At 37.4% G+C, this 72,089-nt stretch overlaps 2 protein-coding genes across 10 annotated transcripts; both read left to right on the forward strand.

The window, feature by feature from the left end:
• The first annotated feature begins 26,404 nt into the window (after positions 1-26,404).
• On the forward strand, positions 26,405-46,641 carry LOC107783682 (uncharacterized). Of its 9 annotated transcripts, none has more exons than XR_012693491.1 (8): positions 26,405-26,575; positions 27,071-27,287; positions 34,830-35,853; positions 35,955-36,659; positions 44,417-44,482; positions 45,274-45,406; positions 45,876-45,980; positions 46,088-46,123. XR_012693491.1 is itself a non-coding variant. In XM_075217524.1 (6 exons), the coding sequence occupies exons 3-5, from the start codon at positions 35,325-35,327 to the stop codon at positions 45,959-45,961; spliced, it is 1,320 nt and encodes a 439-aa protein (XP_075073625.1). In that variant the 5' UTR covers positions 26,405-26,575; positions 27,071-27,287; positions 34,830-35,324; the 3' UTR covers positions 45,962-45,980; positions 46,088-46,641. The 9 variants fall into 9 exon arrangements, 2 of the variants coding, with proteins under 2 accessions (XP_075073625.1, XP_075073626.1); XR_012693494.1 differs by having other exon boundaries at positions 45,274-45,362; positions 46,088-46,122; XR_012693492.1 differs by having other exon boundaries at positions 45,274-45,403; positions 46,088-46,121.
• Positions 46,642-61,501: 14,860 nt separating this feature from the next.
• Positions 61,502-67,370, forward strand: LOC107783681 (uncharacterized). The gene is made up of 6 exons (XM_075218572.1): positions 61,502-61,651; positions 61,756-62,025; positions 66,607-66,795; positions 66,881-67,038; positions 67,129-67,243; positions 67,308-67,370. The coding sequence occupies exons 1-6, from the start codon at positions 61,502-61,504 to the stop codon at positions 67,368-67,370; spliced, it is 945 nt and encodes a 314-aa protein (XP_075074673.1).
• Positions 67,371-72,089: the final 4,719 nt, after the last annotated feature.

The raw sequence follows: 72,089 nt of genomic DNA on the forward strand, positions 1-72,089 counted from the left end.
TAGTTGCGTCCGTTGGGATTATGGAAAACCCGATGGACTTTTGGACGAGGCTTGTCTTAAAGGGTTATTATGCGGACAATACATTAACCCGGCTAGGTTTGACCATGATGCATGCACAATTAATCAGAGTAAGGTTGTTATAGAGGTCTAGACTGGGACCCTCAAGCGGACAACTTGAGAGGGAAAGGCATGGAACCATCGAACACACCACTGATCGACTAGTTTTATCGCAAACACGCCTTTCCGAATTTAAAGGGTGATATATAGGAAGAGCGCAAACACTCATCAACCATTGCTATAGGATTGATTACGCACGAGTGGAATATGATATTGAGCATGATTTATGCAACAATAAATAGCACGTTGTCAAGTATTTGCACGTTAAAAAAATGATAAATACAGTATTTAAATAATTGAAAGACAGTTACGGAAAAAGAAAACAAAGAGACAAGTCAGTTTCAGGAAATAAAGAAAATCATAAATAAGCAATTAAATCCAAATAAGGGGAAAGGGGAAAGGTTGTATTAACAAAATAAGCATGCTTAAGACTAATTCACAAAAAGCAAGTTCGCTATGATAAGAGCCTAAAAATATCCCCAGTAGAGTTGCCATGCTGTCGCGCACGTCTTTCCTCCGTGGAGTCCGGGTTTCGACATTCATTGGGAACAACTCATTTTCTTTTGGGAATTGGGTATTTGAAGAGTCGCTACCTAACGGATTAAGGTGCGTTAGGGCACCTAGAGCAATTAACTCATGTAACCAGTTTGTATTACCAGAGATTAGGGTAAGGGCTCGAAATAACCTTGAGGGGAAGGTGTTAGGCACCCCTTGCGGTCCACAACGGTGGGTCCCGACCGAACTTAGTTATGTGAATTAGTCATTTAACAAGTCAGCGGTTTTAGCACATATTTTCAAATAAAGGTAGTTTACACAGTCTAAACACATACAAAATCAAGAAAGTTTAAATGGTCTAAGCATATGTAAATTAAGGAGGTTTGAACAGTCCAAGCATACATACATAAACTAAGGAAGTTTAGACAGTCTAAGTACACATATGTGAATTGGGGAAGGGGGTCCTAAGTTGATTAGCCTATAGGATCAATCTGTGCAATGCCCGGTAATCCTCCCCAACTAGAGGGGCTACACATGACATTAGCACGCAGGTCATCATATCCTTTTACGACCCATTACCCTTCACTTAGTGATTATGTAAGTGAGTTTAATTAACGGACTCTAAGCATGCTTTACTCGTCCTTTCCTTGTGGTTCCGGAGGCATTTAGGACCTCTATACTTAGGTAGTTCTAGACACTCCTAAGCATTTAAAAGGTAAAATCTAAGCGACAACAAAGAACACATAGGACTGTCACATAGGGAAGCAATTAAGGGCTCATGTTTGCCTCCACACATAAATAGATACATAGCACGTCTCAAACAACTGATTTTGAAGAAAAATCAGAAAGCCTTAGAACATGGTATCTAGATCACAGATACAGAATACACGGTATTTGTTTAAGAGCGAAGTGGCAGAACTCTAATTAGTTTGCCTATTGATTTTATAACCTATTAAGCCTGAATAATTTCACACATAAAAGAAACCTGATTTCACAGTTATTTAATGGCCTAAGTCTTGACTAGGCGTGGGTCTATATGCAGTCATAATCTGGGAATTAATTAACAGCTTGAAGCTATTTAGTCTTATAGGCATGCTGATCTAAGTGATTAATATTACAAAACTGATTTTAGGCATGTTGATATTAGGACATGATATCTATGTGTTGGGACTGTTTCAACCCCCTTTTATAAACAATTGTTTAATAAAAACGAAGTAGACATGGTTTAGAGCCAATGCAAACAAAGTCCTAAATCAGGATTTCTAATGCACAAATAGATGAACATTTTTATTAAGCACGATTACAGCAGCAGTTTAATGACAGGATTTTCAGGGTGATAATAACTTATGCAGAGTCAGAGAAAGAAGTGATAAACTTACAACATGTTTCTAATATGCAAAAATATAAACGTGAGTGTCCTAAGGAAGGTTTTCTAATGCAAATATTATGGACTTATGACATGTTTTGATGCAAGTAACATAGCATATGGGCCTAAATCATGATTTCTGTCATGATCACAAACTCAAAGCAGTGCAAATATATATTAACTAAGAGCATGATTTCTACTATGCATCAACCTAAAGCATGGTATCTACCCAGTTTTCCCATAAACATCATATAGGAACCCTCCATTTTTACTAATCACCCCAACATCTGTTTACAAATAATATTATTACAGACCGGGATTAAATGAATTACATAAGTAAATGAAACTATGTTATAGAGAGCCTATATCAGGCTCAAAGTAAACCTGGGAATGACAGGCCTTCAACAGAATCTCAGAAGCCAAATATCTCACAGCCAATAATGTGTGCCTTGGTGTGTTAGAGTTCCCTAAGGACCTCAAGGATCCCGAGCAATGCTCACACCACGACCATTTCTCAAATGGGGATTGGCTATGTGCAGTGTGTAAGGGCCAGCCCTGGTATTCCAGAGTTGAGAGAGATCTCAAGGATTCCTAAGCAGTACACATACTAGAGGGACAGAACTTAATAGTCTAAGAGTAGAAGTGAGAGTGCTTGACATAAAACAGCATTGAAAGACTTAATGAAACAATTTATAAGTGGAAAGATTCAGAAACAATTTGAAAGATACTAGCAGAATGCTAGAAGTAGGAGCAGCAGTTTGAAATCATTTTGAGGAAAAACATACTCAGCAAACAACCTAATTAATCATAGAATACCCTGATTCAATTAACAAGCAGACTTACAAACAAGGGGTGAAGGGGATTGGGAAACATATAGGGTTGAAACCATATAAATAAGAAAACTGATACAGCAAATGTACAGGACCACTAGGAGTCTACTAAATCAAGTTAATCAGGGCAATAGTCAGTTAAGACATAGAGAAGGAATGTAGCAGGATCATGTTAAAGGCAGAGATGTGTTGAACAACATTGGACACAATCAGGACCAATTGGATGCACTAGAAAACTAAATAACTAACATAGTCATACCAATTAAAGGGAAGGGGAACTAAGTAAAAATGCTAGGCGAGTATCAAAAACTAAGTGAAGTCAGACATGCTAATTACACATAAAAGACATGCTTAATAACATCAAACAGAGAAAACAAGTTGAGAAACTAATACAGGGATAAACATGGATGTATTGACATGGAACACATAAGGTTGAGTTTCAAAATTTAACTAAATACATACCAGTTAAATAAGAGAATGCAGAATGTAAAAAAAAAAAAACAGGGCAGTTCCACTATCTAGCCTTGGCTTTCAGCCGGCTAGACCAATAGCCAGCACAAGTAGCAAAGAAAGAAGAGAGAGTTTGAGTGTATGTGTGTATATTTTGAACAGTGTTCGTGTGTTTAGGAGAATTAGAATGAGAGTATATATAGCACTTAGTGAGGTAAGAACAAATAAGGTAAGGATATGTCAGTTCATAAGACAAAGGTAATCGAATAAATCAACCAGTTAATTGGGGATTTAACCAATCAAATCATACAGAAGAATCCGGGAAAGACCCTTTTAAAATAGGGATATCCAATCAATGGTACAAATTGGGGCTCACATAAGGTAAGAGAATCAATCATACCATATAAACTTCTGAATCAGAATAATAATCTAATTAAGGAAAATGGTACTAATTAATGTCACGAATAAGGCAAACAGGCAAATCACAAAGAAATACTGATTTGAATGGGAAAATATGATTCAAATCCCTAACAAAATCATCCAAGATAATTAATTGGCAAAAATAAACACATAACGGAAGAAAAATTGAAGCAATCAGTACCATAAACAGAAGTACCTAGGGTTTAAGTATATACACAAAAATCGGCTCAACAGTAAAGGAATAATCAAGTTAAACATTTGAAAATTAAGAAAAAATCATTTGAAGAGAACTTAGGACGAACCCTAGCTCTGAGAAGTCACTGAAATTGAATAATGATAAGGAAAATAGACAGTTTTTTCCGAAGAAAATACCAAACAATGTTCAGGACGTTTTAAATCTACAAAGATCTAAACAGACCCAATTAGCCATGACATTAGGGTTTTGAAAGTAACAGAGGTGAAAGATACTTGGTCCAAAGTCATAGATTCGTACTGAAAATAGGAAGAAAATAGCACTCACAAACAATAATGGCCATAGGTAGGCCTTTGAACGGTCTTTGAACCAAATCTGAGTTGGATCTTTTCAAGATCCCTTCATGCAACAACAAGGTCGAAGAACCAGGAGAGGTAAGAGGCCGGTAGGGCCTCAAATCACCATGGAATCTCATGGAATAGGTAGGAATCGAAGGGATTTAGGGTAGATTTTAGGTTACGGCACTAGGGTTTGGGCAAGTCTCTGAGAGAAGAGGGAGATGAGAGATTCAAGGGCGGCGGGCGTGACAAAATGAGTTAGGTTAGGGGGTTTCTTTGGTTAAAAATGGTAAGAACAAACAAGGGTCGTTGATCTCAGAGATCAACGGCTAGGATTAGGAGGGGCCTGGGTTGGGTTAGGTTTAATTGGGGTTGTGTTTGATTGGTTTGGGTCTGGTCTTAATGGGTTAGGGGTTGAAATTGGGCTAGATAATTAGGCTAAATCCGAAAATAAGAGGGCTATTTGTTAAATACCCATTTAATTGATAAAATAATTTTTTTGGAAATAACTAATAGGTTGTAAAAATGATTTTCATGCCTGGAAATATTTTAAAATAATTATTTAATTTTTTAAAAAATATAAAAGGCTATTTTCTGGTAAAAATAATGTAATAATGCATGTGTGGGCTATAATTGCAAAGTTATTCCAATTGTAACTAAAAGGTGTAAATCCGGCTATTTATGAAATAATTTGAACTTAATATGGCTATAAATAACAAAATTAAATCAATAAAATATTATAGAGCCATTTGTTATGCAATTTTGTAATTATTTATATAAATAAAATACTAGCAAAAATTATCTTAAAATATAAAAATTATGGAAAAATATCAATTGATGCTAATGCATAGTTTTTGAAGGTATATATGCACTTTAAAATATTATAGGGAAAAATTGGGTATCAATAGAGCCTTTACATTATTTTTGAAAATTGTTTTTTTCGAAATAGAATCCCGCGTTTTAGCCCACCTTATCAGACTGCATGGCTTCTAGTAGTTCCCCTACTAGCCACACGTATCAAGACCACCTTATCTCAGCGCATGTGTTTCAACACCCAGACCTTATACCACGGCATGCGTATCAATAGTAACAACAGCACGGTAGAAACCTCATACAAAACACCCAAACAATCCTCCCAACAATAACACGTGTGTCAAAATATAACAACTCAATAAAATGACTTTCACAATATATGCTCATATACCACTTTCCTCAAAATAGTTCCACTATCACAACCACGCATAGCCCTCGGCTCAATAACACTGAATACAACAACAACAACAACAACAACAACAACAACAACAATAATAATAATAACATAAGAATACGGCAAGTAAATCAACTCAGGAACTTCAGAACACAAAGAAATGGTGGAACGAGCTCACAAAGAAAGATACAACAGGGAATAATGGTCTCAACAATAATAGCTCAACAAGGAAGAGATAATGTGTAGCAATGATTCCACAAAAGTACAATTCGATGATAAGAGAGATAACATAAATCAATGATTCCAAATAAGGATAAGTCAACAATGAAAAAGGATAACAAAACTTCATTTAAGGTCGAGCAATTATGAAAGAGATACAACAAATTCAATTAAGGATAAACAATTATGGAAAAGATAATGATAACTTCAATTAAGGATAGACAATTATGAAAAAGATAATAATAACTTCAATTAAGGATAAGTAATTACGGAAAAGATAGCATGACAATAAAAGAGGCAACAACTTCAGTTAAGGCACAATAGAGTTTAATCGACAATAAGGGTAGAACACGAAGCAATTAATTTCAAATAAGATACGTAAGGATAAATTTAGTAAATGGGGGATTTAACATGACATAACTTCATATCTAATGAACTTAAGAACCTAAGAGCCCTAAAAGGTCAAATTTCCACAAACAAGCTCGAGCACGTACTCGTTACCTCGTGTATACGGCCTTCACATGATACAATTAGCACAAATGAGTCAAATCCTAAAGGATAGTTCCCCCACACAAAGTTAGGTAAGATACTTACCTCAAGAAACTAGACTGATACTCTAAAATGACATTTTCGGGTGAAACAACCTCCGGACGGCTCAAATCTAGCCAAAATAACTTCAAATCATAAATAAAACTCATAGGAAACAATTCCTGATAATAAAGCATCGATTTTTGGTTAAAACTAAAAAGTCAACCCCCGAGCTCGCACCTCGGAACCTGATAAAATTTAAAAATTCCGAATACCCATTCGATAACGAGTTCAACCATACCAAAATTATCTATTTCCGAAATCAAATCGCCCTTCAAATCCTTATTTTACATTTTTGAAAATTTTTACAAAATTTCACATTTTCTTCCTTTCAATTCACTGATTTAATGATATAAATAAGTATGAAATCATGAAATGTAATCATTTTCGGATAGAGAACACTTATCAAACTCGTGAAGAATCCTTCCAGAATAGCTCAAAAACGAGGCTTCAAACTCAAAAATGGACAAAAATGCCAAACCCTCGAATATATGTGATTCTGCCCAGGTTTTTCGCATTTGCGAACAGAATCGCCACATCTGTGGCCTCGCATTTGCAAGAAAAGGTTCGCATCTGCAAACCCAACTAGCCAGTCAGTGGCTGCACCTGCACAAGAATGAGTCGTACCTACGACTCCGCAGAAGCGCACAAACAGTCGTAGAAGCGGACATCTTCGCATTTGCGATCAATGGGCCGCAAAAGTGGCCATCGCATCTGCAACAAAAAATCCGCAAAAGCGAAGGTTCCTCCCACGCCTCAACATCGCAGAAGCGACAAAAACTTCGCAGAAGCGGCTCCACATCTACGATCAAACCTCTGCAGATGCGGATACACCAGAACACTGCCCAACAGCCTTAACCAAAAATTTCCAAAACGATCTGAACCTCGTCCTAAACTCATTCGAGCCACTCGGGACCCGTCCGAATATACCAACAAGTCTTGTAATATAACACGACCTACTCAAGGCCTCAAATCACATGAAATAAAGTCGAAACTATGAATCGAAATTATGAATTTCCAAATCTTCCAACTTCCAAAAATCGTGTCGAAACACATTAAACCAAACCGGAATGACATTAAATTTTGCATGAAAGATCAAAATGATATAACGGAGCTAATTAAACTCTCGGAATCAAAATTCGAACCCGATATCAACAAAGTCAACTCCTGGTCAAACCTATCAACCTTCCAAAACTTCAACTTTCCAATTTTCGCAAAAATGCTTCAAATTATCCTACGGACCTCCAAATCCAAATCCGGACACACGCCTAGGTTTAAAATCACCATTCGAAGCTATTGGAATCATCATTTCGGAGTCGTCTATACAAAAGATAAATTCCGGTCAACTCTTACCGCTTAAGCTTCTAAAATAAAAATCTTCATTCCATGTTGACCCCGAATCATCCGAAAACTAAACTCTGCCACACACGCAAGTCATAACACATAATACGAAGTTTCTCGAGACCTTAAGCCGCCGAACAGGATGCTAATTCTCAAAGCGATTGGTTGAGTCGTTACAATGATTATATAGGTTGAAATATAAGCTTTTGATTCTTCCAAACCTATCAAAAAAGAAAATATAAAGTTGTGTTTATTCATGAGAAGTAATATACAAAACAATCACTTACATGAGATAAATAAAATTGTAACTTCTTTTTATCTCAAAAGAAACTTGTGTAGAGCAAGAATGTGCAAAAATAAACAAACGAATGCTTTTACATAGTCTTATATCTTATCTATTTTAATAGAAAAACTCTCATACCATTAATGGTGAGGGCAATTGAATTTTATCTCAAATTGACAAACAAACACAAAAAAAAATCAAAAACGAATTTTTTTACTGCCTATCAGTCCCTTTTAGTGTCCATATTCAGCCAACAAATAACACAAAAACCTTCCTTTTACTTTAGAAATCCGTTGAAAATCAAATGACAAAATTTCTTCCATTCGTCACACACTAAACCAGCCAATAATAGTTGAGAAACACATCTACTGACATGGAAAAAGTACTCTATACCATTTTTCATTTTTCAGCCACCGATAACAACCAACACCTTTTGATGATCACATTTGAACCCAGCCAGACAGAAATAGGTACACACTAAAGGTAAAAAAAAAAGACAAGAGAAGAGAAAACAGAAAAGAGATAGAACATCAAGTAAGACCTAGAGATTTCGAATACCCTCCCTGTCTTTATAGAAATTAACCTAGGAATTTATAGAACTTTGACTCAAAGCCAGTAATCCACTGGCTTCAACAACGACAAAAGAGAGCTCTACAAAATAAAGCATTAGAGCATCTCCAACCCTACTCCATTTCTCCAAAATACATTTTTTTTGTCAAAATGTGGCTCCAATGTTCCCTCATTTTCTCCCTCAAAATAGGAGATGAATAGAGTTACTCCAAATTTGGAGTGACACTATTCATCCTTACTTTATTATTATTTTTATCATTTAATTCTTCTAATTTATCTCTTTATATATACCTAATTATATTCATGTAATATCTTTATAATATTAATTTTATATCTTAACTTTTGCGTATAATTTTGATAAATTAGTTTTTGTGCATTTATTATTTTTTACATAAAATTATAAGTTAATTTTATTATAAGATATAATTGTACAAAAAATGAATGGTGCAAATATAAAATATTAGTGTTGCTAAAATTGAAAGGATATAATAATTTAATATTAAAGAGAGAAAAGGATATAAAATGAAATATTTTTTTGGAATAAGAAATAGTGTAATAGTTGGAGTAATTTTACTTTATTTTATTTAGGAGGAGAAAATAGAGGCAAGAGACGCTTCGACGTAGGTAACGTGTCCACAAGAGAGTGAGATGACTATTAGAGGACGGTATTCCACGTCTAACTAAGAATATGAAATTCCTAAATTACCCTTGCAAGCACCAGGTCAACATGCCTGCTTATATTGGGGGTAATTTGGTCATTTCGTTTAAATGAAGCAGTATGATTGGTCATGATGGAATACTACTATAGCTACAATATACATTTTTGAATATCTTTGACTTAACTATCCTTCACTTACGTCACTCTACACATGTTTCCATACAACATTTATGTGGCTGACATTATACTCCCTCACGTGGCCATCACGTCCCGACCCCACACAAACCATTTTCCTCTTCATTTTTCAACCATTCATAACATATTTTTTTCCTTTTTGTCGAGGAAATTTTTGCCGTTGGGATTTCCTTATTTTCTCTTAATCTAATTGTCACGACCCTAACCCCGAACCCGGTCGTGATGGCGCCTCTTGTGAAGATAAGGCCAGCCTGTTCAACCCTATTAACCCTTTAAAACAGTTAATCAACACAAATATAGTCTAAACATGGTTTATATAATACTGAATAGCAAAAACATAGATAACAATGCGGAAATCCAGCCCGAAACGGCCCTAACTAGGGTGTCACAAGTCACAAACATCTACTGGGGTATTAATACAATTGAAGGTCTGAAGTGTACAAATACAATCTAATGAAATGAAGAGAGAGAAAAGCAATGCTGCGAACGCCGGTAGCTACCTTGCTAAACTCTGATGACTCTGCCTCCGATCAGCCAAAACATACCTGAATCTGCACATAAGGTGCATGGAGTAATGTGAGTACTCCGACTCAGTGAGTAATAATAATAAATAAAGACTGAAGGAAAGAAATCACGTAAAACATATCAAGATGATGTATAGAAGCAGTCCAAAACCAGTAAAAAAAGCAGTGAAGCTGTAAAAAATCTCTTTAAAATATTTTGGCTCAGTTTAAACTTCTTTGAAAATGACTTTTCCAACAGTTACGCAAATGAATGCCAAAAATAGTTAGTTCAGATAAGCACAGAAATTTGCTTCTCAGCACAAATACCATAGTTTAACAGGTAAAATGACAAGTAAATATGAAAGATAAACATATAAAGGTTCGCCCCTCGGGCAATATCTCAGAACAATACAGCCCATCGGGCAAATCACAAAGAACAATACCAGCCCCTCGGGTTATCACATAGAATAATATTAGCCCCTCGGGCTATCACATAGAACAATATCAGCCCCTCGGGCTATCACATAGAACAATATCTTCCCTCGGGCTATATCTCACATCACAATAGGTACCCGCGCTCACTGGGGGTGTACAGACTCCGGGAGGGGCCCCTTACGGCCCAAGCGCAATATCAAGCCATCTCGTGGCATAAAATCTAGGCCCTCGGCCTCATATTAGTCAAGCCACCTCGTGGCGTATATATGTATCTCGGGCCCTCGGCCTCATAAACAATATCAACAAGCCACCTCGTGGCGTACATATCTCAGGTCCTCGGCCTCAATCAGTATTAGTGTTTCCTCACAACTAGTCCCTCGGCCTTACTCAGTCAAAAAAATACTCACAAGCCCCTCGGACATTAGTAAAACAATATTTCTCAGTGCAAAACATCATTTAAAATATCATTTTAAGTCTCAAAACAGAGTAAAAATGGCTGAATGGTAAAACAGTGGAAAATAGCATGACTGAGTTAAAGCAGTAAGTCAAAGCAGTGAGGAAATAGTAATAAAAATCCCCGAAGGGTTCAAATAGTTGGCACGAAGCCCAAATATGGCAATCAGCCTAAATCATGATGATAACAAATAAGTTGCAGTCAAATACACGGTAAAATCATCAATCGGGACGGACCAAGTAAAAATCCCCAATAGTACACGACCCCACGCTCGTCATCAAGCGTGTACCTCACCTCAATATAGCACTACGATGTGCAATTCGGGGTTTCAAACCCTTAGAACATCATTTACAATCATTACTCACCTCGAACCGGCTAATTATCTAGCTCACAATGCCTTTGCCCCTAGAATTGGCCTCCACGCGCGTCGAATCTATCCAAAATCAGAACGAATATGTCACAATATGCTAAGGGAACAAAGCCCAAGCAAAAATAATCAGATTACCATAAAATTCTAGAAATTGGTCAAATCCAACCCCCGGGCCCACATCTCAGAATTTAACAAAATTCACAAAATTAGAATCCTTATACTCTCACGAATCTATCCATACGAAAATTATCCAATTCTGATACCATTTGGTCCTTCAAATCATCATTTTATATTTTTGAAAGATTTCACAATTTTCTTCCCAAATTTCATCCCAAATCACGAATTAAATGATGAATTCAATACTAGATTTAAGTACGCTAGCCAAATCTAAGTTAGAATCACTTATCTCGATGAATTTCTTGAAAAAACTTCGAACAATCGCCAAAATCCGAGCTCTCTAGGTCACAATATCAAATAAAACCCAAAACCTCATATTTATAGAGTACCCTACAGATTTACACCTCTAAAGACCGCACAAAATTGACCGCAGTCTGCACAAAACCAGTGCGGTCCGCACAAAAACGACCGCAGTCATACATGATTTCCTCTGCAGTGATAGGCTTTATTATTTTGGCCATATCTTTTGCTAAAGATGCCCAAATTGCAATATCTTTACATTTATGGAAACTAGACACGAAGGGCTACAACTTTTGTTTTTGAATCATCTCAAAATTCCTTGTATATCAAAAGATATGAGCTTCCGAAGTAGGACGAGCAGAATGTTCTTCACCGCGGCCGCACACCATTTTGTGCGGTCCGCACAGCACCTACCGCGGCCGCACACCATTTTGTGCGGTCCGCACAACACTCACCGCGGAAACACTTCATTTTGCGCGGACCGCGCGGGTGAGTTCCGAGGCCTGCAACCCTTCTGGACCTGCTACAGCTATGATTTTCGGCCTAAAACATCTCGGAACCTACCTGGAACCTACCCGGAACTCCCAGAACTTCAAACCAATTGTACCAACACATCCCATGACATCGTTCAAACTTGTTCAAAACTTCGGAACGCTCACAACGACATCAAATCACCAATTTAATATGGGATTCAAGCATAAGAACTCCAAGAACTCTTAAATTATGCTTTCGATCAGAAAGTCTATCAAACCTCGTCCGAATGACCTGAAATTTTGCACACACATCCGAAATGACACAACGAAGCTACTGCAACTCTTGGAATTTCATTCTGACCTTTATATCAAAATCTCACCTATCAACCGGAAAACGCTGAAATCTCAATTTTGCCAATTCAAGCCTAAACCTTACACGGACTTCCAACATGCATTTCGATCACGCTCCTAAGTCCCAAATCACCTAACGGAGCTAACCAAATCATAAAAATTCCAATCCGAGATCAAATACAAACAAGTCAAATCTTGGTCAAACCTTTCAAATTTAAACTTTCAACTGAGACTGTTCTTCCAAATTCATTCTGATTAACTTGAAACCCAACACCAACCATTTACATAAGTCATAATACACCACACGGGGCAAGTCATGCCCGAGAACTGGAGAGCAAAGTGCAAAATCTCAAAACGACCGGTCGGGTCGTTATATCGTCCTCTACTTAAACATACGTTCATCCTCGAACGTGCCCGAAATTGTTCCAAAAGCCAACCAATTGTTGAATAACCTCACCATGCACATACCTGGGGGTGATACCACGTCACCCTATCTCACATAGGTTCGATAACACACGGTAATTGAAATTTCACAATCCAATCTAAAATAAGCCTTAGAACCACATTATTTCCACTTCTGAAATCATTCACAAGATCAGAATCTCACATCTATATTCAGAATAAGCCCGAACAAGCTGTAATCACCCATAATTGCAATCTTAGGTGCAATCACTTGATATACCACATGACTCAAACACTCGTAGTGATAACTTCTAATTACAGCAGTTGTACACAACACCCGAATACCGATAGAAAACTCTTATCAACTAAAGTCTCACCCCAACACTTTCATATACTGCCAATGATCACTAAAACATGCGGTAAGCCATAACCATTTCCTAGATCAACCATTCAAGAAGCCACTCCTCCTTTGGCAAATACCATAGCAAATTTCTGAGCCGAAGCTCGATATTATCCTTCCAACATGCTGAAATCGAATCTGTTCGTATTCATTAATGATCCCAACGATCTCCTCTAATCCAACACACTACTCTAGTGACATGACACATCAGTACAAGCCTAAGCCACCACTTGCATAATACGTGCACCAATAAGCAACAGTCCGAACATACCTCCAATCATGAAAATGACTCAAATGAAAGAGATGTACCTCAAGCTCACCGATACCACCACAACGCAAGGCTGGGAACTCGTCTCACATCATAGAAATAGAACACACGAATCTAACCCGCAAGGTCATACCTCCACATAACTTCGTTGCGATGCGCGATCCTATCCAACATTGCTCTACATGAACCACATCAAGTCACTATACTCGAAATCGACAACCACGCACAATTTGATGTCTAGAACTAAAGCAATCATTACACCCACGGTGAAACAAATAACATATACCACACACACCCGATAGGACATAACCAATACGCCGTTCACCGAGCAACACCAAATTACTCTTCCCGCTCGACTTCCACTATGAAACCCCAATAGAACCGCACCATATGTGCCTATAACCAACAAATCATAATGCCTCGCAACATAGAAAAGTAACTCATAGTTCTCCTCAGATTACTAATAAGCTCAATAACAGACGAATCAACACATCTCTCAACAATACAGTTCGGAGCCAACCAAGCCGACTCAAGTTAGACACGCATCCACATTGGCCTGCCAACGAACTCCTTATCAAAGAAATCCTGAAGATGTTCCTTCCACTTTTTTAACCCTGCCGGTGTCATACGATACAGTGCCCGACATCAAATTAATACTGAAATCAACAACCTTGCCTGGCGACATGGCCGACCATAAGAAAACATATCCGAAAAGTCCCTCACCATCGGAACTGAATCAAGGGTAGAAGCCTCTGCACTAACATCCATCACGAAAGCCCAAATAAGAAAAGACAATCTTTCTCAGCCGTCCGCTGGGTCTTCGAAATATAAAACCACTTCAATAGGACATAATCCGTCAAACCTCGCCACTCAATCTGTGGCATTTCCGGCATAGCCAACAGCGCCGCCTTAGTGCAATAGTCCAAAATGACACAACAGGGAGACAACCAGTCTGAACTCAATATTACATCCAAAATCTAACATACCAAGCAATGAAATATCTACTCGGGTCTCCAAACCCCGATAGTCACTAAACAGTGCCAATACACACGACCCACAATTACAACATAGCCTAAATGTGAGAACTTCCCTAACTCCAAATCCATATGGCACATAACTCAACACACCTGATCCCAATTCCATCGTCTGAATGCATACCACGCCTCAAATACCCATTCATTCCATGAGAGATACTCTAAAATTCCTCGGTGCCACCAAGCAAACTTGAATACCCGCAATCGATCTAACAAGAAGGTGCCGCAATACTACCGAAGTACCATCAACTTAATTACATTGCCTTTCCTGAAACATATACCCTCGTCAAATCACTCCAATTAGCAATACCATTTCCTTAATCATCTGAAGATCACCCCCTAATCATTTGAAGTTTATTTCTCTAATAATCTGAAACTGCCCGTACTGCCTAAGAATTTTATGGCCTTCCGTTCAGAACTGAACCGTAACCTTACACACGCAAATCTCGATCCTCCACACATACCGCATATACCATATCATCCTAAGATAACCATGAGAACTTCATATCCCTTCCGAACCCCAAGCAACTATGCACTCAGCCAACCAAGAACTTTCCATTGAGTCCAACCTGGAAGAAAATCACTATACTTCCCCTGCTCCTCACGCCAGCAGAAATATACATCTCTAACCACGGTAGAAATCGACAAGAATTCTCCGACTCCCTTTTGCACAACAAGTCTGTCAAGGCTGAATCTTCCTATCTCAGCCAACCTACGCAAGTCACTAAAACCCAAGGGCATTGCTGCGAAATACCCGTAAGAACTCATTACCTCGAATACCCCCAAGGAACTAATCATATACTTACCATACCGATCCGGCCTACTACCAAGCTACCCTACATATCCGAGTTCCCTTATGATTTACCTTCAGCTTGATATCCCTCCTTTCTATATCATCACAATTCCTCAACCCAGACTTACCACACAGAACCCAAGCATAAAGCCACACCGTCTATGGCTCACAAGCCGTTGAATACCTTTATTTTATTTTTAAGTGTTACCCAAAGTCATTACCTTTACCTTCCTAATACTGATATATAGAATCTCATAATTAATATAGAAAATACCACAAGTCTTGCCATCTTCCACTGAAAACTCAGCTTCTAGCCATAAGTACAACTTGAAAGCCTCCAATTATTGCATGTAGAGTTTTGAACACAATAGGACCATTATCTAGAGTCATCCACTCTACTCAAACCGCAGTTAGATTGATTAAATGAACTGAACAACCTGTGCTTCACTAGCACTCTAACGCTGCAGAATGTGACCTCATTCCAATATAACCAAGCAACTTCCTGCCCTATGCACCGAGCATTCCTTACCAACCACAACTCAAGTCATTCTCTGATTCTCGTACGCCCATAAAGCATAACATAGCCTTTATTGAAATTTCCTTTACTTGAGCCATAACTGATTTACAAATACGCCTCGAGCTGAACCATTAGGGCACATAACCGTGCAATCAACTATTCAATAGCGGACTCCCCCACTTCTTGGCTTGAAGCCATAGATCAAAACACGCACCATAACTCATAACGCATACATTTTATTGGTGCCATAACATCATAGTGGGATTAATCCAATCCTTCATAAGTTTGTGGAATACAGACCATCTGGTACTTCATATCTTCTACAAATCTTGCATTTACTCTCGTAACAATTAAACCCACTCTCTTTAGCGACCCAAATTAAATTCACACATATATTTCACTTGTAAATGGGATCTTCTAACAGATAACATAAAGATAACACAACTCCAGAACACTTCGTAGGTGGGTTATGTTTCACCTTACTAACATTTATGTATACCTTCCACCGTCATAACCATTACGCAGTCACTTAGTCTTCCTGAGTCTGAACTCATACCGCAACATGAAATCTACTCCACTCCCAACTAGGAGACATGAAAAGATTCTTCACACGCCCATAACTCGGGCTATAACTCAAATCAAGACGAAAATCAAGCACCTAATAGTTCTTCTATCCTCTAGCAGACCTTTCTCGTCACTTCCAAATCATACGAATACACCTCACAGCACTAATATTCTCATTACATAGCCATCCAGCCGTCACTTTCACTAATAGGGAAAAATACCAAACACATAAATTCAAAAGCACTTGCTCACACAATCAGCACCTCGGTGCTCAAGCTATAGGCAAAATGCGGCCTCAAGTCCTCCAAACTAGCCCAACATAAACATATAGAGATCATATCTCGCCCCTTGATCGGGGAATCACAAGCCATCGATGCATATCTGATACTGAGCGCTCATGCGCGCATACGAACGCATGGAAGGATTTCAAAAGTTACTTTTCAAGCTGAATCAAGGACGCACGATAAGAATTCAAGAATGTGAAGTTTTCCTAAAGGTTCTACAACCTCTCGAGGATAAATACAGACGTCTCTGTACCGATCCGCAAGACTCTACTAAACCTGCTCATGACTCGTGAGACCTATGTAACCTAGGCTCTAATACCAACTTGTCATGACCCTAACCCCGAACACAGTCGTGATGGCACCTCTCGTGAAGACAAGGCCAGCCAGTTCAACCCTATTAACCCTTTAAAACAGTTAATCAACACAAATATAGTCTAAACATGGTTTATATAATACTGAATAGCAGAAACATAGATAACAATGTGGAATCCAGCCCGAAACTGCCCTAACCGGGGTGTCACAAGTCACGAGCATCTACTAGGGTATTAATACAATTGAAGGTCTAAAGTGTACAAATACAATCTAATGAAATGAAGAGAGAGAAAAGCAATGTTGCGAACGTCGGCAGCTACCTTGCTAAACTCTGATGACTCTGCCTCCGATCGGCCAAAACATACCTGAATCTGCACACAAGGTGCAGGGAGTAATGTGAGTACTCCGACTCAGTAAGTAATAATAATAAATAAAGATTGAAGGCAAGAAATCACGTAAAATATATCAAGATGTTGCATAGAAGTAGTCCAAAACCAGTAAGAAAAGCAGTGAAGCTGTAAAAAATCTCTTTAAAATATTTTGGCTCAATTTAAACTTCTTTGAAAATGACTTTTCCAAGAGTTACGCAAATGAATGCCAAAAATAGTTAGTTCAAATAAGCACAGAAATTCGCCTCTCGGGCACAAATACCATAGTTTAACAGGTAAAATGACAAGTAAATGTGAAAGATAAACATATAAAGGTTCGCCCCTCAGGCACAATGTCAACAACTCCGCCCCTCGAGAAATATCTCAGAACAATAACAGCCCTTCAGGCAATCACATAGAACGGTACCAGCCCCTCGGGCAAATCACAAAGAACAATACTAGCCCCTCGGGTTATCACATAAAATAATATTAGCCCCTCGGGCTATCACATAGAACAATATCAGCCCCTCGGGCTATCACATAGAACAATATCTGCCCTCAGGCTATATCTCACATCACAATGGGTACCCGTGCTCACTGGGGGATGTACAAACTCCGGGAGGGGCCCCTTACGGCCCAAGCGCAATATCAAGCCATCTCGTGGCATAAAATCTAGGCCCTCGGCTTCATATAAGTCAAGCCACCCTGTGGCGTATATATGTATCTCAGGCCCTCGGCCTCATAAACAATATCAACAAGCCACCTCGTGGCGTACATATCTCAGGTCCTCGGCCTCAATCAGTATCAGTGTTTCCTCACAACTAGGCCATCGGCCTTACTCAGTCAAAAAAATACTCACAAACCCCTCGGGCATTAGTAAAACAGTATTTCTCAGCGCAAAACATCATTTAAAATATCATTTTAAGTCTCAAAACGGAGTAAAAATGGCCGAATGGTAAAACAGTGGAAAATAGCATGACTGAGTTCAAGCAGTAAGTCAAAGCAGTGAGGAAATAGTAATAAAAATCCCCGAAGGGTTCAAATAGTTGGCACGAAGCCCAAATATGGCAATCGGCCTAAATCATGATGATAACACATAAGTTTCAGTCAAATACATGGTAAAATCATCAATCGGGACGGACCAAGTAAAAATCCCCAATAGTACACGACCCCACGCTCGTCATCAAGCGTGTGCCTCACCTCAATATAGCACTACGATGTGCAATCCGGGATTTCAAACCCTGAGACCATTATTTACAATCATTACTCACCTCGAACCGGCTAATTCTCTAGCTCGCAATGCCTTTGCCCCTCAAATTGGCCTCCACGCGTGTCGAATCTATTCAAAATCAGAACGAATACATCACAATATGCTAAGGGAACAAAGCCCAAGCAAAAATAATCGAATTACCATAAAATTCCAGAAATTGGTCAAACCCGACCCCAGGGCCCACATCTCAGAATTTGACAAAATTTACAAAACTAGAATCCTTATACTCTCACGAGTCTATCCATACAAAAATTATCCAATTCCGATACCATTTGATCCTTCAAATCATCATTTTACATTTTTGAAAGATTTCACAATTTTCTTTCCAAATTTCATCCCAAATTACGAATTAAATGATGAATTCAATGATAGATTCAAGTACTCTAGCCAAATCTGAGTTAGAATCACTTACCCCGATGAATTTCTTGAAAAACCTTCGAAAAATCGCCAAAATCCGAGCTCTCTAGGTTACAATATCAAATAAAACCCAAAACCTCATATTTATAGAGTACCCCCACAGATTTCCACCTCTGCGGACCGCACAAAATCGACCGCGGTCCACACAAAAACGACCGCGGTCGTATAGGCTTTCTTATGCAGTGATAGGCTTTAGTATTTTGGCCATATCTTTTGCTAAAGATGCCCAAATTGCAATATCTTTACATTTATGGAAACTAGACACGAAGGGCTACAACTTTTGTTTTTGAATCATCTCAAAATTCCTTGTAGATCAAAAGATATGAGCTTCTGAAGTAGGACGAGCAGAATGTTCTTCACCGCGGCCGCACACCATTTTGTGCGGTCCGCACAACACTCACCGCGGACGCACTTCATTTTGTGCGGACCGCGCGGGTGAGTTCCGAGGCCTGCAACCCTTCTGGACCTGCTACAGCTATGATTTTCGGCCTAAAACATCTCGAAACCTACTTGGAACCTACCCGGAGCTTCAAACCAATTGTACCAACACATCCCATGACATCGTTCAAACTTGTTCAAAACTTCGAAACGCTCTCAACGACATCAAATCACCAATTTAATATGGGATTCAAGCATAAGAACTCCAAGAACTCTTAAATTTTGCTTTCGATCAGAAAGTTTATCAAACTTCGTCCGAATGACCTGAAATTTTGCACACACATCCGAAATGACACAACGAAGCTACTGCAACTTTTGGAATTTCATTCCGACTTTTATATCAAAATCTCACCCATCAACCGGAAAACGCCGAAATCTCAATTTCGCCAATTCAAGCCTAAACCTTCCACGAACTTCCAACATGCATTCTGATCACGCTCCTAAGTCCCAAATCACCTAACAGAGCTAACCAAATCATAAAAAATCCAATCCGAGATCAAATACAAACAAGTCAAATCTTGGTCAAACCTTTTAAATTTTAAGCTTTCAACTGAGACTGTTCTTCCAAATTCATTCTGATTAACCTGAAACCCAACACCAACGATTTACATAAGTCATAATACACCACACGGGGAAAGTCATGCCCGAGAACTAGAGAGAAAAGTGCAAAAGCTCAAAACGACCGGTCGGGTCGTTACACTAATAATTATCTTTTTTAAGTATTAGAATATTGGGAAAAAATTCTTTATTCAAACTGCTTGTTTACATAATTGGTAGTTTTAAGAATTTTAATGCTTCCAAAATTTCAACTTTCCAATTATCGCCAAAATGCTTCAAATTATCCTACGGACCTCCAAATTCAAATCCGGATATACGCCTAGGTCCAAAATCACCATACGAAACTATTGGAATCATCAAAATAGCATTTCAGAGTCGTGTCTACAAAAGACAAATTCCGGTCAACTCTTACCGCTTAAGTTTCTAATACAAGAATCTTCATTCCAAGTTGACCCCGAATCATCTGAAAACTAAACTCTTCCATACACCAAGTCATAACACATAATACGAAGTTGCTCGAGACCTTAAGCCGCCGAACGGGATGCTAATTCTCAAAGTGACTGGTCGGGTCGTTACAATGATTATATAGGTTGAAATATAAGCTTTTGACTCTTCCAAACCTATCAAAAAAGAAAATATAAAGTTGTATTTATTCATGAGAAGCATTATACAAAACAATCACTTACATGAGATAAATAAAACTGTAACTTCTTTTTATCTCAAAAGAAACTTGTGCAGAGCAAAATAAACAAACAAATGCTTTTATATAGTCTTATATCTTATCTATTTTAATAGGAAAATTCTCATACCATTAATGGTGAGGGCAATTGAATTTTATCTCAAATTGACAAACAAACACAAAAAAAAAATCGAAAATGAATTTTCTTTACTGCCTATCAGTCCCTTTTAGTGTCCATATTCAGCCAACAAATAACACAAAAACCTTCCTTTTACTTTAGCAATCCGTTGAAAATCAAATGACAAAATTTCTTCCATTCGTCACACACTAAACCAGCCAATAATAGTTGAGAAACACATCTACTGACATGGAAAAAGTACTCTATACCATTTTTCATTTTTCAGCCATCGATAACAACCAACACCATTTGATAATCACATTTGAACCCAGCCAGACAGAAATAGGTACACACTAAAGGTAAAAGAAAGAAAAAAGACAAGAGAAAACTGAAAAGAGATAGAACATCAAGTAAGACCTAGGGATTTCGAATACCCTCCCTGTCTTTGTAGAAATTAACCTAGGAATTTATAGAACTTTGACTCAAAGCCAGTAATCCACTGGCTTCAACAACGACAAAAGAGAGCTCTACAAAATAAAGCATTAGAGCATCTCCAACCCTACCTCCATTTCTCCAAAATACATTTTTTTTTGTCAAAATGTGGCTCCAATGTTCCCTCATTTTCTCCCTCAAAATAGGAGATGAATAGTGTTACTCCAAATTTGGAGTGACACTATTCATCCTTACTTTATTATTATTTTTATCATTTAAATTCTTTTAATTTATCTCTTTATATATACCTAATTATATTCATGTAATATCTTTATAATATTAATTTCATATCTTAACTTTTGCGTATAATTTTGATAAATTAGTTTTTGTGCATTTATTATTTTTTACATAAAATTGTAAGTTAATTTTATTATAAGTTATAATTGTACAAAAAATATATAATCATCTCAAAAAATGAATGGTGCAAATATAAAATATTAGCGTTGCTAAAATTGAAAGGATATAATAATTTAATATTAAAGAGAGAAAAGGATATAAAATAAAAAATTTTATTTGGAATAAACAATAGAGTAATAGTTGGAGTAATTTTACTTTACTTTATTTTGGAGGAGAAAATGGAGGCAAGAGACGCTTCGACGTAGGTAACGTGTCCACAAGAGAGTGAGATGACTATTAGAGGACGGTCTTCCACGTCAAACTAAAAATACAAAATTCCTAAATTACCCCTGCAAGCACCAGGTCAACATGCCTGCTTGGGATATCAGGGGTAATTTGGTCATTTCGTTTAAATGAAGTAGTATGATTAGTCACGATGGAATCCTACTATAGCCACAATATACATTTTTGAATATCTTTGACTTAACTATCTTTCACTTACGTCACTCTACACATATTTCCATACAACATTTATGTGGCTGACATCGTACTCCCTCACGTGGCCATCATGTCCCTGCCCCACACAAACCATTTTCCTTTTCATTTTTCAATCATTCATAACATATTTTTTTCCTTTTTGTCAAGGAAATTTTTGCCATTGGGATTTCCTTATTTTCTCTTAATCTAATAATTATCTTTTTTAAGTATTAGAATATTGGAAAAAAATTCTTTATTCAAACTGCTTGTTTACATAATTGGTAGTTTTAAGAATTTTAATGCTTCCAAAACATCAACATTCCAATTATTGCCAAAATGCTTTAAATTTATCGTACGGACCTCTAAATCCAAATCCGGACATACGCCTAAGTCCAAAATCACCGTACGAAACTGTTGGAATCATCAAAATGGCATTTCAGAGTCGTATATACAAAAGACAAATTCCGGTCAACTCTTACCGCTTAAACTACTAAAACAAGAATCTTCATTCCAAGTTGACCCCGAATCATCCGAAAACTAAACTCTGCCACACACGCAAGTCATAACATATAATACAAAGTTGCTCGACACCTTAAGCCGTCGAACGAGATGCTAATTCTCAAAGCGACTGGTCGGGTCGTTACAATGATTATATAGGTTGAAATATAAGCTTTTGATTCTTCCAAACCTATCAAAAAAGAAAATATAAAGTTGTGTTTATTCATGAGAAGCAATATACAAACAATCACTTACATGAGATAAATAAAATTGTAACTTCTTTTTATCTCAAAAGAAACTTTTGCAGAGCAAGAATGTGCAAAAATAAACAAACGAATGCTTTTACATAGTCTTATATCTTATCTATTTTAATAGAAAAATTCTCATACCATTAATGGTGAGGGCAATTGAATTTTATCTCAAATTGACAAACAAACACACACACACACAAAACGAATTTTTTACACCCTATCAGTCCCTTTTAGTGTCCATATTCAACCAACAAATAACACAAAAACCTTCCTTTTACTTTAGCTATCTGTTGAAAATCAAATGACAAAATTTCTTCCATTCGTCACACACTAAACCAGCCAATAATAGTTGAGAAATACATCTACTGACATGGAAAAAGTACTCTATACCATTTTTCATTTTTCAACCACCGATAACAACCAACACCTTTTGATGATCACATTTGAACCCAGCCAGACAGAAATAGGTACACACTAAAGGTAAAAGAAAGAAAAAAAACAAGAGAGGAGAAAACTGAAAAGAGATAGAACATCAAGTAAGACCTAGGGATTTCGAATACCCTCCCTGTCTATGTAGAAATTAACCTAGGAATTTATAGAACTTTGACTCAAAGCCAGTAATCCACTGGCTTCAACAACGACAAAAGAGAGCTCTACAAAATAAAGCATTAGAGCATCTCCAACCCTACCCCATTTCTCCAAAATACATTTTTTTTTGTCAAAATGTGGCTCCAATGTTCCCTCATTTTCTCCCTCAAAATAGGAGATGAATAGTGTTACTCCAAATTTGGAGTGACACTATTCATCCTTACTTTATTATTATTTTTATCATTTAAATTCTTTTAATTTATCTTTTTATATATACCTAATTATATTCATGTAATATCTTTATAATATTAATTTTATATTTTAACTTTTGCGTATAATTTTGATAAATTAGTTTTTGTGCATTTATTATTTTTTACATAAAATTATAAGTTAATTTTATTATAAGTTATAATTGTACAAAAAATATATAATCATCTCAAAAAATGAATGGTGCAAATATAAAATATTAGTGTTGCTAAAATTGAAAGGATATAATAATTTAATATTAAAGAGAGAAAAGGATATAAAATAAAATTTTTTATTTGGAATAAACAATAGAGTAATAGTTGGAGTAATTTTACTTTACTTTATTTTGGAGGAGAAAATGGAGGCAAGAGACGCTTCGACGTAGGTAACGTGTCCACAAGAGAGTGAGATGACTATTAGAGGACGGTCTTCCACGTCAAACTAAGAATACGAAATTCCTAAATTACCCCTGCAAGCACCGGGTCAACATGCCTCCTTGGGATATCGGGGGTAATTTGGTCATTTCGTTTAAATGAAGTAGTATGATTAGTCACGATGGAATCCTACTATAGCCACAATATACATTTTTGAATATCTTTGACTTAACTATCCTTCACTTACGTTACTCTACACATATTTCCATACAACATTTATGTGGCTGACATTGTACTCTCTCACGTGGCCATCACGTCCCGGCCCCACACAAACCATTTTCCTCTTCATTTTTCAACCATTAATAACATATTTTTTTTCTTTTTGTCGAGGAAATTTTTGCCATTGGGATTTCCTTATTTTCTCTTAATCTAATAATTATCTTTTTTAAGTATTAGAATATTGGAAAAAAATTCTTTATTCAAACTCCTTGTTTACATAATTGGCAGTTTTAAGAATTTTAATGCTTCCAAAACTTCAACTTTCCAATTATCGCCAAAATGCTTCAAATTATCCTACGGACCTCCAAATCCAAATCCGGACATACGTCTAGGTCCAAAATCACCGTACGAAACTATTGAAATCATCAAAATGGCATTTCAGAGTCGTCTATACAAAAGACAAATTCCGGTCAACTCTTACCACTTAAACTTCTAAAACAAGAATCTTCATTCCATGTTGATCCCGAATCATCCGAAAAGTAAACTCTGCCACACACGCAAGTCATAACACATAATACAAAGTTGCTCGAGACCTTAAGCCGCCGAACGGGATGCTAATTCTCAAAGCGACTGGTCGGATCGCTACAATGATTATATAGGTTGAATAATAAGCTTTTGATTCTTCCAAACCTATCAAAAAAGAAAATATAAAGTTGTGTTTATTCATGAGAAGTAATATACAAAACAATCACTTACATGAGATATATAAAATTTTAACTTCTTTTTATCTCAAAAGAAACTTGTGCAGAGCAAGAATGTGCAAAAATAAACAAACGAATGCTTTTACATAGTCTTATATCTTATCTATTTTAATAGGAAAATTCTCATACCATTAATGGTGAGGGCAATTGAATTTTATCTCAAATTGACAAACAAACACACACACACAAAAAAACGAATTTTTTACACCCTATCAGTCCCTTTTAGTGTCCATATTCAACCAACAAATAACACAAAAACCTTCCTTTTACTTTAGCTATCTGTTGAAAATCAAATGACAAAATTTCTTCCATTCGTCACACACTAAACCAGCCAATAATAGTTGAGAAATACATCTACTGACATGGAAAAAGTACTCTATACCATTTTTCATTTTTCAACCACCGATAACAACCAACACCTTTTGATGATCACATTTGAACCCAGCCAGACAGAAATAGGTACACACTAAAGGTAAAAGAAAGAAAAAAAACAAGAGAGCAGAAAACTGAAAAGAGATAGAACATCAAGTAAGACCTAGGGATTTCGAATACCCTCCCTGTCTATGTAGAAATTAACCTAGGAATTTATAGAACTTTGACTCAAAGCCAGTAATCCACTGGCTTCAACAACTACAAAAGAGAGCTCTACAAAATAAAGCATTAGAGCATCTCCAACCTTACCCCATTTCTCCAAAGTACATTTTTTTTTGGTCAAAATGTGGCTCCAATGTTCCCTCATTTTCTCCCTCAAAATAGGAGATGAATAGTGTTACTCCAAATTTGGAGTGACACTATTTATCCTTACTTTATTATTATTTTTATCATTTAATTATTTTAATTTATCTCTTTATATATACCTAATTATATTCATGTAATATCTTTATAATATTAATTTTATATATCTTAACTTTTGCGTATAATTTTGATAAATTAGTTTTTGTGCATTTATTATTTTTTACATAAAATTATAAGTTAATTTTATTATAAGTTATAATTATACAAAAAATATATGATCATCTCAAAAAAAGAATGGTGCAAATATAAAATATTAGATGTTGCTAAAATTGAAAGGATATAATAATTTAATATTAAAGATAGAAAAGAATATAAAATAAAATATTTTTTTGAAAAAAAAAATAGAGTATAGTTGGAGTAATTTTACTTTACTTTATTTTGGATGAGAAAATGGAGGCAAAAGACGCTTCGATGTAGGTAACATGTCCACGAGAGAGTGAGATGACTATTAGAGGACGATCTTCCACGTCAAACTAAGAATACAAAATTCCTAAATTACCCCTGTAAGGATGACTAAGAGGTGCTAAGCTACAACTTCTAAATAGTAGGAATACGAGAAGTTTTATTGTGTGATTTAGACATTAGTTGTTTACACAAATCACATTAATTGGTTATACTTTTTTTGTCTTATAAATTTGTGTGAACCCTAATTTTATATTTTTGGGTCCATAAAAATGTGTCAATAACTATGAGATAAAAATACTCATGGCACTAGTACCAGAAACAAAATAAAATTTTCCATACTAATATATAAAGCCGAAATAGCAAACCGCACAAAAACAGTCGGTGTTTCCTTTCCGGCGCCCGGTGCTCCTCCTCTTACCTCCGGTCTTCTCCGGTTAGGTAATTCTTTCTTTGCCTTCTTTTACCTACGTATTAGAGTTTAATTTGACTGATTTTGTTAGTGTTAAAGAATTTTGAGAGTGTTAGGATTTTGAGAGAAAACTGGAATATAAAGATTTGTCTTTTGATAAACAGATGAATTTTGCTGGTATAAAAGGTTAGCTAAACAAAGAGAGGTCTTAAATCTGTGCAGCTGCTAAAAATCATGTCATATCACAAAATTGCAATTCAAATCTAGGTAAAAGAGCTCTTAATTATGTATGATTCATTGAAGGAATTAGAAGTAGGGGAAATTAATTTAGAATCGATGAGTGTTGATTCAGAAGGCTGTGTGCATCTTTGATGTAATTATTTTTGAGAGAAGGAATTACATTTTACTATGTTTTTTAGATATCTGAGAAGGTTCCATCAATTGGGCTAGTTGATTTGCCTATCTCTGCTTTAAATTAATTGGTATACTTTGATCAATCCAAAGTAAGTCATGGTTGGATGCAGGAATTATGGTGCAATGGTTTGGTAAAAATGAGCAACAAAAATGAAGAGAATCTTTAGATGTGAAATATGTGGTGCAATGGGTTTATTTCAGCAGGAAAAGAGTAGAATAGTTGAAGATAAGAAAGAAAATCTGAAGTATTTGCAGAATCTTTTTGCATTGTTATAGAGGTTTCCAGTAGTTGATCCCTGCTGCTATTTGGTTGGAAAGAAATCTAAGGTACTCTGAGGGGAAAAGGAGAATGTAATTAGCCTTTAAAAGAGATGCTTTGTTTGTTGTTGCTAACTTTGTGGTGTAGTGTCACAACCCGGATTTCCCACCCTCGGGAGTCGTGATGGCGTCTACTAATGTGAGCTAGACAATCCAATCCTTTACACTAATTACTCCATTATCCAATTAATTCTTTTTAACAGATATAAAGAGATAACGTATAAACAGCGGAATATTTAATTAAGCGGAAGAAAAACAATAAAATATCTGATTCTGTAGCTATTACAACTACTTAAACCTTAATCACCCAAAACCTGGTGTCACAGTGTCACAGACGGTCTAAGACTGCTAAATACAAGGTCCGAGAATAAAAGACACTGTTCCTTAAGCAAAAAATGAAACAAGAAATAAAAGATAGATGAGACGCAAGGGCCTGCGGACGCCTGCAGGTCTACCTTGGATCTCCGCGTGGACTGAAGGTAGCCTACAACTACGGTCCAAGAGCTGCTCCGGGATCTGCACATAGTGCAGAGTGTAGTATCAGCACAACCTACCCCATGTGTTGGTAAGTGTCTAGCCTAACCTCGGCGAAGTAGTGACGAGGCTAGGACCAGATCACCAAATAAACCTGTGCAGTTATATAATATACAACGAAAAGTAAAGCAGGAGTAAACAAGTAAAGATGGGAGGGGGAAACATGCTTCGGGGAATAACAGGTAAAAACAGAATATCAAGAGAACTATAAAGGAATCAAAATCCAACCACTAACAAGAGTAGGGAAAACAAAGGCAGATTTCACTTTCTTTTCACATCTTGTTGCAGGCGTGCAACCCGATCCCATTTCCTGTATCTCGTGGTAGGCGTGCCACCCGCTCCCATTTCATGTATCTCGTCGTGGCAGGCGTGCCACCCGCTCCCATTTCATTTATCTCGTGGCAGGCGTACCACCCGCTCCCATTTCATTATATCTTGTGGTAGGCGTACCACCCGCTCCCATTTCATTATATCTTGTGGTAGGCGTATCACCCGCTCCCATTTACAAGCCAACAATAATCACAAGGAATCCCGTCAAGGGAATAATAATATCAACAAACAATATCCCAGCAAGGGAGAAACAACGATAACCAAATTTGTTACAACATCTAACTACCTCAGCTATAACCAAACTTGTTACCACGCCTAACTACCTCAGCTATAACCAAACTCGTTACAACATCTAACTACCTCAGAAATAACCAAACTTGTTACAACACCTAACTACCTTATCTATAACCAAACTCATTACAACATCTAACTACCTCAGCTATAACCAAACTTGTTACAACACCTAACTACCTCTGCTATAACCAAACTCGTTACAACATCTAACTACCTCAGTTATAACCAAACTTGTTACAACACCTAACTACCTCAGCTATAACCAAACTCGTTACAATACCTAACACAGAGAATCATCAACCTAAACATCCGTAATATCAATTAAGAATGCAATGCAAGGGAACCACAACTCAACAATAGCCCGGCAAGGGGGCAACATAATGTTCGCTTCTCTTTCTCACTTTTACTTCACAATTCGTTATACAACTTGAGCCAACGCTCCTCAATGTTCATAGGTCACAATTCTTTCCACAACTTTACACAACAAATAGAAATCTTCACCAAGACATGAATAACACAACGAAGTCATGAAAATCACAATATAAGACCCACAGTCATGCTTGACACCAACGTATAGATACTCGTCACCATGCCTATACGTCGTACTCAACAAGAAGCAAATAGCAAATAGGACACAACTCCTAATCCCTCAAGCTAAAGTTAGACCAAACACTTACCTCGATGCCACAAACACAATACACGATTCAACTATAGCTTTATCCCTTGATTTCACCACCAATTCGCTCGTATCTAGTTACAAATTACTTAATTACGTAAATAAACGCTAATTGAATCAACCCCAATGCATGAAAATGAATTTTCTAAAGTTTTACCCAAAAAGTCAAAAATCGCCCCCGGGCCCACATGGTCAAAACCCGAGGTTCGAACCAAAACCCGATTACCCATTCCCCCATGAAACCCAAATATATAATTTGTTTTGAAAGCGGACCTCAAATCGAGGTCCAAATCCCCGATTTTTGAAAAACCTAGGTTTTACCCAAAACACCCAATTTCCCCATGAAAATCATTGATTTTGAGTTGAAATCATGTTAAAAGATGTTAAGGAGTGAAGAAAATGAGTTAAAAATCACTTACCAATGTTTTGGAGAAGAAAGGTTGTTTGAAAAATCGCCTCTTATGTTTTTGGGGTTTTGAAAAATGAAAAATAACTGAAAATCCCGTTTTAATATACCCCTCTCAGACCCCCTGTGCGGACCGCACAAAATCAACCGCGGCCGCACAGCTCCTATGTGGACTGCAGTGACATGCTTTAGTATTTTGGTCATAACTTTCTCTACAGATGTCCAAATTGTGATTTCTTTACCTTTCTGGAAACTAGACATGAAGGGCTACAACTTTCGTTTTTGAATCATCTCAAAATTCCTTGTAGATCAAAAGATATAGGCTTCCGAAGTCTGACCAGTGAAATGTTTTTCACCGCGGACCGCACAGAATCTAGTGCGGCCGCACAGGCTCTCACCGCGGTCCGCACAAAATCCAGTGCGGCCGCACAAGCCCCTCCGCGGCAACATTCCTTTTTGTGCGGACCGCACTGGTCTGTTCAGAGGCCTTCCACCTCTCTGAACCTGCAACAACTATGTTTTTAAGCCTAAGACATTCCGGAACCTAACCGAAACTCACCTGAGCCCTCGGAACTCCAAACCAAGTGTGCATACTAACTCAAAAACATCCTACGGACTTATTCGTGTAATCAAATCACCAAAATAACATTATGAACATCGAATTAAACCTCAAGATCAATGAAATTTCTCAAAACTTCTTTAAACATCAAATTTTGCATTTAAGGTCTGAAACACGTCGAATGGATTCCGTTTCTTACCAAACTTTACCGTCAGCACATATAAGTCATATTGAACCCGTACCGGGCTCCGGAACCATAATACGGGCCCGATAACAATGGTTTCAAATATTAATTCTTTTCCTTATTTCTTAGATGATTCAGTAAAACAATTTCTTTCAAAAATTGATTTCTAAGGCTTGGGACCTCGGAATTCATTTTCGGGCATACGCCCAAGTCCCATATTTTACTGCGGACCTTCCGGGATCGTCGGAACATGGATCCGGATTCGTTTGCTAAAAATGTTGACCAAAGTCAATCATAATCAAACTTTTAACTCTAAAATTTCTATTTCTCATATTTTCACATAGAAGGCTTTCCAGATATAGGTCCGGACCATGCACGTAAATCAAGGTGGGGTAAAAGGGAGGTTTTTAGGCTTCGGAACGCTGAATTCAGTGAACGGACATAAAAAGGAAAAAGATGTGAACGGACATAAAAACCATGCCGCAAATCCTCCACCTCTAAAACAACCGTTCGTCCTCGAACGGACATAAAAAGGAAGTACCTGAGTCGGGAAAAAGATGGGGATAACGGCTCCGCATATCGGACTCGGACTCCCAAGTTGATGCCTCAGGAGGCTGACCTCTCCACTGAACACGAATAGAAGAAAAACTCTTCGATCTCAATTGACGAACCTGCCGGTCTAGAATAGCTACCGGCTCCTCCTCATAAGACAAGTCCTTGTCCAACTGGACAGTGCTGAAATCTAGCACGTGGGAGGGATCGCCGTGATACTTTCGAAGCATGGACACATGAAACACTGGATGCACGACTGATAAGCTCGGCGACAACGCAAGTCTATAAGCCGTCTCTCCCACTCGATCAAGAATCTCAAATGGGCCAATGAACCTAGGGCTAAGCTTGTCCTTCTTCCCAAATCTCATCACGCCCTTCATAGGCGACACTCGAAGCAATATCTGCTCACCGACCATGAATGCCAAATCTCGAACCTTGCGGTCGGCATAACTTTTTTGCCAGGACTGAGTTGTACGAAGCCTATCCTGAATAATCCTGACCTTGTCCAAGGCATACTGAACCAGATCCATACCCAACAACCGAGCCTCTCCCGGCTCAAACCATCCAACCGAAGACCGACACCGCCTACCATATAAAGCCTTATAAGGAGCCATCTGGATACTCGACTGGTAGCTGGTGCTGTAGGCAAACTCTGCTACAGGCAAAAACTGATCCCACGAGCCTCCAAAGTCAATGACACAAGCTCGGAGCATATCCTCCAAAATCTGAATAGTCCGCTCGGACAACGCTGTGCTCAACTTAACCCGCGTGCCCAACTCTCGCTGAACTGCTCTCCAGAAACGTGAGGTAAACCGCGTGCACACCATGAAGACGAACAATCTCCCGGATATAGATCTCAGCTAACCTCTCGGAAGAATAAGAGACTGCCACAGGAATAAAATGCGCTGACTTGGTTAGCCTATCAACAATAACCCACACTGCATCGAACTTCTTCTAAGTCCGTGGGAGTCCAACAACTAAGTCCATAGTGATCCGCTCCCGCTTCCCCTCAGGAATCTCAATCTTCTGGAACAAACCACCAGGCCTCTGATGCTCATACTTGAACTGTTGACAATTCAAACACCGAGCCACATATGCAACGATGTCCTTCATTCTTCTCCACCAATAATGCTACCGCAAATCCTGATACATCTTAAAGGCGTCCAGATGAATAGAGTACCTGGAACTATGGGCCTCCTCTAAAATTAACTTTCGGAGCCTATCCCCGTTAGGCACACAAACTCGACCCTGCAATCTCAAGACTCCATCATCACCTAAGGTAACCTGCTTAGCACCTCCGTGCTGCACCGTGTCTCTAAGGACACACAAATGGGGATCATCATACTGCCGATCACGGATACGCTCCAATAAAGAAGAACGGGCGACCGTGCAAGCTAACACACGACTGGGCTCAGAAACATCCAACCTCACGAATTGAGAGAACAAAATCGCACGACAGGCAAGAATGAATGTGAAGTTTTTCCCAACTCTGTAGCCTCTGGGGGATAAATACAGACGTCTCCGTACCGATCCCTCAGACTCTACTAAGCTTGTCTGTGAACTGTGAGACCCATGTAACCTAGAGCTCTGATACCAACTTGTTACGACCCGGATTTTCCACTCTCGGGAGTCGTGATGGCGCCTACTAATGTGAGCTAGGCAAGCCAATCCTTTAAACTAATTACTCCATTATTCAATTAATTCTTTTTAACAGATATAAAGCGATAACGTATAAACAGGGGAATATTTAATTAAGCGGAAGAAAAACAATAAAATATCCGACTCTTTAGCTATTACAACTACTTAAATCTTAATCACCCAAAACCTGGTGTCACAGTGTCACAGACGGTCTAAGACTGCTAAATACAAGGTCCGAGAATAAAAGACACTGTTCCTGAAGCAAAAAATGAAACAAGAAATAAAAGATAGATGAGACGCAAGGGCCTGCGGACGCCTGCAGGTCTACCTTGGATCTCCGCATGGACTGAAGGTAGCCTCCAACTACGGTCCAAGAGCTGCTCCGGGATCTGCACATAGTGCAGAGTGTAGTATCAGCACAACCTACCCCATGTGTTGGTAAGTGTCTAGCCTAACCTCGGCGAAGTAGTGACGAGGCTAGGACCAGATCACCAAATAAACCTGTGCAGTTATATAATATACAACGAAAAGTAAAGCAGGAGTAAACAAGTAAAGATGGGAGGGGGAAACATGCTTCGGGGAATAACAGGTAAAAACAGAATATCAAGAGAACTATAAAGGAATCAAAATCCAACCACTAACAAGAGTAGGGAAAACAAAGGCAGATTTCACTTTCTTTTCAGATCTTGTTGTAGGCGTGCCACCCGCTCCCATTTCACTGTATCTCGTGGCAGGCGTGCCACCCGCTCCCATTTCATTTATCTCGTGGCAGGCGTGCCACCCGCTCCCATTTCATTTATCTCGTGGCAGGCGTACCACCCGCTCCCATTTCATTATATCTTGTGGTAGGCGTCCTACCCGCTCTCATTTACAAGCCAACAATAATCACAAGGAATCCTGGCAAGAGAACAATAATATCAGCAAACAATATCCCGGCAAGGGAGAAACAGCTATGACCAAATTTGTTACAATATCTAACTACCTCAGCTATAACCAAACTTGTTACCACACCTAACTACCTCAGCTATAACCAAACTCGTTACAACATCTAACTACCTCAGCTATAACCAAACTTGTTATAACACCTAACTACCTCAGCTATAACCAAACTCGTTACAACATCTAACTACCTCAGCTATAACCAAACTTGTTACAACACCTAACTACCTCAGCTTTAACCAAACTCGTTACAATACCTAACACAAAGAATCATCAACCTAAACATCCGTAATATCAATTAAGAACGCAATGCAAGGGAACCACAACTCAACAATAGCCCGGCAAGGGGCAGTATAATGATCTCTTCTCTTTCTCACTTTTACTTCACAATTCGTTATACAACTTGAGCCAACGCTCCTCAATGTTCATATGTCACAATTCTTTCCACAACTTTACACAACAAATAGAAATCTTCACCAAGGCATGAATAATACAACAAAGTTATGAAAATCACAATATAAGACCTACGGTCATGCTTGACACCAACGTATAGATACTCGTCACCATGCCTATACGTCGTACTCAACAAGAAGCAAATAACAAATGGGACACAACTCCTAATCCCTCAAGCTAAGGTTAGACCAGTGTTATAAATAGCGCTCGCCTTAGCGCTAATAGCGTGAGGCGAGGCGAGACGAGGGTGTGTCGCTTCAGAGCTTCTGTTGCGTTGCGATTTCAAATAGCGCTCGCTTCAGGGTTTGTGGTGTGAGGCGACTGTGTGGCGAGTAGCGACTGTAGCGTCGCTATTTTTAAAAAGAAAAAAGAGAAAGGGAGAAGACTTAAGTCGGGAATTAGGGCTCGATCTTTTTCACCTGCGAACAAAAAAACTTCAGAGATTAGGGCTTTTCACCTGCGAACAAACAAACGGTCTTTTTCAGTCTTCTTCTTCATCATCTGGCTTCATCTTCTTCAAACTTCAACAGCCAAAAAACAGAGTTATGCTTCTTCTTTCTTCTCTTCTTCTTTCTATTTTTTTTCTTTTGTTTTTTGTCGACAGAAACAGAGCCAAATAGGTTCTGTATTTGTGCTTCTTTCTTCTTCTTTTCTTCTTTCTTCTATTTTTTGTCGACAGAAACAGAGCCAAATAGGTTCTGTTTTGTGCTTTTTTGTCGAGAAAAAACTGAGGCTTTTCTTCTTCTCTTATTTTTTTTTTGCTCTGTTTTGTCTTCTTCTTTATTTGCTGTTTTTCTAGAGGCATCATAATCATTTTTGTTCTTCTTTCTTTGCTATTTCCAAAGGCAGAATCAATTTTTGGTTTTGCTCTGTGTACTGTTTCGAAACTCCAAAGGCAGAATCTTTTTTTTTGCTCTATTTTTTCTTCTTCTTTATATAGTAGAATTAATTGCATATTGACTTGATAATTTTTGTCTATAAAACAGCGTTGAAATGGCGCCATCCAATAATACTAAACGAGATATAGCTTGGAATTATGCTATACAAGGCTCGTCAAGATTCATAATTAAATGTGTGTTTTGTCAAAAAACGTATAATGGTGGGATAATTCGTCACAAGCAACATTTGATAGGTGGATTTAATAATGTAATACAATGTCCCCTTTGTCCGCCTGAGGTTAGGGAGGAAGTAAAAGCATTTGTTGAAAAGAAAAATATGGTAAAAACTCAAATGAATTATGAAGCATCGGTGAATCTAATTGATGAAGATGATGAGATGGATGAATAAGGTGAAATGGGACCTCCCCCCTTAAAAGGCCCTCTCAATCTAGTGGGTCATCCACGGCACGTACGGTGGCAAAAGGCCCTCTCAATCTTTATTTCTCGGCAAAACAACAAGAAACGGGAAAAAGTGAAGAAGGTTCAGGTTTAGAAGCCAAGAAGATTTTGAGGGATCGCGCCGTCAGTGCCTTTGCATCATGGATGTACGATGCAGGACTTCCTTTCAACTGTGTCAACTACAAAACTTTTGATAAATTCATTGAGGCCGTAGGACAATATGGCCCAGGAATGAAGCCTCCTAGCTATCATGAAGTTAGAGTAACTCATCTTAAAAAGGAGGTGAAGAAGATGGACCAAATTATTGAGGAGCATAAAGTGGAATGGAACAAGTTTGGATGTTCCATTATGATGGATAAATGGACAACACAGAATGGAAAAATGATCATAAATGTGTTGGTGAACTCTCCAAGAAGGAGTGTTTTTCTTGAATCTCACGATGCTAGCAACTCTTCTACGGATGGAAGCAAAATGTACAGCTTGTTTAGAAATACTATTGATAAAATTGGAAAGGCAAATGTTGTACAAGTTGTTACAGATAATGCTAGTGAGAATGTTAGTGCGGGGAAGATGATGGAAGCTATCTATCCAAACATTTATTGGACTCCATGTGCTGCCCATTGTATCAACTTGATGTTTGGTGACATATTCAAGGAAAACCCATATGCTTTAGGTAACTTTAATATAGTTGTCTTTAAAGCCTTTAACTTTATTTATACTTATGTCCTATCCTATTAAGTATTAACTATAAAATTGTTATTGTTACTTTTACAGTTTTCATTAAGGCCGTCAAGGTATATGCTTACATCAGTCAGAGGCCGTTGTTGTTGAATTTGATGAGGAAATTCACAAAAGAAAGAAATTTGGTTAGACCGGCCAAGACTAGATTTGCAACGACTTTCTTAACTTTGCATAGCTTTTACTTGCAAAAGGCAAATTTGAGAAAGCTAGTTCTTTCGACTGAATGGAAAGATAATAAATATGCAAAGGAAGCTGCGGGGAAAGAAGCTGCCAAAGTTCTTATTGCTCCATCATTCTGGAATGATGTCGTTCGGGCTCTTAAAGTTGGTGGTCCTTTGATTAGGGTGCTTCGTATGGTGGATGGGGAGAAAAAACCACCAATGGGCTATCTTTATGAAGCTATGGATAGAGCCAAAGAGAGTATTGCAGCATCATTTGATGGAAATGTTAGGAAATATGAGAAAGTTTTTGAGATAATTGATACCAGGTGGAACAATCAACTCCATCGACCTTTGCATACAGCAGGCCATCTTCTGAACTCGGGATTATTTTACAAGAACACTAGTGATGAAACTTTGGATTCAGAGGTGTGGATTGGATACCATGCATGTCTTGAGAAGTTGATCCCTAATTCAGCGACGATAGATCTAATAGGGGAGGAGTTTGGTAAGTACTCACAAGCAGATGGCCTATTTGGTTTACCGGTTGCCATTAGAGCCAGAGACAAAAGGTCGCCAGGTAACTAACTTTAATATAGATATCCTTATAACTTTAATTTAATTTATTTGATTTATACTTATTAACTTTTAAAACATTTTTCTATAGTTGAATGGTGGAAGCAATTTGGACATCAAACTCCAAACTTGCAAAAGTTTGCCATCAAAGTATTAAGCCTAATGTTAGCGGAAACATAAAAGAAAGAACACAAGATTTAACGTGGTTCAGATCAAAATAATCCTACGTCCACCAGAGAACAGTTGCCTTTTTAATATTAACAAAGGAAGGGGAGAGTTCCCAATTACACTTAAGAGAATTTCTCTCTTAACTCTCTACTCACTACAATGTGTTGTATTATTTTTGGGATGGTTTCTACAAATGAAGGAGTGCATCTATTTATAGAGGTAAAGATCTCCTCTTGATGTCATTGGTGACATCAAACTACCTCCTCTTGATGTCATGGGTGACATCAAAGGAGGAAGCTTCCTCCTAGCATCCACACCAACTCTTTCCACCAACTCTTCCAATTGGCATGCCATTGTTGACTAAACATAAACCAACACCTTCAATCTCCACCTTGGTTTGCGTTTCGAGCGTGCGTGTGAACAACTCTGGCCAAAACTTCTAAGCTTACTGGGCAACCCCGTTGTAAGAAACAAGAAGAATCAAACCATTGTTGAACATACCACCTCCACCTAACAACTGTTCTCTTCGGAGTTGCATCAGTTGATGCGCACCCCCGCCAAGTCCTTGCAGTGTGCAAACTTAGCGAGTGAGACTATCTTGGTCAACATATCTGCAGCATTATCGTCTGTGATAACCTTCATGACCTTGATAGTTCCCTCTTCAACAACATCTCGTATAAAATGAAATCTGACATCAATGTGTTTAGTGCGCTCATGAAATCTCTGATTTTTCATTAGATGAATAGCACTCTGACTATCACATCTAAGAGTTGATTCCAGCTGAACCAAACTCAATTCCGCTACTAAACCTTTCAACCAGATAGCTTCCTTCACCGCCTCCGCTGCTGCCCTGTATTCTGTTCTGTCGTAGACAAAGCGGCAATCGACTGCAGAGTCGACTTCCAACTAACGGCACTGCCAACGAGGGTAAAGATGTATCCAGTTGTGGACCTTCTTCTGTCAAGATCTCCTGCATAGTCAGAATCTACATAACCGAGAATTGAAATACCTCCACCACTTTTTCGAAAGGTCAGACCAACACCAGAAGCTCCTTTGAGATATCTCAATATCCACTTGACAGCTTCCCAATGCCTCTTTCCTGGGCTGGACATGTATCTACTTACCACACTTACAGATTGAGCAATATCTGGACGTGTGCATACCATAGCATACATAATGCTACCAACTGCACTGGCATAAGGAATCTTTGACATATGCTCCACCTCATCCTAGGACTGAGGCATTTGTAACTCTGAAAGTTTAAAATGAGGAGCTAATGGTGTACGTACAGGCTTGCACGTATGCATATTGAATCTCTTGAGAACCCTTTCAATATACCTCTTATGAGAAAGATGTACAACACCGTCTTCTCTTGAAATCTCCATACCAAGGATTTTCTTTGCAGCTCCTAAATCCTTCATGTCAAATTCCTTACTCAACAGTTTCTTCAAAGCATTTATCTCTGTAATGTTGTTAGCAGCAATAAGCATATCATCAACATACAACAGTAAATAAATCATTGAGTTACCAGACATCTTCTTGTGATACACACAGCTATCAAATGCACTCCTTGAGAATTCATGTGTAGTCATGAATGCATCAAACCTCTTGTACCACTGTCTAGGGGATTGCTTCAAACCATACAAAGACTTCTTTAGTTTGCATACATGATCTTCTTTTCCCTCAACTTGGAAACCTTCAGGCTGATTCATATAGATTGTCTCTTCTAGATCACCGTGTAAGAAAGCAGTTTTGACATCAAGCTGTTGAAGCTCCAAGTCAAATTGGGCAACCAATGCTAGTAGCACGCGAATTGAGCTATGCTTCACGACTGGAGAGAAAATCTCATTGTAGTCAATTCCCTCCTTCTGACTGAATCCTTTTGCAACCAATCTCGCCTTGAACCTAGCATCTTCCACTTCAGGAATTCCCTCTTTCTTTCGGTAGACCCAGTTGCATCCAACCGTTCTCTTCCCCTTTTGTCTTTTCACTAAGACCCATGTCTGATTCTTGTGAAGAGACTCCATCTCTTCAGTCATGGCTAACCGCCATTGTACAGTATCCTTGCAAGAAGTTGCTTCAATATACGAGGAGGGCTCCAGATCCTTAATCTCTTCTTGTGCAGCTACAAACGCATATGCAATCAAGTTTGCTTGATCTATAAGGCGTTCCGGTTCTCGTGTCTGCCTCTTCTCCCTCCCCTTTGCAATTGTGTATGGTTCATTGACAGCAAGTTCTTCAAGGTCTACATCTTCTGACTCATCTTTAACCTGAGTCTCTTGATCCTTTTCCTTGGCAAGCTCCACCGGAAGCTCCACCTGCTCGTCGTTCTTGTTTCCTGAAAACTCCACGGAAACTTTACGGGGATCAAGTATAGAGGATTCATCAAAGGTGACATCTCTACTAACTATAAATTTGAGTAAAGACAAACACCAAAGTTTGTACCCTTTTACTCCATCCACATACCCTACGAATATGACCTTCTTAGCCCTTGGTTCAAGCTTTCCTTCATTAACGTGATAATAAGCTGGACACCCAAATACTCGTAAGTATGAATAGTTAGAGGGTTCACCTGACCATACCTCACCTGCCGATGCTGGAGATCGATTGACAATATGAGCAGCAGTGTGAACTGCTTCAGCCCAAAATACTTTGGACATTTTGGCTTGTAGGAGCATACAACGAGCCTTTTCAAGAAGAGTTCTGTTCATTCTCTTGGCAACTCCATTCTGCTGTGGGGTATGCCTGACAGTCCTATGTCTTGAGATCCCATGAATCTTGCAGAATTCATTAAACTCTTCATTGCAAAACTCCAAGCCATTGTCTGTGCGAAGATACTTGATTTTCCGCTCCATTTGATTTTCAACCAAAATCTTCCACTCTTTAAATGCTTCAAAAGCATCACTTTTTGCCTTCAAAAAATACACCCAAACCTTTCGTGAGAAATCATCAATAAAAGTGAGAAGATACCTCTTTTTGCCCTTCGATGGAAGTTTAGAGGGACCCCATAAATCTGAATGGATGTAGTCTAGCACACCTCTTGTCTTGTGTTTGCCAGTGCTGAAGCTGACCTTCTTTTGCTTCCCTAGAACGCAGTGCTCACAGAAGTCAAGTGTGCTGATCTTCTCACCTTCCAAAAGGTTACGATTGCTCAACATCTCCAGTCCACGTGCGCTCATATGACCCAGTCTCATGTGCCATAGTCTTGCCTTGTCATCATTAGATAACTGCACTGTAGATGCATTTGCAGAGCCAACAATGGTGCTTCCGGCCAATGTGTAAAGGCCGTTCTCCAGCTTGCCTTTCAGCATGACTAAAGAACCTTTAGTCACCTTTATAGTTCCTGCTTCGCTCATGTACCTGTAGCCTTGTTCATCTAGAGTACTCAAGGAGATCAAATTCTTCTTTAGATCAGGAACATGACGGACTTGTGTAATAGTCCTCACGACTCCATCATGGCAGCGAACCCGAACTGAGCCAATGCCAACTATTGCACAAGTTGCATTATTGCCCATTACTACGGTTCCTCCACTTTTCTCATAGCTGCTAAACCAGTCTTTTCGGAACGTCATATGCAGAGTGCAAGCAGAGTCTAACACCCATTTGTTTCTATAACTACTATTATTATTACACGATGTTGTTAGTACATAATCATTATCAAAATCATGTACCTGTTCAACTGTGGATGCACTCGCCTTTTCCTTGGACTTTGACATTGGGCAGTCTCGTTCAAAGTGCCCCTTCTTGCCACAACCCCAACACTCTGTATTCTTCTTGTTCACACGAGACTTTGATCTGTGCTTTGATTTGCTCTTTCCCTGTTGGCTAGTCCGGCTTCTCACAAAGAGCCCACTTGCCTGGTCATCTCTATCTCCTTCAATGTGCCTCCGCACATCACTAGAGTTAAGTGTCTGTCGCACTTGCTCAAGCTTGATAGGCTCCTTGCTATACATCATTGAATTCTTAATATCACGATATCCTGAAGTCAATGAAAATAGCAAAGCACATGCAAACGTCTCCTCCTCCTTTTTAATTCCTGCAATCTGTAAGTCCATGACAAGTTTATTGAACGCATCTAAATGATCTTGTAACAAAGTACCTGACCCCATCTTAAATGTGTGAAGACGCCGTTGTAACAACATCCTTGTTGTCACTGATCGGTCTTGGTATAGCCCTTCTAGCTTTTCCCATAACTGTTTGGCCGTCTCTTCGGTACCCGTACTCACTTCACAAAGCACGTTAGGTGCAAGGGATAGTTGGATTGCACTCAATGCATCCCCTTCAATCTTCTCCTTGTCGGGAGCTGATATACTTTCCGTCAATAGCATGGATTGAACCTTCCCTCCGCAGTAACGCCATCATCTGGATCTTCCAGATATTGAAGTTGTTGCGTCCACTGAATCTATCAATTTCAAACTTTATGGAACTCATCTTTGCTTGTTCTTCCTCCTTGGATCGTTAAAGAATCTTGTTGCTCTGATACCAATTGTTAGCGGAAACATAAAAGAAAGAACACAAGATTTAACGTGGTTCAGATCAAAATAATCCTACGTCCACCAGAGAACAGTTGCCTTTTTAATATTAACAAAGGAAGAGGAGAGTTCCCAATTACACTTAAGAGAATTTCTCTCTTAACTCTCTACTCACTACAATGTGTTGTATTATTTTTGGGATGGTTTCTACAAATGAAGGAGTGCATCTATTTATAGAGGTAAAGACCTCCTCTTGATGTCATTGGTGACATCAAAGGAGGAAGCTTCATCCTAGCATCCATACCAACTCTTTCCACCAACTCTTCCAATTGACATGCCTAAACATAAACCAACACCTTCACCTAACTTGTAGTGCATCTGGATGCGAGAGAAATTGGAGCGTATTTGAGCATGTAAGAAGTAGATTTATTAGATTAATATATTCTATATTGTATTATTATTAGTATTTATTAATTAATCTAAATAACTTATCCGCAGATTCACTCCAAGAAAAGGAATAGGCTTGAGCTATCGCGTCTCAATGATCTAGTTTATATTAAATACAATAGAACATTGAGGCGACGTTATGAAGCTCGCGATACCATTGATCCAATTATGTTGGACAACATTAATGAGGCAAATGAATGGTTAACTGGAGCCCCCCAAAATCATGAAGATGACCAAGTGTATGAAGGAGATGATCTTGATTGGGGTACTGTTTCTATGGCCGTTGGAGTTGAGGAGAATATCTATGGACTTAGAGCGAATTCTTCAAGTTACAAGGGAAAGGGGGTAGCAAGTTCAAGCCGGTCCCTAATTGATGAAGAGTCCGAGGATGAAGAGGATGATAGCCAATATAATGCTAACATTCATGAAGTTGTAGAATTTGAAAATCTTGAAGAAGAATAGATGTTGCTTGTTTTAGATTAGACTTTAGTTTATGAATCTACTATGAGTCTATGACTATCTATTGAGTCTTTAATTTTTGAATGATATATTTATTAATATATTATTGTTATTGAGTTTTTAGTTATATGTATATAATATTTTATGTTTTTGTATAAATTGTCGCTTCACATCAAAAAGGCGAGCGCTTCGCTGCGCGCCTCTCGCCTCAGTGAAGCGGGCCCTTGTCGCTATTTGTCGCCACGCGCTATCCAAAACACTGGGTTAGACCAAACACTTACCTCGATGCCACGAACACAATTCACGATTCAACTATAGCTTTACCCCTTGATTCCACCACCAATTCACTCGTATCTAGTCACAAGTTACTTAATTACGTCAATAAACGCTAAATGAATCAACCCTAATACATCAAAATGAATTTTCTAAAGTTCTACCCAAAAAGTCAAAAATCGCCCCTGGGCCTACATGGTCAAAACTCGAGGTTCGAACCAAAACCCGATTACCCATTCCCCCACGAACCCAAATATATAATTTGTTTTGAAATCGGACCTCAAATCGAGGTCCAAATCCCCAATTTTTGAAAAACCTAGGTTCTACCCAAAACACCCAATTTCCCCCATGAAAATCATTGATTTTGAGTTGAAATCATGTTAAAAAGATGTTAAGGAGTGAAGAAAATGAGTTAGAAATCACTTACCAATGTTTTGGAGAAGAAAAGTTGTTTGAAAAATCGCCTCTTATATTTTTGGGGTTTTGAAAAATGAAAAATAACTGAAAATCCCGTTTTAATATACCCCTCTTAGACCCCCTGTGCGGACCGCACAAAATCAACCGCGGCCGCACAGCTCCCATGTGGACTGCAGTGACATGCTTTAGTATTTTGGTCATAACTTTCTCTACAGATGTCCAAATTGTGATTTCTTTACCTTTCTGGAAACTAGACACGAAGGGCTACAACTTTCGTTTTTGAATATCTCAAAATTCCTTGTAGATCAAAAGATATAGGCTTCCGAAGTCGGACCAGTGAAATGTTCTTCACCGCGGACCGCACAGAATCTAGTGCGGCCGCACAGGCCCTCACCGCGGTCCGCACAAAATCCAGTGCGGCCGCACAAGCTCCTCCGCCGCAGCATTCCTTTTTGTGCGGACCGCACTGGTCTGTTCAGAGGCCTTCCACCTCTCTGAACCTGCAACAACTATGTTTTTAATCCTAAGACATCCCGGAACCTACCCGAAACTCACCCGAGCCCTCGGAACTCCAAACCAAGTGTGCATACTAACTCAAAAACATCCTATGGACTTATTCGTGTAATCAAATCACCAAAATAACATCATGAACATCGAATTAAACCTCAAGATCAATGAAATTTCTCAAAACTTCTTTAAACATCAAATTTTGCATTTAAGGTCCGAAACACGTCGAATGGATTCCGTTTTTTACCAAACTTTACCGTCAACACATATTAATCATATTGAACTCGTACCGGGCTACGGAACCATAATACGAGCCCGATAACAATGGTTTCAAATATTAATCTTTTCTTTATTTCTTAGATAATTCAGTAAAACAATTTCTTTCAAAAATTGATTTCTAAGGCTTAGGACCTCGGAATTCATTTCCGGGCATACACCCAAGTCCCATATTTTACTGCGGACTTCCCGGGATCGTCGGAACATGGATCCGGGTCCGTTTGCTAAAAATGTTGACCAAACTCAATCATAATCAAATTTTTAACTCTAAAATTTCTATTTTTCATATTCACATAGAAGGCTTTCCGGATATAGGTCCGGACCACGCACGTAAATCAAGGTGGGGTAAAAGGGCGGTTTTTAGGCCTCGGAACACTGAATTCACTTGCAATACAAGTGATGACGTCATCACATGTAGCATGGCTGATATTGATTCCATGCTAAATTTCCTGACTTCTGTAAGCAACGTGTAATCAAAATCTGTTTTACGTGTAACTATCCTCCATCATCATTCAGTTAGTGCTTGGGCATTTTCATTATGATATGTTATTTCTCATAAGTTTCCGGTACTTGACTTTTATTTTGTAATAAAGGTTTGCTCGTTTGCTTTAAAAAAAGAAGCTTGTTTCCCTGATGGTTTAATCTTTTTTGGTCTTATTTTTTCTTTTTTTTTTGTGTTTTTTCCCTTAATTTACTGAGAAGAGAGGGAGTATTTATTTGGAAAATTTTCTGTCTCCGGTAGGTTTTATCTCAACGGAAGAAGATGCATCAACCTTTGACTCTACATAGGCACCCTTTATGTGCTGATGTAAGTTCCTCACGTTAAATTGGAATCAGCAATCATCTTCTGCTTTTGGGGAAAATTTCACATAAGAACAATTGGGATCTCTACATTTTAATGTTATAGCCATATTTCAATTTACAACCAACTAGCCCAAAAATAATAGGCTAAGACTCAACATCCAACTCCAATAAATTCATGAAATTACTATTTAATTTTAAAAAAAGATTGCTCGAGCTTTTAAGTTAATTTTCGAATCATCAATTGTAACTCAAACATTAGTTCAACAAACCAAATCCATTTGAATGGTGAAAATTAGAATTTTTACAAGCTTAAATATATGAGTTTAGATTCTGCATTTGATTTTGTGAGAAATTTGGAGTGGTGGTTATTTAGAATTGTTAGAAATAGCATAAGGAGGTTGCATAAAAATTTGAGGTCATTTAATGGAGATTTGGACTGGTTTTGAACAAGAATTGCAACTGAAAATCGTGGAAGAAGTTTGTCTACAAACGCTTGTATAAAGGTGTATAAGATGAGTTTATACACTCATATACACTATTATACAAAAAAATGATTTCGTCTTCTTCCTTAAGTCTTTTCTGAAATTTAACTCAAATCTTGCTCAAATTTACTCAAAATCACTTCAAATTTGAATTTTGAACTCCTTTTGATATATTCAATCAATTAGAACAACACCCCATCCAAACAACTAACAAACTCAAAAAAACCTATTTTCGAAAGCAAAACTTTGAATAGCCTTCAATGGCGGACGTCTACTCTTCAATTTTCTTACATTGCTCTTACATTGCAACCAGGTGACACAATGGGAGAAGCAGTAATGACGGACAACCCCTTGAAGCATATGTAGAAGATGTGAGAAGAAAATAGAGTGAAAGCAATGGTTGTGAGAACACAAATTTAACTCCATAGCTTTTAGCAGCAATGGTCGTAAGAACACAAATTTTGAATTTGCTAGTGCTTTCAAAATATGTACAATATGGGCTAGGTCGGGTAAAACGTAAAAACATGGGCCATTTTTTGTTTTGGTGTGATGCCAAGTGTATTTTTTTTGTAATTCTTTCGTGCTTTTGAAGCACCAATTGCTCAATTCATTATGTCAATTTGTGGTCCAACACTTGCTGGGGTGTTTTCATTCCCTTTTCTTTTTCCCTTTGTTCTTTTGTGAATAGCCACTTTACTTCGGAGCACTGCATTTTGCAGGTTTTCTAGGTAAAGTTCTAATATAGCATCTGTGTCAAGGAAATTAGTGTTTATAAGATGTATATACATTCCTTGTGGAAAATTGATTTTAATGGCTGTTTCTTTGCATGTTGTTATACGCATTGACATGACATGTAGTCTTGACGTCATGATGTAGATCATAATTGCTGATTAGTTCAAGGTTTATGTGGTGCAGATTATAGAGGAGTTCCAGAAGTGTCACACGGACCACCCACTAGGAAAATTCCTTGGGCAATGCACGGATCTGAAAATAAAGCTTGACCGGTGCTTCAGGCAAGAGGTAAGGTTTCTTGCTTTACCTGTAAGGAAATTGTAATGATTTTGAAAATTCATCGCTAATGTTCCCCGTGTATGAGCCGATAAAAGAGATAAGACGTCCTTTTGCAGAAAGCTATAAAGAGAAAAGCAAATTTTGAGCAGAGCAAGAAGTTGAAGGAGAGGCTCCAGGCTTACAGGAAGGAAACTGCTGGCATGCAATCTTGACAGTGATAGGAGGTTTGTTTTCGAGACACTGTTATGCATTTCAACTCATGAACGGAAGTTTAGCGGCTGGGGTTGATTGAGGAAAGATTCGTGAATAGAATTGCCGCTTGTCTATTCTGATGTTTTCTTCGATCTCCAGTATTTAAGTCAGTTGAAGTGAAATAATATGTATAGACACAAGAACTGATTGATTATAAGAGCTTCGTATCCGACCATTCCATTTGGGCGGAGGTGGATCTGGGATTTGAACTCTATAGGTTTGAGTTTGGAATTTTACCACAACTCATTTGATTTACTAGGTTCGAAATCTATTATTTGTGCTTGTTTAGCGAACTTTTCAACACATGTAAAGGGTCTGAGCCAAAACTATTGGGTTTAGATGAATTCATATCATATACACCACCACTGTATCTGCGTGCCCGGGAAATGTCAAAATAAAAGTACTGAATTGATTGTGTGAACTGATAAGTGCACTAATTTGGTCCTTTTGAGTTTTATCTAACATTTCTATTATCTGTTTTTGAGTTTTGGAACGACAGTAGTATGGGGAAAGAAAAAGCAAATGCGAAGGATAAAGCTGTGCATAAGTCAATATTTTCCTCCATTCCTGGATTATGATGAACAAGTCCACTGTAAATAAATTGGTCTACTGAAATTTGTAAGCCAAGTTTCTTTGGAATTTTGGAGCCTTGAGTGCATACTCAAAACTCTAAATTTGTGTCGAGGACCAGTTGGACGAACAATTGCCATAATTTGTTCCGCAAAAAGGTATTTTAAATTTTCATAGTTTTGGTAGGATGACCCAATGTGGTCTTAAATGGACTGTTGCTGTAAGTTAAATGTAAGTAGTACTCCGTCTGTACCTATGAAAATAAAAATGTGAGTAGTATTCTTCCTGTTGTGGAACACAAAGGGGGAAAAGGGGAGAAAAAAGAAAAGCTCTAAAATTGGGAGGAGGTAAAAATGATTGTACTCTTACGATAAATGATTGTATTCCTTGGGTAATATGAAACGAAATGTTCAGACTTCCAGTTTTGTTCCCTTTTAGAAGTTAACTGCTGGTAGTAAATAAGCAACCCGTATTAGGGGCGAATTTGATTCGGCGTTTAAGATTTTAGCATTGATCAAAATTGTAATTTTAAAATTATGGTTTTTATCTACTATTTGTTATAGTATTAGTGAATGTTTACACCTAAAATTATGTTGTGCACTGATAGTACTGGATTCAAATGAGCGCCTCTGCCTTTGATCAGTATTAGTTCCTGGATTATTCTTCTGCTCAGTATTAGTTCCTGGATTCTTCTTCTGCTGAAAGAAGTTAAAGGGCACCTAAGCACCATATATCGGACAGAGTTGTGGCCTGTGGGTCTCCTAATTGGTTACTCTAATGTTTTTTTTCCTTCAAATTTTATTTAAGGATGCTTTAGCATCTTTACCCTTGTCCAATTGATACAATTTGACATCATGTAAAACAAATATGAAATCCGTAACCCATCATTTCAAGAGTATAATGAATTTAATAATAAGAATATAATGAATTCAATAATACAAATATTGTTATAAATATATTATATTATGGATGTTCATTTAGTACTCCGTTGTAAATAATCTTCCTGAAGAAGCTTATCCATATGGGACTCCACCGTAAATATGTTTATCTATTTAGTACTCTATTGGAAATAAGCTTCCTGAAAAAGCTTATCACTTCGGTACCCGATTATGGATAAGCATTACCCTAGGTAGAAGATTATCCATATCTGGTATAGTAGCAGCTTACACAGCAGCTTGCAGTAGTAGCTTACACAGCAACTTGCGTAGCAGCTTACACATCAACTTCCTTTCTTCTATAAATAGAAGAGATTTCAGTTCATTATGTACATCAGTTTGAATTCGAATAATATATCAGTTTCTCTCTATACTAGTCTTTACTTTACAATCTTTATTTTATAACACGTTATCAGCATGAGACTCTGCCATCTCGAGTAAATATTTTAAAAGTATTGAGGTAGGAACTTTCTTTTCCTAAATAATGTCAAATCTTTCTAAACTTGAATTTGTAGCCCTGGATATATCGGGCAAAAGCTACATGTCTTGGGTGCTTGATGCTGAAATTCATCTTGATGCGATGGGTCTGGCAGATACCATCAAAGACAAAAATCAGGCATCAAACCAAGACCGTGTCAAAGCAATGATATTCCTACGCCATCACCTTGATGAGGGCCTGAAAATGGAATATCTTACTGTTAAAGATCCAGTCATACTGTGGAATAATTTGAAAGATAGATATGACCACCTGAAGATGGTCGTTCTTCCACAGGCACAATATGATTGGACTCATCTAAGGCTACAAGATTTTAAATCTATCAGTGAGTATAATTCTGTCATGTTCAGAATTATTTCCCAATTGAAGTTATGTGGTGATAATATTACTGATCATGATATGTTGGAGAAAACTTTCACCACTTTTCATGCCTCGAATATGCTCCTGCAGCAGCAATATCGAGAGATGAGATTTAAAAAGTATTCTGAACTTATCTCACATCTTCTTATAGCCGAGCAACATAATGGGCTATTAATGAAAAATCATGAAAGCCGACCTACTGGTTCTTGTCCATTCCCTGAAGTGAATGAGACGAACTTCCACCAAGCTAAACGTGGAAAAGGTCGTGGCCCCAGTCGTGGTCATGGTCGTGGTTGGGAAAGAAAATCTAATCGTGGTAATAATAATGCACCAAAGAACACTCCTCACCACCAGCAGTGGAAAAGGAAGGAACAAAAGCATGAAGCGGCGCAAGCACCAAATGCAGAAAATGAATGCTATAGATGTGGAGAAAAAGGGCACTGGTCACGTACCTGTCGTACGCCAAAGCACCTGGTTGAGCTTTATCAAGCCTCCCTAAAGAAGACAGAGAAAAATGTTGAAGCAAATTTTATTTCTGAAGATAATTTAGACTTCATGCATTTGGATGTAACTGATTACCTTGCACTCCCAGAAGGAGAAACAAGTCATGTAATCGGTGGTGAATCTGTAGAAATGTAAATATTTTAATTTTTGTTATTTGTAATAGATAGTATGGTTATGTAATTGTTGTACATAAAGAAAAATTATGATTTGATAATGATGTTTAGTATAATATATCTTGTTTATGTCATTTTGAAGAATATGGATAACATTATTAGATCAACTTAAACTCTAGCAGAGTTTGCAAGAAATATACAACCACAAGAAGTGGATATATTTCGTATATCTCATTGTAATTATATTTTGTTAACTACCAGAAGTGATATATGCCTATGATCACCAGAAGTGATAATTTAGGCTTTCTATGGTTACAATTAAAGATAAGCTACATAAATATTCTCTATATTAAATGCACGCCTCGATTTGTTCCTGAAGTAGTAAATATTTTAAAAGAGGTTGAGGCATCACAATTTGATGTGATTAATGCGCATTCAGATAATTATGTTCAAGGATGAGAACTTTTGATAATATTAATCCATTCCCTGAAGTGAATGTGACAATACTAATAAGTCGGGTAAATATGAACGCGCTCTTGATGTGAATACATTACAATTCACCTCCAGAAGAGTTAATATAATTGAGTGAATATATACTCAATATTTTGTATTTTAAATTTGCTCCTGAAGAAGTAACACAATTGAAATTGCCTCCTGAAGTGGTAAAATATTATGAAGAGGAGTTTTCGTGTGCTTAAACAATTGTTTTACATTGTTTATTTGATTGTGATTTTCTCTCATGACACCAGCAGTGTCTGAACAATATTTGATAGTACAAAATGTATCAACAACTCCTGAAGAGCTAAATATTTGCCTAAAGAATACATGACACCAGTAGTGCCAGATAAATATTAGATTGTGGATAATAAATGAAGGCTCTCGAAGAGCTTATATACAAATATGTCATTCATATTATATGATTATAGTCAAAACATATGTTGTAGTAAACCTGAAGTTTACTAATACAAATGGCTATCATATTGAGACTACAAATGATTGGAAGATTGATAATCTTCATGTTTCCATAATCATAGGGGGTAAAATAATATGTATGTGAGAAGTTACCCGCCTTATTCTTTAATTTGTACTATATCATGTATCACAGTAAACCAGAAGTTTACTAAAGCAAAAGTTTATGCCATAGTAAACCAGAAGTTTACTAAGAGATAGCATATGACATGATAAACTTGAAGTTTTCATTTGCCATTTTTAAATGAGCTATTTGAGAATTCAGATAAACATATACTAAAGAACTAGAAGATTCTTCAGGAATTCTCATGTGTTGCTTGTTCTCATAATGAATTGATTATACCAGCTAAAGTTGGGACTAAGACCCCTGATTCTGAAATATATAAAAGGTGAATATGGGCCTGTTCACCTATCATGTGAACCACTTATAGGTGCATATATGAGATGGTTACATGTGTAATTATTGTCAACCTGCAATTTGGCATTTGGAATTGCTTTTCTCGATTAAGAGCATAATTTTCAGATTATGAAATCAAGACAGTTCATCTTGATAATGCTGGTTTATATCCAAGCTGGTTTAACATTGAATACCTCCAATTAATGACTAAACCATTGCTTATGAGAACAAAGCTTCATGTGTTGGTCTAAGATTTTCTAAATTGCATATAGCAGCACTTGTATGCATCAGATCAACAATATATGGTAAGTCCTCCCTTCACAATTGGTTTAGGATCAGAAACCAAATATTTTTACTATCTTTTGTTGCGTGGTATATGATTAATTTCTCTACCATAATATGCAAAGATATGTTTCCCAAAGATGATTGGGGATATATGTCAGTTTTTCTAACATTTGGGGGATGGAATAAACAGTTGAAAAATATGCTATATGAATCGAATTATCATGATCCTCACTTAGAAGATAATTCAAGTCGAATGCCAGAAGCATTTGCTGATCCAAAATTAAATATCATATTTCAGCTGCAAATGCTCCTATTAAAATTAAAGTCCTTGAAGGATAGAGTTTACTGTACGCATGAAGCGTGGTAGATCAATCGGTTCCAAAGGTAACAATCCTTGAAAAATAGTAGGAGCTAATGATCAAAATGAGGAGGAAATAAGCTCTAGAAGAGCCTACGACATAACATTTCATGAAACTCCCGAAAAAGTTCAGGTACATGAAAATAAAGAAAGTGATGAGATCTCCACAAGTTATGTCGCTTCGGAACTGACACAAAATGATCGTCGACGATATATTTAATACAATATAGTGCACAATATTGTAAACGATTGTGAGGATCGGACTAGCAGTCCAGACACTTGAAGATGTCATACCATTTAGATACAAGTCTTAACCTATATGACTTATTTGGCTAAATCTATATGAAGATCCTTGAAGGATTGAAAATGCCCGAAGCATATAATTCAAAGTCTTGAGAAATGTACTCGATCAAATTATAAAGATCTTTGTACGGTTTAAAGCAATCTGTGCGCGTGTGGTATAATCGCCTCAGTAAATATTTGCTGAAAGAAAGTTACATAAATTATGTTATTTGTCCATGTATTTTTATAAAGAAAATGTCATCAAAATTTGTTACACTTGCTATTTATGTTGGTGACATAAATCTTATTGGAACTCCGGAAGAGCTCTAAGAGGGTCTTAAAAATACTTTTACATGGACAAAGTGTACCCATTAAGTACACCAATGAATATTCAGTCACTTAAGTGAATAAGGATCCGTTCCAACCTCTAGAAGAGGATGAGGAGCTCCTTGGTCCTGAAATACTCTATCTCGGTATAGATGGTGCACTTATTTATCTTGCTAATGCTAACAAAAGTGGTGCAGATCGTATTGGTAATGCAGATGCATGTTATTTATCTGATCCCCATAAAGCTCGATCTCAAACCGGCTACGTATTTACATATGGAGGTACTATCATATCATGGCGCTCCACAAAGCAATCTATTGTTGCTATTTCTTCAAATCACGCTGAGATAATAGCTATTCATGAAGCAAGTAGGGAGTGCGTATGGTTGAGATGAATAATTCATTTTATTCGAGAAAAATGTGGTTTGAAATGTGAGAAAAGACCCACAATTTTATACGAAGACAATGCTGCATGCATAGCCCAATTAAAGGGAGGATTTATAAAAAGAGATAGAACGAAGCACATTTCACCAAAATTATTCTACACACATGATCTTCAGAAAAGTGGTGACACTGATGTACAACAAATCCGTTCAAGTGGTAATCCAGCAGATTTATTCACTAAATCTTTGCCAACTTCAACTTTTGAGAAGATGGTATACAAGATTGGAATGCGGAGACTCAAATGTTTGAAACAAGGTTTTCATCAGGGGGAGTAAAATACGCGATGCACTCTTTTTCCCTTACTAAGGTTTTTTCCCATGGGGTTTTCCTTATAAGGTTTTTAATGAGGCACCTAGCAATGTGTATTACTAAATATGTGTACTCTTTTTCCTTCACTAGGATTTTTTTCCCACGTGGTTTTTCCTAGTAAGGTTTTAATGAGACACATTATCTTTTAATGAACATCCAAGGGGGAGTGTTATAAATATATTATATTATGGATGTTCATTTAGTACTCCGTTGTAAATAATCTTCCTGAAGAAGCTTATCCATATGGGACTCCACCGTAAATATGTTTATCTATTTAGTACTCTATTGGAAATAAGCTTCCTGAAGAAGCTTATCACTTCGGTACCCGGTTATGGATAAACATTACCCTAGGTAGAAGATTATCCATATCTGGTATAGTAACAGCTGACACAGCAGCTTGCAGTAGCAGCTTACACAACAACTTGCAGTAGCAGCTTACAAAGCAGCTTGTAATAGTAGCTTACACAGCAGCTTGTAGTAGCAGCTTACACAGCAGCTTGCGTAGCAGCTTACATAGCAACTTCCTTTCTTCTATAAATAGAAGAAATTTCAGTTCATTATGTACATCAGTTTGAATTCGAATAATATATCATTTTCTCTCTATACTATTTTATAACAAATATAAAGTTCTAACTCGTGTTTAAATTTTGGATCCGTTCTATCTTGACGTGCTATCTACCAAAACTTTGTTGCCTCCATAAATAAATTTTTCTTTTTACCCACTCCATAAGCTGAAATACCGAGCTAAAAATTTACTTCCTCCTTTTACCACTCCAATGGGGTTAAGAAAAACTCTTCTGACACGTCAAGAAGAAAGTATTAGGAACTAACTTATCTCAATTACTTATGAAGTAGATTAGTAGAGGTTTGAAGATTAGCAATGATGAATCTGAGTTGATTCAGTCTTCCTATTCGTTTTATATTCTTTAAAATAACAGAAAAGGGGGCTCTTTTACCAATCAAACTTCAAAAAAAGAACCGTTTGAAATAGTTGAAGCACATTTAAAGTCATTCGGGGGCATCAACTGGATTAAATACGAGTACATTTTAAGAAATATTCTTTGATTAATAAACTCGTAAATTTTTTACGATTATATCATTTTCAATGTTTGATATTTCGTGTTTGATATGGTATATATTGTCCTCGAAGAATAAGATAATCTCCAATTATTATTTGTCCCTCTTGAGTATGAAAGTAAATATTTTTCAAGAGAGTGATAAGTGTAAGAGAGTATGAGTTAGATGTATGTTACGGTTTTTTCAAATAAACACTTACTAACATTTAAATGAAAAAGAATATAAAATTTAATATTTAAGCAGAGAAGAATATAAGGACAATGTCATTATTCCGCCAAGTTTCGATTTTTTAGTAGTGAGCTGCTTACACTAAATGATTTCTCAATATATAAAAGGATAAGAAAGTAAATATGACTAGAAAATGCTAAATGATTAACTAGTGACTTGATTGGAGCAGAGATCCAAACGGGGAATATTGTTTTTATCTTGGTCAAACCGAGGAAATTGTAATTATGGGCGTAACCTATCTATCTACATCTATACATACTATACTAAAGGCACTAAATGTCGTTTGTCCCTTTTTTATCCTCTACGAGTATACTCTATAATGGATAAAATTGTAGATACTGTTATGAATAAGATTCTATTTAGAGTGAATGTCTATCTTGTAGAGAGTTTTACTTTGTGGCTAAGTCATTTTCACCTATAAATAGAGGGGTCTTACCCCATTGTAAATGATCCCAAAATTCAATAAGAATTTTCTCTCTTTCTCTGCAATATTGTTCTTCTACTTTTATTGTTTTATCACACGTTATCAGCACGAGACTCTACCGTCTCAAGAAGATTAAGGTACAACTTTTCTCCTCTTTTAATTATGACTGATATTATGAAAAGAAAGTTCGTTGCCCTTGAAATTTCGGGCAAGAACTATATGACATGGGTGTTGGATGTTGAAATCCATTTAGATGCAATGGGTCTTGGAGACGCCATTAAAGACAAAACTAAAACATCCACCCAAGACTGTGCTAAGGCCTTGATTTTCTTGCGCCATCACCTTGATGAAGGGTTGAAAATAGAATATCTCACAGTCAAAGATCCACTTATTTTGTGGAATGGCTTAAAGGAAAGATATGACAACTTAAAGTTGGTCACTCTTCCACAAGCACGATATGATTGGGCTCATCTTAGGCTCTAAGACTTTAAGTCTGTTTCTGAATATAATTCTGTGATGTTCAGAATTACTTCTAAATTGAAACTCTGTGGAGATACTATCATTGATTATGATATGCTTGAAAAAACGTTTACAACGTTTCATGCCTCCAATATGGTTCTGCAACAGCAGTACAGAGAGAAAGGTTTCAAGAAGTACTATGAGCTAATTTCTCTTCTCCTTGTGGCTGAGCGAAACAATGACTTGCTCATGAGAAATCACGAAAATCGACCACTGGGTCTACACCATTGCCTGAAGTGGATGAGGTGTATTCCCATTATGCTAAGCGTGGAAAAGGTCGTGGCCCTATTCGTGGTCGTGGTCGTGGTCATGGCCGTGGTCGTAGACAAGGAAGAAATTTTCCTGGTGTTAATCACCCCCCGAAGAAAAATAATCACCAAAAGTGGAAAGGAAAAGATGAGAAGCCAAAGGCAAATGGTTCAGAAACTGAATGTTATCGTTGCGGTGGAAAAGGGCATTGGAAAAATATTTGTCGTGTACCAAGACATTTGGTTGAGCTTTATCAAGCATCTCTAAAGAATAAAGGCCCTGAAGCCAATCTTGTCTCTGTCAATGATTTTGACATCACCCACTTGGATGTGACAGGCTTCTTTGAGCGCCCTGATGGAAAAATAGACCACTTGATCGATAATGGATCTGTGGTTAAAGAAGATTGAGTAGTTTAATTTTTATATTTCCTATTCGTAGTAGCTAGTGAATAAACTTCATGTAATCATAGTTTTTTGCATGAGTAGTAGTCATTAATACCAATAAGTACTATTTATTTTATGCAATACTGTTAGTTAGTTTTAATTAAATACGGTAATATTATTTCCAGCATATGGTTAAAAAAAATATTACTGTTTCCGCTGAATTGAGTATTGTCTTCTTTGTGAATACTATCGGTCAAAATTTGCAAAGTTGATTATTTTGTCCAGTAGTATCAATATCCTGTTAACTTCTCATTTTTCATCATGTTACTTTATCGAATAATGAATACTGTTACTTTTTAAAGAATAAGAACATTATCACGTTAGTAGGACAAAGTCCAAATTGAATTGGTTTCAAATGATGCAATCATTACGGAATAAGCAAGACTACAACAGTGCTTGTTCAATGATATATTTGTTGGATCTCTATCATTGATTTAACTTCGTTTCTTTTCCTTTTTCTGTGAAAATACTAATGTTTATTCACGTATTTATTTTGTATGTCAAACAATGGGAAGCAAATATAGATATTCCACAAAGCAAACTTGGATCAAAGTTCAATTGTAAAAATATTTGTTTAATTGATTCATGTACGACACATACAATATTCAAAGAGAAAAAATATTTCTCTCATTTAAATATGTGTAAGACAGATGTTACTACAATTTATGGTAGTAGTAAATTAATTGAAGGCTCTGGAAGAGCTACTATAACTCTGCCTAAAGGAACAATACTTATCATAGAGAATGTAATGTTCTCCTCCAAGTCCAAGGGAACTTGTTGAGTTTTAAAGATATCCGTCGAAATGGATATCATATTGAGACAATAGATGAGAATAATATTGAATATCTCATCATTACCAAGAATGTCTCTGGCCAAAAGAGGGTTATTGAGAAGTTTCAATCTTTATCTTGTGGCCTGTATTGGACAAGAATTAGTGCAATTGAGGCACATTCTACCGTAAACCAAAAGGTTATTGATTCCAATACTTTTGTACTTTGGCATGACCGATTGGGACACCCTGGATCAATTATGATGAGACGAATTATAAAAAACTCAAATGGGCATTCATTAAAGAATTTAAAGATTCTTTTAAATAATGAATTTTCTTGCACTTCTTGTTATCAAGGCAAGTTAATTAATAGACCATCACCAACAAAGGTTGGAATTGAGTCCCCTGCATTTTGGAACGTATACAAGGGGATATTTGTGGACCTATTCACCCACCTAGTGGGTCGTTTAGATATTTTATGGTCTTAATAGACGCATCTTCTAGATGGTCTCATGTGTGCCTATTGTCATGTCGCAACCTCGCGTTTGCAAAATTAATGGCACAAATAATTCGATTACGGGCACAATTTCTCGATAATCCAATTAAGTCTATTAAACTTGATAATGCTGCTGAGTTTTCATCCCAAGCATTTAACGATTATTGCTTATCAATTGGGATAAAAGTGGAACATCCGGTAACTCATGTTCACACTCAAAATGGTCTTGTAGAGTCTTTAATTAAACGTCTGCAATTGATAGCAAGACCATTACTCATGAAAACGAGGCTGCCCACTTCTGTTTGGGGTCATGCCATTTTGCATGCAGCAATGCTAGTTCGTCTCAGACCGACAAATTATCATAAATATTCCCCGTTGCAATTAGTTTTGGGTCATGAACGTAATATATCCCATTTAAGAATTTTTGGATGCGCAGTATATGTGCTTGTAGCGCCGCCATATCGCACCAAATTGAGTCCGCAAAGAAGGTTAGGAATATATGTTGGGTTTGAATCGCCCTCCATTATTCGCTATCTTGAAACATTAACGGGGGATTTATTCACTGCTCAATTTGCAGACTGTCGATTCGATGAGACACTTTTCCCAAAATTAGGGGGAGAAGTTGGTGAAACCAAACGGGAAATTTTGTGGAAAAATTCATCATTATCTCATCTTGATCCACGTGCCTCTATTTGTGAAAAAGAGGTGCAAAAGATTATCCATATGCAAAGAATAGCAAATCAAATGCCAGATGCATTTACGGATTTGAAAAGGATAACAAAATCACATATCCCTGCAGAGAATGTTCCAATCCGTATTGATGTCCCTGTTGGACAATCTTCTAGTGTCATAGCTAATGAGTCAAAAGCTCGCCTAAAATGTGGTAGACCATTAGGTTCTAAGGATCGAAATCCTAGAAAAAGGAAAACAAATGATCAAAATGACACTACGAAAGAATCTTATAAAGAAATCCATGATTTAATAAATTTCGAGATTCATGAGGAAACCACTGAGCCCGAGACTCAAGAAAATAAGGAACTATCAATAAATCCAATCGATATTGAGACAAATTTGAATTGAGTGGATATAGTGGTGGATTATGTCTTTGCATATAATGTTGCATCTAGCATTATGTAAGAAAGTGAGGATCTTGAACCTCAATCTGTTGGAGAATGTCGACAAAGACTTGATTGGCCAAAATGGCAAGAAGCAATCTAATTAGAATTGAATTCACTTGCAAAACGTGAAATTTTTGGGCCTGTAGTCCAAACACCTAATGGTGTTAAGCCTGTTGGCTATAAATGGGTTTTTGTACGCAAGGGAAATGAGAAAAATGAGGTACAAAGATATAAAGCATGCCTTGTTGCACAAGGATTTTTACAAAGGCCTGGTGTCGATTATGAAGAGACATATTCACCCGTTATGGATGCTATATTTCGTTATCTCATTAGTTTTGTTGTCCATGAAAAGCTTGACATGCATTTAATGGATGTGGTTACCGCTTACCTTTATGGCTCACTTGATAATGAGATATACACGAAAATTCCCGAGGGATTCAAAAAGCTTAAAGCAAATAATTCAAAGTCCCGGGAAATGTTTTCAATCAAATTGCAAAGATCGTTGTATGGTCTAAAGCAATCAGGACGAATGTGGTATAATCGTCTTAGTGAGTATTTATTAAAGGAAGACTATATAAATGATGTCATTTGCCCATGTGTTTTTATAAAGAAAACAACATCGGAATTTGTTGTACTTGCCATATATGTTGATGACATAAACCTTATTGGAACTCCTATAGAACTCCAAAAGGCAATTGATTATTTAAAGAAGGAATTCGAGATGAAAGATCTCGGAAAGCCAAAATTATGTCTTGGTTTGCAAATTGAACATTTGGTAACCGGAATTTTTATTCATCAATCTGCCTACATAGAAAAGGTATTGAAACGGATTTACATGGATGGATCACATTCATTAAGTACTCCGATGGTTGTTCGATCACTTGATGTGAATAAGGATCCATTCCGGCCTCAAGAAAAGAATGAAGAGCTACTTGGTCTTGAAGTACCATAGCTTAGTGCAATTGGTGCACTAATGTATCTTGCTAATACTACAAGGCCTGACATAACTTTTTCAGTTAATGTCTTAGCAAGATATAGCTCTGCTCCTACAAGGAGACATTGGAATGGAATCAAACACATATTGCGGTATCTAAAAGGGACTACCGATATGGGCTTATTTTATGACAGTAATTGCAGTTCCGATCTTGTTGGTTATGCTGATGCTGGGTATTTATCCGATCCATACAAGGCTCGATCTCAAACAGGTTATGTGTTTACCTATGGAGGCACTGCCATATCTTGGCGATCGACTAAGAAATCAATTGTGGCTACTTCATCTAAACATGCCGAGATAATTGCTATTCATGAAGCAAGTCGAGAGTGTGTGTGGTTGAGGTCTATAATACATCATATTCGAGACAAATGTGGTTTGAAATGTGACAAACTACCCACGATTTTGTATGAAGACAATGCAGCATGCATAGCTCAATTGAAGGGAGGATTCATAAAAGGAGATAGGACAAAACACATTTCACCAAAGTTATTTTTCACACATGATCTTCAAAAGAATGGTGATATCAAAGTGCAACAGATTCGTTCAAGTGATAATATGGCTGATTTGTTCACCAAGTCTCTACCGACGTCAACCTTCAAGAAGCTAATACACAAGATTGGGGTGCGAAGGCTCAAGGATGTGAAATGATGCTCTCATCAGGGGGAGTTTAATGCGCGTTGCACTCTTTTTCTCTTACAAGGTTTTGTCCCACTGGGTTTTCCTTGCAAGGTTTTTAACGAGGCAACCAAAGGGTGTATATTTAGATATGTGTACTCTTTTTCCTTTTCTAGATTTTTTTTCCCATTGGGTTTTATTTTAGTTAAGGTTTTAACGAGGCACATTACTTATTGAGTAGACATTCAAGGGGGAGTGTTATGAATAAGATTCTATTTAGAGTGAATGTCTATCTTGTAGAGAGTTTTACTTTGTGGCTAAGTCATTTTCCCCCTATAAATAGAGGGGTCTTACCCCATTGTAAATGATCCCAAAATTCAATAAGAATTTTCTCTCTCTTTCTCTGCAATATTGTTCTTCTACTTTTATTGTTTTATCATAGATACAAATTAATGACTTTTTTAAAAAAGGGAAAAATTAGGAAGAAGAGAAGAAGTAGGGCACTCCTTTAATTATCTATATCTATATCTATATTATATTAAAAGGAGAGTAGTTTGCCATGTGGTTAAGCCAAGTGACAAGCTAAAATGAATTAACTTGACAATTTTAAGACAACAAAAAAAAATTTGGGTTATAAATGGAAAAATATTTAATGAAAGTAGTAGTCCAAGATTTTCCGTAAATTGAATTTCATTCTTTAATTAATCAAAGCCAATTATTTTAACATTTAAACTAAAAATGTTCTCTTTTTGAGAATCTGTTGGACGTACACAAAGAGGGATGCAACTTTCAGTAAGCAAACAAATATACTATAACTATAGGTATCTTTAATTAAATTTGTGTATAATTCAGTTATGGTAGGTATCTTTTTTTGAGAAAGAATCAATTAGAATTTCGTTTTGTATCTTACACATTAATTTTAAGTTGAAATAATAATTCTATATTTAGTATAAACTTTGTATCTGACCTTATTTGCGAACAATATATATTATTATAGGTATCTTTAATTAAATTTTGTGTATAATTCAGTTGTGGTAGTTATTCTTTTTTAAGAAAGAAATAACTAAATAAACATTTTTTATTTATGAGTTTTGATATCTTTAATTAAAATTTGTGTATAATTCAATTATGGTAGGTATCCTTTTTTGAGAAAGAATCAATTAAAATTTTATTTTGTATCTTACATATTAATTTTAAGTTGAAATAATAATTCTATATTTAGTATAAGCTTTATATCGGACCTTATTTGCGAACAATATATATTATTATATGTATATTTAATTAAATTTTGTGTATAATTCAGTTATGGTAGTTATTCCTTTTTAAGAAAGAAATAATTAAATAAACATTTTTTATATATGAGTTTTGATATCTTTAATTAAATTTTGTGTATAATTCAATTATGGTAGGTATCCTTTTTTGAGAAAGAATCAATTAAAATTACGTTTTGTATCTTACACATTAATTTTAAGTTGAAATAATAATTCTATATTTAGTACAAGCTTTGTATCTGACCTTATTGCGAACAATATACATTATTATATGTATCTTTAATTAAATTTTGTGTATAATTCAGTTATGGTAAGTATTCTTTTTTAAGAAAGAAATAATTAAATAAATATTTTTTATTTTACATTTATATTATATTAAAGGAAATAGTATTAAAAAACTAACAAGAGGACAAATGAAAAAGACAAGAAAAATTAAGGTTTGGTGGTTAACCACAAAAAAACGTTGAAAATTTAAAAATGTCAAAAGCTAAAAAATGAAAGATTCGTAATGACAAAAAAAGAAAGAAATATTCGTATCATTTCTTCAGAATTCACACATACAAATTGATTTACACATGCCGTTTTTAAATATTAGAATTTTATATACTTAAAAATTTATTTACTATGATAGTCTTTCCTTATAAATCGTTATTTAAGCAACTTTTCTTTAGGATTGACTTCTCTACATTGCTTAGGATTTAGCTTCCACACAAACTTCTGCAAAAGTATGGATCCAAACTATAACTATATCAACGAAATATCGATGTCCAAAATGAGTTGGAATTTGAAGGTTCGTGTTATTAGATTATGGCACATTCCAGACTGTGAGAAAGTAGAAAATTCTAATTCAGCTGAATTAATTATTCAAGATGAAAAGGTGCATACTTTTTTACATGTTGTTATTTTTTTCGAATTGTGATGTATTTTCTTTAACTTATGCGCCTTACTAACTTAAATTTCTTTCCACATTTTTTATTTTAGGGAGATCGAATTCATGCAACTATTGGAAGAGCTGTTATGCGTATTTTCAAAACAAAAATACATGAAATGAGATTGTACGTTATGAAAAACTTTGTAGTTGGACCAAACAATCTGAAAATTAAGACCAGCAAGCATAAATTGAAACTGACATTTGCTCATAGGACGAGTGTGGATGAAATTAGTGATCCACAGTTTAGTTTGAATATCTTCAACTTTAAGCCTTATGAGCATCTCAAAAATCAACTTGAGATTGATGAGAATGAACTTTCGGTAATTGTTTTACCTTTCACTATTTTTTGTTGAATGTTTTATCACCTTATTTATAACTATTCATTTAAATGTGGCAGCTGTCATAGGAGAAGTTATTGAGGATCATGAGTACGCTTGCAACCATGAATTGAATTATTTATAGATTCAATTACTATTATTTTCTCATTATTAATTTGTGTATTTGATATATAAGAGGAACAATATTTCAGCAATATTTTGGGGAGAATTTGTAGATGAAATCTTGCCCCACTTGGATGGATCACCCAATCAACGTGTCATAGTGGTTATGCAGCTAATAAAAGCTCACAAATTTCAAGGTACTCGGATCGTAATATTAGATTTAAATTCTATTTTTGTGTGTAAATTAAAATTAATTTTATATGTAGACAAATATTCTGTGCGTAATACTTTTCATTCCTCGAAGCTTTGGATTAATCCTGATCTTCCACAAGTTGCTGAATTTATATCCAGGTTTTTTTATATATAATATAAATTTTATATATGTACTACATAATTTTTTAGCATATTTAGAACTAATACAAATTTGGATTAATTGCAGATTAGGAAGTGGGCGTGAAGTTAACTTTAAGGGGATTAGTCAAATGAAACGACTCAACCGGTCGTTTTGAGCTTTTGTACTTTAATCGCTAGTTCTCGGGCATGACTTGCCCCGTGTAACGTATTATGACTGATGTAAATCGTTGGTTTTGGTTTTCAGGAAAAATCGGAATGAATTTGAAGAAACAGTCTCAGTTGAAAGCTTTGAATTTGAAAGGTTGAATAAGAGTTGACTTATTTTTATATGAGCTAGGATAAGAAATTTTATGATTTGGATAGTTTCGTTGGGTGATTTATGACTTAGAAGCGCGATCGAAATGCATTTTGAAAATCCGTGGAAGGATTTATCTTGAATTGGCAAAGTTAGTATTTTGGCGAATTCCGGTTGATAGGTGAGATTTTTATCCAAGGGTCGGAATGGAATTCCGATAGTTGCTGTAGCTTCGTTATGTCATTTTTGATGTGTGTGCAAAATTTCAGGTTATTCGGACATCGTTTGTTCGGGTTTTTGATCGAAAGTGTATTTCAGAAGTTTTTGAAAACTTAGGCTTGAATTCGATGAGTTTTGAATAATTTGATGTTGTTTGAGGTGTTTTGATGATTGGAACAGGTTTGAATGATGTTATAAATTATGTTGTCATGTTTGGTCGGGGTCTCATGAGGCTAGGATAAGTTTTGGAAGAGTTTTTGGAAGATTTTTGCCGTTTTGAGCATAAGCATGTAATAATCCAAAGGTCCATTTTTAGTTTTAGAGAACGAAATTTGATTTTGAGACTTCTGGAATTTTGATAATGAATTATAGGACTGATCTGAAAAGTTTGGTCTAATTTCATCAAGTCGCGATTGGGTTTTTGACACGAAACATGAGTTAATTATTTAACGAGCTAAATGGGTATTGAACTGAGCAAATGAGATCCGAATTGAGTTTCGACTGAAGGGCTATGTTCATATTATTATTTGTGACTTATAGGAACAAGAATCATCAAATTCCGAGTTCGTATGATGGAGTTAGAGCCTTTTTAGTGAAAAGAAAAGCTGCTGCAATTTTCTGGGCATTTTTTTGCATTTTTCGCACGTGTGCACAGTAACTGCACCTGCGTGAACAGTATCCGTGTATAGTACCATGCACAGTAAACATGAACAGTATCAGTGTACAGTACATATGAATAGTACCCCCATATACAGTACCATGAACAGTACCCATGAACAGTAAAATGCGTGAACAGTAACCGCAAAAATTTCTGGATAGTGTATGATTCGGGCAGTCCGAGAGTTTTCTCATTTTTGGAGCTATGGAGCTCGGATTGAAGCGATTTTCGAAGCAATTTTTACCATATGGATTGGGGTAAGTATTCTATATCCAAAAATGATTATATTTAATGATTCCATGGTTATTTTCATCAAAAATTAGTGAATCAAATGGAAGAAATTGGAGAAAATTTGTAAACTTTTCAAAAACGAAAATTCTAGATTTGGAGGCCGAATTGTTATCGGAATTTAGTAATTTTGGTATGGTTGGACTCGTGGTTGAATGGGTTGTCGGATTTTGTGAGTTTCGTCGAATTCCGAAGCGTGGGCCCGGGGGCCGGGTTTGAGCAATTTCGGGATTTTGATGTTAAATTGGATATTTTCGAGTGGTCTTCGCTCCCTAGCATATTTTAATGATTATGTACTGATTGTGGCTAGATTTGGAGCATCCGGAGGTCGATTCGTGCGGGCGAGGCATCGCGGGCTAGATTTTGGACCGGATCGAGGTAAGTAATGATTGTAAATACTGTCCTAAGGGTTTGAAACCCCAGATTATACGTCGTTGTGTTACTTTGAGGTGACTTGCACGCTGGATGACGAGCGTGGGGTAGAGCACCGCTGGGTATTGTGACCTAATCCATCCCGAACGAATATTTTAATGCGTATTTGATAGTTAATTGTTTAACATTATTATATTTTTGGGTTGTATGCCATGTTAGGGTCTTGTGCCGACTTGTTGAGGGGGCATTTTTACTATCTTTCCTCATTCTATTTGTTTGAAAGCATATTCTCAGTCATGTTTTACCTGTTTACTGCTCAAATCTGGATTTATCACTATGTTCTTAAAATGTGGAAATTGTTTTGGGTTGAGTTCCCTGTTTTACTGAGATAGACCGAGGGTCTGATTGTGAGATTGATGACTGAGATAGACTGAGAGTCTGATGGTGAGGTTAATGACTGAGAGAGGCCGAGTGCCTAGTTGTGAGGATTATATATCTATGGATCGGGCTACACGCCGAAACAATGTATATCTATATGTATATAGATCGGGCTGCACGCCGCAGCAATGTATATATATATGTATATGGATCGGGCTGCACACCGCAACGATACTTATATGGATCGGGTTGCGCGCCGCATCAATATAGCGCTTGGGCTGTAGGAGCCCCTCCGGAGTCTGCACACCCCCAGTGAGCGCAGTCGACTATTTATATGGATCGGGCTGTGCGCTACAGCGATGCATGGATCGGGCTGCACGCTGCAGCGGTTACTTTGATTTCAGTTATTGTGAGAGATATACGGATCGGGCTGCACGCTGGAGCGGTTACTATATGGTACCAATTGAGCGTGAATGCTGAGTGCGAGTACTGATTGGTAAGAGTTGAGTCACGAGTGACAGAGAGGCTAGCCTGAGGGGCGATAGATATATACATGCATATGAGTGATGTTTTTGCCTGAGAGGCCTGTTTATGGACTTATTGATTTCAATCCTCTTTAAAGTGAATTTCTATCGAATATGTTGATTTTATCGACTGTTTTCACTCATCTTTATATTGAGCCTCTGTCAAAAAGTTGAACAAATGTTTTAAAACAACTTTTATTTAAATTGGGGTTTATGAGATATTCAGAAATTAATCACTGATTTGGCATTGGTTATTTCCACTGAGATTTTTAAGTTATGAAGTGTTTATGATTACTGTTTTGCCTGAGGGGCTGTTTTACAAACTATGTTTTGCCCGAGGGGCCGATTATGGCTTTAATCTCTATTACTATCTTAAATGGTATTGAACCCCTACCGAAACTGCTGGAAAGTATATCAAAATGATTTTTACTAAAAGCTGGATTTTAAAAGGAAAGATTGATTCGTATTATGATTTGAAGGCCTGTTGTGTTTATTGAGCCTAACGTGAATGTGGATTCATTGTTTCCTACTGCTCAGCCTTTATTTACTCTTATTACTTACTGGGTTGGAGTACTCACATTATTCCCTGCACCTCGTGTGCAGATTCAGGTATATCGGAACCCGGTAGCGGGTGTTGATAGCTCAGCCGCGGAGTCAACAGAGTTAGCAAGGTGGCTGCATGACGTTCGTAGCACCGCTTCCTTCCCCTCATTGTTGTTACTGTATTTAGTACATTTTTAGACTTTTGTTGTATTCAGACCTTGATAGTTGCTCATGACTAGTGACACCCCGATATCGGGCTGGTATTTTATTTCGCACTGTTATTCCAGGATTTTATTATGAAACATTGTTTAATTTAAAGACTTAAAAATGACTCTCAATGCTTAAAGGGTTAAGGTGAGTGTTGTGTCGGCTGAACTTGTCTTCACAAGAGGCGCCATCACGACCGGGCCGGTTTGGGGTCGTGACAAGTTGAGTGCAGTACAGGTGCTGAGGCAATGCGACTGTAGCTCACAGGAATCCCACATCGGAAAACAGAGGGGGAGTCCTGGGCTATATTAGTAAGACTTGGACTTACATATGTATAGGCCTTTTCCCCAGGTGGACTAGGGGAGAACAAAACTGTGAGGGCGAGGCCCAAAGCAGACAATATATGCACAGTGTGGTCCGGGTCATTACAGTTGGTATCAAAGCCGACTCTCACCTAGTATGATGGGTGGGTACCCACAACGGGGACGTTGTGTTCCTGTTGGTGGGGTGAGTGCAGTACAGGTCCTGAGGCAATGGGACTGTAGCTCGCAGGAATCCCACATCGGAAAATAGAGGGGGAGTCCTGGGCTATATTAGTAAGACTTGAACTTACATGTGTATAGGCCTTTTCCCCAGTTGGACTGGGGGAGAAAAAAACCGTGAGGGCGAGGCCCAAAACGGACAATATATGCACAGTGTGGGCCGGGTCGTTACATCAAACAACTTCTCATCGTAGTTATTCTGTTTCTGAAGAACCGGCTGTTGGAAATGTGGAAGTTAAAAATATTGGAGAATTAATTGATTTCATGCAGGTAAGAAAAATGTTCTTTAGACAAACCATAACTAACAAATATAGATCTGTCATCTTATATAATATATTGGATTTCTTTTTTATAGGAAGGGCAAATCTGGACTGTTGCTAATGTAGTAAATTTAGAACTTGAAAAGGGATGGTCACATGTAGGGTGCAAAAAATGTTCAAAGAAAGTTGATAAAACTGGAAATAAATTTTACTGCAAGAAATGTGAACGTGTTGATCAGTCTGCTTTGAAAAGGTTTGACCGTAATCTATGCTTAATTAAAGATTATTAGAACATAAATTTAAGTTAAAAAGGTTTTTAACTTAAAGAAGTTATCAGATACAGGCTTCAGGTTCGAGTAATTGATGGAACTGGCTCTATTTGTTTGTTGCTTTGGGATCGTGAGGAAACAAAAGATGTTGAAAAGTCTGCTGATACCTTGAAAGAAGGTGTACTAGAGGTATGTTATTTTATTTCCATTGTTTCATATATTTTAGCACTTCTAATTCTAACATTGGTTTTAGACTTCTAGTGCTGCTTATGAGTGTTCTCATCCATTGGAGAAAAAGTGTTTATTCCAAGAATAACGTTGACTCCATCTAATGCGAGAATACCTTTTGTAATGACCTTTTGTAATGCGACAATACCTTTTGTAATGACTCCATCTAGGGGATTTTCATCATCAATGATAAGGTAAGCTAACCCACCTATATTGAGTTAAATATATCGATTTTGTGCGAATTTTAGCATGTAAATGGGTAGAAATTTGGAGGTTTGAGGAAAACCTAGAAAATTGATAATCTTGAATTTTGACCACGATTTTGGGTATGGAATTAAAAGAAAATCATATATTTGAGTTCGTGAGCTCATGGGTAAACCTTATCTTTGAAAAAAAATTTAGAATCCGGGCACGTGGGCCCGAGGGCAATTTTGTTAACTTTTCGATCGGAGTTAGAAATTGTTATAAATTGGAATGTAATGAGTAATTGAGCATATATTAATGGATTTGCATAATTATTGGCTAGTGTTGGAGCGTTGTGCATCAATTTGAGTCTTCGGAAGGGCGTGGAATGCTGGTTATGGATCTTCGGAGCGAGGTGACTCTCCTTTCTAACCTTGTAAGAGGGAATTATCCCCATAGGTGAGTTAATTAGTTATGTGCTCCTATTTGTGGGGGCTACGTACGCACGAGGTGACGAGAGTCCGTGCGTAGCTACTATTATGCTATTGTCCGGGTAGTCTAGGACCCAAAAACATGTTGTACTTGGATTATTTGTAAGCTTATTGACAACTTGAATTGCTTAAAACACATCGAATTGGTAAACGAATCTTAAACAGATTAAACTTCATTTTTTTTAAATCATTAAAAGAGAATTGACTTTTATTGGAATAAATATTTCCCGATAAACCCTTATTGGCTATTTGACTGTGTATATATGTGTGCCCGCGTCGTACGTATGATTCGCGAGCGGGGTATTTGTTTATTTAATGTTGATCGCGTCGCATGTATGATGCGCGAGCAGGGTAATAGATGCATCTATGGTTCGTACCGTTCGACCCTCGACAGTGCACATTTTACATTTCTATTGGATCGGGCCGTACGACCTCGGCATGATATGTGCATGCTTGTATTGCTTGCCTAAGAATGTTATGTGATAATATTTACCTTCCCTGGCCGGATATAGTTGTTAAGCATAATGAAAAATAGACTTTGGAAATCCGTACTTATTTGAGATGTTGTTTACCTGTTATCTGTTTTTTTTACGAGTTTATAATTGCTTTATAAAAATTCATGATTTCCTCACATTTTCACTATATTGTTATTGGACCACTAACAAATGTCAAAGTCGACCTCTCATCTCTACTTCTTCGAGATTAGACGGGATACTCATTGAGTACATGTTGTTTTCGTACTCATACTACACTTCTATGCATTTTTGTTGGATATGCATATGTATCTCTAGTGGCCTACTGGGCATAGCAGCATGGTTGATACGGAGACTTTGGTGAGATACACTTCTCAAGGTGACCCGCAGCCAGCAGAATCTCTTTCAGTTATCTGTATTTATTTTCTATCCAATATTGTATTCCGGACGGTTGTTGCATTTTATTTCCTTCTTAGTAAATGCTCATGCACTTGTGACACCGGGTTCTGGGATGATTATGGGGTATCTTGTATTTACTCCCAAACATTCTTTTATTTACATTGTAAAGATTGTCTTTTACTAGTAAAATTGAAGGAAAACCTTAGTTTTCAAAATTGTCAAAATAAGAACTTAATCAAGTAACTTGGTTGGCTTGCCTGACAGCAGTGTCCGGCGCCATCACGACCCGTAGTGGATTTTGGGTCGTGACAACATGGTATCAGAGCACTAGGTTCCCTTAGGTCTCACGAGTCATGAGCAAGTCTAGTAGAGTCTCGCGGACTGGTACTGAGACGTATATACTTATCTTCGGGAGGCTACAGGGATATTAGGAGTACTTCCCTTCTTGATTCCTCATCGTGCGATTTGATTCCTTGAGGCTTATGCCTTTGTTTCTTTCCTACTCAATCTTACGCGATACGAACCGCTTGTTGTAAATCGAGAAATAAAGAATTGTAATGGTACTACAGATGTAGTGCGGGGTGTTTCTCCCGGCATAGTTGATTAGACTAATATTATTGTCTTGTGGAAGGATATTCTATTGTTTCAGCTCAGTAGCGGTACTTCTGAGGGCTCTGAAGCTAGGCGCAAGTTGCCATGATTCCTATGAACGATTGTTCCGCGGTATTGTCATGATGGTAGGATGTTTGCCTACGTGTTGAGGCAGTGGATGACTTGAAGGGAGGTTTACTTAGTGCATGATCTAGAGGTTCGTTATTTTATTCCCGGCAGGGGAAAGGCCATCGGGCTGAGAATGTTTCGGTTTCGGTTGATGGGTAATGGGACTTGGCATTTTCAAGCGTGGTGGAATGTTCATCTGCAATGTAGTGTCGTCGTCCTCAATGGTATGTGTTAATTTCGCCGGTGTTATGATCTTATGAATTTGCCTTGGGGTACGACATTGTGAAATAACATTGGAGAAACGACGGTTAGATATCGCGAGGTAAGGTGGTTCACGATTGAATAAGTGTTTCTAATATTGGTGGCTTGAGAAAGATGACCTTCAGAAAGGTTTAAAGTTGGTAGCGATTATGGGTTCAAGTGCTACAAAGAAAGATTTTATTTAAGGCAACAATTGAGCAGCAAAGGATGAGGAAAGACATGTGGGAAGTGTCAGGCAGTGGCTAAAATTTCTAGAAGGCCAGGTGTAAGAAGCAAAGGTCGAGTGGTTGATTAAAGGGATGAGTTCCGCTAAAGTGGGAGAGTGGCGGAGTTGCATATAGGCATTTTGGTAAGATGACTATGCACATTAAGGAGAATTTGGAATGATTTGAGAATTTTAGAGATTAGTGATTGGGGCCTACAGATTTAATTTGAAGTATGGGCTATTATGTGGCAGGAGCTTTGATATAACGGAAAGGAGCTGCTTGAAATGAAGAAGGATACAACATAACTTTGAATTGGAAGGATGTTGCCGCACATTTAATTAATGTCCACGAGGGGGTGGATGAATTTGTGCAGCTAGAGAGTGAGCTCAGACTCAGGATAGGTTATTGATGCCGTAGTGATTGTACCCCGTGCAGCAGTGTTGGAAGATGTCAGCACGTAAATTCCACATGTGGGTTATCTCCAGTGAGCAGATCGGCTGTCCCATGGTTGGCGAAGCTTCTACGAAAAATTCTATTAATTATACAGCAAAGTGATCGGTCGTGCGAATGTGGTTGATGATGTAAAGTATAAAATGGTGTTTTACAGAAAGATTCCGAGAATTTTGGTAGTTGATTGCTCAAGGTTATGTCAATAAGAGATAAAGAATCCCGGTGAATTCTAGAGTGGTGTAATAATGGCTTCAAGCTAAGTGGGAGAGTCCTACCGTCTATGATTGGGTTGCATGGTTAACTACTTGCAGGGTTTCTGGTTATTAGCATATTGATGGGTTATTTCAGCTACAGAAAAATAACATAAGTGGTAATTCGAGCAAAAGGATTGTTAAATGTGTGCTATGGTTGGCCTTGTCGGCTCATGTTCAGACTTGGGAAAGGATTCAGGATTTGTGCCCTGTATAAATGCGGCTTTCAAGGGAAGTGATTTTGCCGGGAGCTTCGTCGAGAGGGTATTCATGTGCTAGAAGATTCATGGAGTTGATTATATTCGGGGCCAAGTCAGAGCGGGTGGCTCTCAACAACGGTCCTAGTGGATGTAAAGGTTAAAGTGTGGTGCCTGATGATCTCGAGCCTATAGGTATGGTTAAGAATCAAGCTTTTGTAGCAGCTTATGAGAAGAGGCCCAGAATGTCCTCTGATGTTTTGACTTGTAGTGTAGCATTTGGGAGGAAAATGAGAAGAGACTTCAGATTCGTAGAGGGATTTTTAGAAGGAACATACCAGTTGAGGATGTCAATGTGCGGACAAGGGAGGTATGAAATGGTTCGTGGGATTTGAGACGGCATGGTCTCGTGATTCAAGGTCACTTGGGATGAGTGTGGATAGAGTGCGTTATGTGTTGAATGGAGTTATTATTATTTCTAAGGCAATCAAGGATAAATTGGAAGAAGATAGATTGGTTAGCCATAGTTGAATTGTCATATTGGTGGAAGTGATCAATTTCTTCAGCGTGATCAAGTTATACAAGTGATTTGTGATGGTATGTGTGAGGCTTGTCGGCCGCCGTAATTGATATTGTTCAGAAGTATTCTTCTGTTATGGTCTATTATGTATAGGCGGATCCTGGAAGGGCTATGGTGGCTTAGTCCACTACTTAGAGATTTGCATATTCTACGGTTATGAGAATTCACCTATGTGTTGCCATGGTTCTCCTGAAGGGAGTTAAGTGAAAAGTTTTTATATGATGAAGTGTTAACCTATTAGTGGTTCCGAAGTTATGATAAAAGGCGTGTTCTATCGTATATTGGCATGTTAGGTGCAGTGAGTGGTATAGAATCTGAAGTGGGGATCAATGTTGCAGTTTGGTGATGGCAAGGATGTCATGAGCTCGGACGAGCAGGAAAGGAGTTTCGATGTTTAAAGAAAGTGGGTATTGTCTTCAGCGTCGCCTAAGATCGGTGTTTTATGAAAACGGCTTTGCATCCTGGTTAAGGATTCTTGATCGCTTTACAACATTAGTGCGGTCGGGTAGTTTGGAGGTACATCCCTGTTATCTGTTATGGAAGGTTGTAGGAGCGAGCCATACGACAATGTTGTATAAGTGTGGCATATAGTCACT

Source organism: Nicotiana tabacum, chromosome 7, assembly GCF_000715075.1.
Source record: "Nicotiana tabacum cultivar K326 chromosome 7, ASM71507v2, whole genome shotgun sequence".
NCBI classification, from domain to species: domain Eukaryota; kingdom Viridiplantae; phylum Streptophyta; class Magnoliopsida; order Solanales; family Solanaceae; genus Nicotiana; species Nicotiana tabacum.

Coding starts and splice junctions, on each gene's coding strand:
- LOC107783682 (XM_075217524.1), top strand. CDS start 35,325: ATGTACGATGCAGGACTTCCTTTCAACTGTGTCAACTACAAAACTTTT. Junction 35,854..35,954: donor GGAAAACCCATATGCTTTAG/GTAACTTTAATA, acceptor TTACTTTTACAG/TTTTCATTAAGGCCGTCAAG. Junction 36,660..45,875: donor CAGAGACAAAAGGTCGCCAG/GTAACTAACTTT, acceptor TATGTGGTGCAG/ATTATAGAGGAGTTCCAGAA.
- LOC107783681 (XM_075218572.1), top strand. CDS start 61,502: ATGGATCCAAACTATAACTATATCAACGAAATATCGATGTCCAAAATG. Junction 62,026..66,606: donor TTGATGAGAATGAACTTTCG/GTAATTGTTTTA, acceptor ACATGTGTATAG/GCCTTTTCCCCAGTTGGACT. Junction 66,796..66,880: donor AATTAATTGATTTCATGCAG/GTAAGAAAAATG, acceptor TCTTTTTTATAG/GAAGGGCAAATCTGGACTGT.